Consider the following 72,089-nt stretch of genomic DNA (forward strand, 5'->3'; position numbering starts at 1 on the left):
CTAGGGCTTTGAGCTATAGTGTTAAGTCGTTTATTTGTTGATTTTTATTTCTTTTGTTGAATGCGCCCCATGAAATAAATCTTCCTCTAAGTACTGCTTTCATAGTGTCCCAGAGATTTTGATATGATGTGTCTTTGTTCTTGTTTACTTCTAAGAATTTTTTTATTTCCCTCCTGATGTCTTCTGTTATCCATTCATCATATAATAGCGTATTATTTAATCTCCAGATATTGGAGAAGTTTCTGTTTTTTATTCTGCCATTTATTTCTAATTTCAATCCATTATGATCTGGTAGAATACAAGGTAGTATCTCTATCTTCTTGTATTCGCTAACAGTAGCTTTGTGGCATAAATTATGGTCTATTTTAGAGAAGGATCCTTGTGCTGCTGAGAAGAAAGTGTATTCGTTCTTTGTTGGATGGTATATTCTATATATGTCTGTTAAGTCTAAATTGTTGATTGTGTTATTGAGATCTGTGGTTTCTTTTTTTTTATAATCAATTCAAAAGTTAACAGCATTTTATTCTCTTTAAAAGAATAGATTCATCACTTATGTATAAAAATGCATTGGATTTATGAGCATTGATCTTGTAACCTGCTACTGTACTGAATTCACTTATGAGTTCTAAAAGTTTTCTGGTGGAATTTCCAGGTATATAATCATGTCATCAACGAACAGGGATAGTTTGAGTTCTTCTTTTCCAATTTGTATCCCTTTAATTTCTTTGATTTGTCTAATTGCTCTGGCTAGAGTCTCAAGGATGATGTTGAATAGAAGTGGTGAAAGAGGGCATCCCTGCCTTGTTCCAGTTTTTAGGGGGAATGCTTTCAATTTTTCACCATTTAGAATGATATTGGCCATGGGCTTAGCATAGATGGTTTTTACAATGTTAAGGAATGTTCCCACTATTTCCATTTTTCCAGCACCATTTGTTGAAGAGGCTATCTTTTCTCCATTGCATATTTTTGGTCCCTTTGTCTAGTATGAGAAAATTGTATTTATTTATTTATTTATTTATTTATTTTTGAGTTTTTTTAAATTATTATTATTGTATACAAATGGGATACATGTTGTTTCTCTATTTGTACATGGAGTCAAGGCATACCATTTATGTAATCATACATTTACATAGGGCAATGATGTTTGATTCATTATTTTTTTCCCTTCCCCCCCAACCCTCCCACCCCTTTTCCCTCTATACAGTCCTTATTTCCTTCTCTCTTACCACACTCCTTATCCCTAACCCTAAACCTAACCCTAACCCTAATGCTAACCCCTCCCACCCCCCATTATATGTCATCATCCGCTTATCAGCGAGATCATTCGTCCTTCAGTTTTTTGAGATTGGCTTATCTCACTTAGCATGATATTCTCCAATTTCATCCATTTGCCTGCAAATGACATAATTTTATCATTCTTCATTGCGGAGTAATATTCCGTTGTATATATATTCCACAGTTTCTTTATCCATTCAACAACTGAAGGGCATCTAGGTTGGTTCCACAATCTGGCTATGGTGAATTGAGCAGCTATGAACATTGATGTGGCTGTATCTCTGTACTATGCTGATTTTAAGTCCTTTGGGTATAGGCCAAGGAGTGGGATAACTGGGTCAAATGGTGGTTCCATTCCAAGCTTTCTGAGGAATCTCCATACTGCTTTCCAGAGTGGCTGCACTAATTTGCAACCCCACCAGCAATGTATGAGTTTTCCTTTTTCACCACATCCTCGCCAACACCTATTGTTGTTTGTGTTCTTGATAATCGCCATTCTAATTGTGGTGAGATGAAATCTTAGGGTGGTTTTGATTTGCATTTCTTTTATTACCAGAGATGTTGAACATTTTTCCCTATGTTTGTTGATTGCTTGTAGATCTTCTTCTGTGAAGTGTCTATTCATTTCCTTAGCACATTTGTCGATTGGATTATTTGCATTCTTGGTGTAGAGTTTTTTGAGTTCTTTATAGATTCTGGAGATTAGTGCTCTATCTGAAGTATGATTGGCAAAGATATTCTCCCACTCTGTAGGCTCTCTCTTCACATTGCTGATAGTTTCCTTTGCTGAGAGAAAGCTTTGTAGTTTGAATCTATCCCAGTTGTTGATTCTTGCTTTTATTTCTTGTGCTATGGGAGTCCTGTTAAGGAAGTCTGATCCTAAGACAACAAGTTGAAGGTTTGGACCTACTTTTTCTTCTATAAGATGCAGGGTCTCTGCTCTGATTCCGAGGTCCTTGATCCATTTGAGTTGAGTTTTGTGCAGGGTGAGAGATAGGGGTTTAATTTCATTCTGTTGCTTATGGTTTTCCAGTTTTCCCAGCACCATTTGTTGAAGAGGCTATCTTTCCTCCATTGCATATTTTTGGCCCCTTTGTCTCGTATGAGAAAATTGTATTTATTTGGGTTTGTGCCCATGTCTTCTATTCTGTACCATTGATCTACCTGTCTATTTTGGTACCAATACCATGCCGTTTTTGTTACTATTGCTTTGTAGTGTAGTTGAAGATCTGGTATTGCAATACCCCCGGCTTCGCTCTTGCTACTGAGGATTGCTTTAGCTATTCTAGGTTTTTTATTCTTCCAGATGAATTTCATAATTGCTTGCTCTATTTCTGTAAGGTACGTCATTGGGATTTTAATTGCAATTGCATTGAATCTGTATAGCACTTTAGGTAGTATGGTCATTTTGACAATATTAATTCTGCCTATCCAGGAACATGGGAGATCTTTCCATCTTCTAAGGTTTTCTTTAATTTCTTTCTTTAGTGTTCTGTAGTTCTCATTGTAGAGGTCTTTCACCTCTTTTGTGAGATTGATTCCCAAGTATTTTATTTTTTTCGATGCTATTGTGAATGGGGTAGTTTTCCTAATTTCTCTTTCTGAAGATTCATCACTTATGTATAAAAATGCATTGGATTTATGAGCATTGATCTTGTAACCTGCTACTTTACTGAATTCACTTATGAGTTCTAAAAGTTTTCTGGTGGAATTTCCAGATTCCTCTAAATATATAATCATGTCATCAGTGAACAGGGATAGTTTGAGTTCTTCTTTTCCATTTCGTATCCCTTTAATTTCTTTGGTTTGTCTAATTGCTCTGGCTAGAGTCTCAGGGACAATGTTGAATAGAAGTGGTGAAAGAGGGCATCCCTGCCTTGTTCCAGTTTTTCGGGGAACGCTTTCAGTTTTCACCATTTAGAATGATATTGGCCATGGGCTTAACATAGATGGCCTTTATAATGTTAAGGAATGTTCCCACTACCCCAATTTTTTCTAGTGTTTTGAGCATGAAGGGATGCTGTATTTTATCGAATGCTTTTTCTGCATCTATTGAAATAATCATGTGATTCTTAACTTTAAGTCTGTTGATATGGTGAATGACATTTATTGATTTCCGAATGTTGAACCAACCTTGCATCCCTGGGATAAAACCCACTTGAGCGTGGTGGAGATCTGTGGTTTCTTTATTCAATTTTTGTTTGGAAGATTTATCCAGTGGTGAGAGAGGTGTGTTAAAATTGCCTAGTATTATTGTGTTGTGGTCCGTTTGATTTCTGGAATTGAGAAGGTTTTGTTTGACATATATCAATGAACCAAAGTTCAGGGCGTAGATGTTTGTGATTGTTATGTCTGCTGATTTATGCTTCCCTTAAGCAGTATGTAAAGTCTTTCTTTATCCCTTCTGACTAGTTTTGGCTTGAAGTCCACATTTTCTGAAATGAGGATGGATACTCCAGTTTTTACTGTGTCAATGTGCATGGTATATTTTTTCCCATCCTTTCACCTTTAGTCTGTGGGTATCTCTTTCTATGAGATGAGTCTCTTGCAGGCAGCATATTATTGGATTTTTCTTTGTAATCCAATCTGCCAGTCTATGTCTTTTCATTGATGAGTTCAGACCATTAACATTCAGGGTTATCATTGTGATATGATTTGTATTCCCAGTAATTTCACTCATTTTTGTTTTTTTGACATGATGTAATTTCTCCTTTATTTGGCTATTTGTTTAGGCTAGTTCTTCTTGTTGCTGATTTGCATCATTGTTTTCATCTCTTCCTCATGGAATATTTTGCTGAGAATGTTCTGTAATGGCAGCTTTCTTTTTGTAAAATCTTTTAGCTTTTGTTTATCATGGAAGTATTTTATTTCGTCGTCAAATCTGAAAGTCAGTTTTGCTGGGTATAAGATTCTTGGTTGGCATCCATTTTCTTTCAGGGCTTGGTAAATGTTGTTCCAGGCCCTTCTAGCTTTTAGGGTCTGGATTGAAAAATCTGCTGATATTCTTATTGGTTTCCCCCTGAATGTAATTTGATTCTTTTCTCTCACGGCCTTTAAAATTCTGTCTTTATTTTGCATGTTAGGTATTTTCATAATAATGTGCCTTGGTGTGGGTCTGTTGTAATTTTGTATATTTGGAGTCCTATAAGCCTCTTGTACTTGGTTTTCCATTTCATTCTTCAGATTTGGGAAATTTTCTGATATTATTTCATTGAATATATTTTTCATTCCTTTGGTTTGTTTCTCTAAACCTTCCTCAATCCCAATAATTCTTAAATTAGGTCTTTTCATGATATCCCATAATTCTTGTATATTCTGTTCATGATTTCTTACAATCTTGACTGCTTGGTCAACTTTGTTTTTAAAATTAAATATTTTGTCTTCAATGTCTGAGGTTCTGTCTTCCAGGTGTTATGCTTTCTATGGAGTTTTAAACTTGGTTTATTGTTTCCTTCATTTCAAGGATTTCTGTTTTTTTTTTTTTTTTTTTTTTTCCAGTATCTCTGTTTACTGAAATGATCTCTTGCTTCCCGTATTTGCCCTTCTAACTGTTGATTGGTGTGATCATTTAATGCCTGCATTTGCTCTTTCATCTCCTCCTTCAATGCCTGCATTTGCTCTTTCATCTCCCCGTTTGCTTCCTTGATTGTTTTAATTATGTACATTCTGAACTCCCTTTGTGACATTTCTTCTGCTGTGCTATCATTGGGTTTTATTGATATAGTATCTAGGTTTGTTTGGGACATTTTCTTCCCTTGTTTTCTCATATTGGTCAGATATCAGTGGGACTCTGAGATATTGCAGATTTCCTCTTGGCTTATAGTGTCCCTGTAGATTTCCAGTATATCACCTGCCAGTCTTCAGTAGCCTGTTGTCTTGGAGGAACTTGATAATGCAGTGCTTCAGAAGAAAGCTGCCCCTAGCCCCCTACTGGTTCCAGGGCTGGGGGCTGACTCTGTGGGAAAAGCTCTTACTGGGCAGGTCTGCTCTGAGGAGCTGGCTGTAGATCTCATCTGCTGCCAGAGGGAGCAGGGCTGCTTGGGGGAGTCTCTGGGTGCCCTGCCCTGGTCCTAGAAGCTGACTGCGGGCCGGGTCCCACTGCTGGGTCTGGGGCTTGGGCGTTGGCTCTGTTCTGAAAAGCTCTGACTATGCAGCCTTCTCTGAGAAGCCTTCTGTGGATCGAGCCTGCTGCCGGAGGGAGCAGGGCTGCTTGGGGAAGTCTCTGGTTGCCCTGCCCTGGTCCCAGAAGCCACCTTGGGCGGCCTGCTCCAAGAAGCTGGCTGTGGAACGAGCCTGCCGCCGGGGGGAGCAGCATTTACTCTTTTTTTAACTGCATTTTTTGCAATCATGTTATATCTAAACATCATTTGAATGTGAAATGAAATATTTACTATACATATATATTCATAGTGAGGTATATATTTTCTTATTGAAGATTTTTTTCTGATCTCCACTACCCCACCCCTCCCCTCACTCTCCTCTGCATAATTCAAAGTTCCTTCAATATTCCCTACCCATACTCCAGTATGGATTTGCATCTGCTTATTAGAGAAAATATTTGGCCTTTAGATTTTGGGGATTGACTTATTTTACTTAGCATGGTATTCTGTATTTCCATCCATTTACCTGCAAAAACCATAATTTCATTCTTCTTTGAGCTGAGCAATATTCCATTGTACATTGTGTACCAATTTTTTTTTTTTATCCATTAATCTGTTAAAGGGCATCTAGTGGGTTCCATAGTTTAGGTATTGTGAATTGAGTTGCCATAAACATTGATTTGGCTGTGTCACTACAGTATGCTAATTTTAGTCCTTTGGGTATAAACCTAGATGTGGGATAGCTGGGTGAAATGGTAGCTCCATTTCAAATTTTCTGAGGAATCACCATACTGCATTCCAGAATGACTGAAGCAATTTGCAACTCCACCAGGAAGGTATGAGTGTACTTTCCCCCCACAACCTCCCCAACATCTATTGTTGCTTGTATTCTTGATAATAGTAATTCTAATTGGGGTGAGATGAAATTGTAGGGTAGTTTTGATTTACATTTCTCTTACTACCAGAGATGTTGAACACTTTTTCATCTATCTGTTGATTGCTTGCTTGTAAATCTTCTTCTGTGAAGTGTCTGTTCAGTTCCTTAGCCCATTTATTGATTGGGTTATTTGTTCTTTTGGTTTTAAGTTTTTTGAGTTCTTTATATATCCTGGAGATTACTGCTGTATCTAAGGTGCATGTGGAAAAGATTTTTCCCCCATTCTGTAGGCTCTCTCTTCATGTTATTGAATTTTTCTTTGCTGAGAAGATGATTTTTAGTTTAAATCTATCCCATTTATTGATTCTTGATTTTACTTCTTGTTCTTTAGGAGTCTTGTTAAGGAAGTCAAATCCTAAGCTGATATGATGAAGATTTGGGCCTACTTTTTCTTCTTTTAGGCACAGAGTCTCTGTTCTAGTGCTTAAGTATTTGATTTGAGTTCAGTTTCATGCAGGGTGAGAAATAGTGTTTTAAATTCATTTCATTACATGTGGATTTCCAATTTTCCCATCACCATTTATTGAATAGGCTATTTTTTCTCTGGTGAATGATTTTGGTACCTTTGTGTAGTATTAGATAACTGTATTTATGTGGGTTTGTCTCGGTCTTTTATTTTGTACCACTGGACTATGTGTCTGTTTTGGTGCCACTACCATGCTGTTTTTGTTACTATTTCTCTGTAGCATAGTTTAAGGTCTGGTATTGTGATGCTTCCTGCTTCACTCTTCTTGCTAAGGATTGCTTTGGTTGTTCTAGGTTTTTATTTTTCCAAATGAATTTCATGATTTCTTTTTCTAGTTCTATGAAGAATTTTGTTGGGATTTTAATTCAGATTACATTAAATCTGTATAATAGTAGTGTGACCATTTTGACAATATTAATTCTGCCTATCCAGGAGCATGGGAGTTCTTTCCATTTTCTAAGGTCTTCTTCAATTTCTTTCCTTAGTGTTCTATAATTTTCATTGTAGAAGTCTTTTTCCTCTTTTTTTAAATTGATTTTCCAAGTATTTTATATTTTTTGAAGGTATTATGGATGGGATAGTTTCCCTAATTTATCTTGTAGTGGATTCATCACTGATGTATAGGAATGCATTTGATTTATGGGTGTTGATTTTATAACCTGCTACACTGCTGAATGCATTTATGAGTTCTAGAAGTTTTTGGTGGAATTTTTGGGATTTTCTAAATATAGAATCATGTCATCAGAAAATAGTAATAATTTTAATTTTTCTTTTCCTATTTGTGTCCCTTTAATTTCTTTCATCTGTCTTATTGCTCTGGTTAGAGTTTCAAGGACAATATTGAATAGAAGTGGTGAAAGAAAGCATCCCTCTCTTGTTCTTGATTTTAGGGGGAAATGCTTTAAATTTTTCTCCATTTAAAATGATGTTGGCCTTGGGTTTAGTATATACAACTTTTAGGATGTTCAGGTATTTTCTTACTCTCCCTAGTTTTTCTAGTGTTTTGAACATGAAGGGGTGATGTATTTTGTCAAATGCCTTTTCTGCATCTATCAAGATGATCATATGATTTTTTTAAGTTCATTGATGTGAGGAATTACATTTATTGATTTCTGAATGCTAAAACAACCTTTCATCCCTGGGAGGAACCCCATGTGATCATGGTGCACTATCTTTTTAATGTTTTTGTATGTGATTTGCCAGAATTTTACTGAGAATTTTTGTGTCTATGTTCATCAGGGACATTGGTCTGAAGTTTTCTTTTTTTGATGTGTCTTTGTCTGGTTTTGGTATCAAAGTGATGATAACTTCATAGAATGAGTTTGATAGGGTTCCCTTCTTTTCTATTTCATGGAATACTTTGAGGAATATTGGTGTTAATTTTTCTTCAGTGTTCTTACAGAACTCAGTGAGAATCCATGTGATCCTGGGATTTTCTGGATTGGTAGGCGTTTGATGGCATTTCTGTTTCATTACTTGTAATTGATCTGTTTAAATCATGTATGTCCTCTTGATTCAGTTTGGGTAGGTCAGTGTCTCTATAAATTTGTTGAGGTCTTCAAGTTTTTCTATTTTATTGGAGTACAAATTTTCAAAATAGTTTCTAATTTTCATCTGTAATTTAGTCATGTCTGTCATGATATTTCCTTTTTCATCACAAATTTTAGTAAATGAAGTTTTCTTTTTCTTTCTCTTTGTTAGTGTGGATAAGGGTTTATCAATTTTATTTATTTTTTTCAAAGAACCAACTTTTTGTCAATTTCATGAAATTTCTTTTGTTTCAATTTTATTGATTTCAGCTCTGATTTTAATTATTTCCTGTCTTCTACTGGTTTCGGTGTTGATTTTTTTCTTCTTTTACTAGAGTTTTGAGATATAGGATTAGGACATTTATTTTTTTTTCTTTTTATGAATGATCTCAGTGCAATGAACTTTCCTATTAGCACTGCCTTTATAATGTCCCAGAGATTTTGATATGTTATATCATTATTCTTATTTATGTCTAAGTATTTTTATTTAATCTCTGACTTCTCTTATTAATTCATTGTTCAATAGCATATTATTTAGTCTTCAGGTATTACAGTAGCTTTTATTTTTTATTTTATCATTGAATTCTAATTTTATTCAATTATGATCTGAGAGGATGCAGGGTATTATCTCTATTTTTTGTATTTGCTAAGAAGTTTCTTTATTATATAAGATGTGGTCTATTTTAGAGAAGGATCCACATGTTGCTGAGAAGAAAATGTATTCACTCATTGATGAATAAAATATTCTATATATGTCTGTTAAGTCTAAATTGTTGATTATATTATTTAGATCTAGTTTCTTATTTTAGGTTTTGTTTGAAAGATCTATCCAGTAGTGAGTGAGGTATGTTAAAGTAACCCAGTATTATTGTGTTGAGGTCTATTTGATTCTTAAAGTTGATTCTTAAAGTTTGTTTGATGTATGTAGATGTTCCATTGTTTGGGACATAAATATTTATGATTGTTATGTCTTATTTATGTATGATTTTCTTAAGTAGTATTAAACCCTTCTTTGTCCCTTCTGATTAACTTTGATTTGAAGTCCATTTTATCTGATATGGGAATAGAAACCCCTTCTTGTTTACGGGATCCATGTGAGTGTTGTTTTTTACCATCCTTTCACTTTTAGTCTGTGGATATCTTTTTCTAGGAGGTGAATCTCTTAAAGACAGAATAGTGTTGGGTCCTTTTATAAAATCCAATCTTCCAGTCTGTGTCTTTTGATTGATGAGTTTGGGCCATTGACATTCAGGGTTATTATTGAGATATGATTTATATTGTTGGTCATTTGGTTTATTTTGGTTTTAATTTGATTTAGTTTCTCTGTTGATTGACTATTACTTTAGCATTGTTCCTCTCTGTTGGTTTTCACTTTTTTTTTCTACTTCATCCTCATGGAATATTTTTTGAGAATGTTCTGTAGTGCAGGCTTTCTGGTTGTACATTCTCTTAACTTTTGTTTATCATGGAAGGTTTTTATTTCATCTTCAAATTTGAAACTTAGGTTTTTCTAGATATAAAATTCTTGGTTGGCATTCATTTTCTTTCAGAACTTGAAAGATATTATTTCAGGACCTCCTAGCTTTGAGTATCTGGGTTGAAAAACCTGTTTGAATTGGTTTCTCCCTATATATAATTTGATCCTTTTTTTTTCTCTCATGACCTTTAAGATTTTATCTTTATTCTGTATTTTAGTCATTCTCATTATAATGTGTCTTGGTGTGAGTCTGCTGTAATTTTGTATATTTGGTGTTCTGTAAACCTCTTGTAGTTGATTTTCCATTTCATTCTTTACTTTTGGGAAATTATCTGATATTACATCATTGAAAAGATTGTGCATTCCTGTGGTTTGTATCTCTCATCCTTCATCTATCCCAGTAACTCTTAAATTTGGTCTTTTCATGTTATCCCATAATTTTTGGATGTTCTGTTCATGTTTCTTATCATCTTCTCTGCATGGTCAAGTCTATATTCAAGATTGCATATTTTGTCTTCATTGCCTAAGGTTCTATCTTCCGAGTGGTCTAGTCTGTTGGTAATGCTTTCTATTGAATTTATAATTTGGTTTATTGATTCCTTAATTTCAAGGTTCTCCACTTTGTTTTTTTCATAATCTGTAACTCTTTGTTGAAGTGATATTTCACTTCCTGTGCTTTTTCTTTGATTATATTCCTTATACTATTCTTTATTTTGCAGATCAATTTAATTATGTACATTCTAAACTCTTTCTCTGACATTTCTTCCACTGTGTTGTCAGTGGATTTTGTCATTGGAACATCTTGGTTCATTTGGGGTGCTTTATTCCCTTGTTTTTTCACATTGTTTGTGTGTTTTCCCATCTAGCAGTATGGACCTAAGGCAGCACAAATTCTACCCTGCAGACCTATAGTGTCCCTGAAGGTTTCTAACACCTCACCTTCAAGGAGGGAGAACAATATCAACAGCACCCAATGAAAACAACACACAGCCTCGAACCTCCTAGGTCCCTATCAAGACTTCCACAGTTTTCTTTGAGTTCAATTACTGTCCACACTATAAACAGCAAATTTGCTAAAAGTGTTCACAATTCCAAATGCTGGACAAAGAGAAAACAGAAGTGGTACAGGACATGATGTTCATGAGAGAAGAGGAGAGAAACCAAAAGCAAAAATCTATAGTAAGAGTGGAATAGGAATTGACAGAGACTGACCATTAGTGGGAGAAAAGATAGAGAATCTAGGAAAATGAACAATCAAGAGGAAAAAAAAATACATACAATAAAAAATTAAAAATATAAGAATACAAAATGAAACTGCAAAATACCACCCATACAACAGTCTTCAACAAACTGATGCATGAAAAATACCCAGTTTCAAAAATAGAGATACTAGAGAAGAGGAAAAAAATTATTTAAAAACAAACCAAAAAGAAAGAGAGAGAGAAAAAAAAAAAAAAAAAAAAAAAAAAAAAAAAAAAAAAAACACCTCAGTGGAAACCTGAACAACTGTTTCCTTCAGAGTTCAAAGTTTTTTCAGTCCTATCTCTGATTCTTCATGGGATTGCCAGGCCCAGACAGGCCCCGTCACTATCCCCCAGTCACTGATCTGGTTTTAGATGCCCCAGGCTTGGTCACAGTGCAGTCCCAAGGTCTCAATGCTGTTCTATGCAGCAAAGAGATCATCAGGGATGCACTCAGATAGAGGAGTGATCCTGTAAAGTAGCTGCAAGATGGCAGTCACCAGCTCTCCCTGAAGGAAGACTCCAGGCATGGCCTACCCTGGAGACACTTCAATGCTGGAACTCCAGGTCCCAAACGGAGGCAACTGTGCCTTGAGATGGCAGTATTGGCAGACTTGCTGGCCTCCTGGCTCCCCAGGCATTGGCTGGCATTGTAAGATGGAGGTAGCCATGCATAACCAAACCTGCAGGCACTCTGACAGTGGACCTCTGGTGGGCATCCACAATGGGTCTATAGAAGCAGGCAGAAGGACCCTGGCAGCAGCACTCAGAATTCTGGTTGGCAGCAGCAGCACCTGTGGTAGTGGTGCCCAGAGAGAAGACACCTGGGTGATGGTAGGAGTGGTGTCCACAGGGCAGTGTAGGCAGCAGTGGGGCCCAGAAAGAAGAGCTTCAGAAGATCAGCGGCAGCAATGTAGGTGATAGCCTTGACCAGTAAAAAGACCTCTTATTGCTGGTGGCAGTTGTGTCTGGACAAAAGTCCTCCAGGCAATGGTATCAGAATCATCAGGGGCAGCAACATGGGCAATAGCCATGCCAAGAAAAGACCTCCAATGCTGGTGGCACCTGGATGGAGAAAAGTCCAAGTTGGGGGCAGCAGCTTCAGGGCCTCTGGTGGCAGTGGCATAGGCCACAGTCACACCTTGGGAAAAGACCTCCAGGTGAGGGCAGTGGCATCTGCAGCAGTGGTGTCTGCTCAAAAATTTTTTTAAACAATGGAAATTTATTTCACACACTTCTAGAGATCAATGCATGAAGGATGAGGGAAATCTATCTTGTTGGCACATTGATCTCTCTAGTGATGAGAGAAGTATTTTAAAGTCACCCAGTTTTATTGAGTTGTGGTCTATTTAAGTGTTGATATTGAGAAGAGTTTGTTTGATGTGCATAGATGTCCTTCTTGGTTACTTCTGATTAAATTTTCCTTGAAGTCCAATTTATCAGATATGAGTATAGAAACTCCTGCTTGTTTATGAGATCTATATTTTGTCCCATTTTTTTTTACCTTCAGCCTGTGGATGTCTTTGCCTATGAGATGAGCCTCTTGGAGACAGCACATTGTTAGGTCTTGATTTTTAATCCACTCTTCCAGCCTATGGCTTATGATTGATGAGTTTAGACCATTTACATTCAATGTTACTATTGAGAGATAATTTTTCCCCTGTCATTTTGATTTATTTTAGTTTTTAAGTTGAATTAGATTCTCCTTTGATTAGCTATTCTTCTAATGTAGCAGAGGGAGGACCCTCTGCTAGTTTTCATTTTTATCTTTCATTTCTTCTTCATGAAATATTTTATGGAGTATGGTTTGTAGTGCATACTTTCTTGTGAATTATTTTAACTTTTGTTTATCTTGGAGGTTTATATTTCATCTTCAATCTAAAGTTTAATTTTGGTGTGTATAGTATTCTTGATTAATGTCCATTTTCTTTCAGAGCTTTGTATATATTATTCAGGACCTCCTAACTTTTATGTCTGGGTTAAGAAATCAGCTGAAATCCAAATAGTTTTGCCTGTAAATGTGATCAGTTGCTTTTTCTCTACCAGCTTTAAAAAAATTCTATCCCTATTCTGTATGTTTGTCCTTTTTTGTAATAATGTGCCTTGGAGTAACTCTCTTGTAATTTTGTATATTTGGAGTCCTATATGCCTCCTGTAGTTGATTTTTCATTTAATTCTTAAGTTTTGGAAAATTTTCTGATATTATATTATTGAAAAGATTTCTTTAGTTTGTATTTCATGTTATCCCATATTTCTTGAAAGTTGTGTTTATGATTTTCTTTTCTCCATGGTCAACTTTATTTTAATGGTTATTTACTTTGTTTCTATTGCCTGAAACTATTTTCCATGTGTTCTAGTCTATTGGTGATGCTTTCCATGGAATTTTTAATTTGGTTTATTGATCCCTTCATTTTGAGGATTTCTGATTGGTTATTTTTCAGAATCCCTATCTCCTTATTGAAGTGATCTTTCACTTCTTGTATTTTTTTCTCTAATTTTACTCCTTACATTGTCTTTTACCTAATAGATCAGTTTACCTCCGAACTTTCTAGATTCCTTCTCTGACTTTCCTCCACTATGATGTCTGTGGAGTCTGTTGTTGAGGCATTTTGGGTTGTTCATGTGGGATGGCTTGTTCCCTTGCTTTTTGATATCATTTGTGTGTCTACACATTTATCAGTGTGGATCTGAAGCAGCAGAGTTACTGCCTTCTGAATTTATAGTGTCCCTGTACATTTCCAATACTTCAGAAATTACAGGGAGACAAGTAATATCAACAACCAATGCAAACAATATAGAGCATTAAACTAAATACTTAGTTCCCACTAGACATCTATAATGTTAGTTGGCTCAATATGATCAGCAATTCCCATCAATCAAAACAGTAAGTTATTGTGCATTATGTCTGGGATAAAATCAAACAAACTGTGTTATCTATGACTTCCATAGCATTAATAATTGCTATAGTCTTAGTGATGGGGCAGACATTATATAAACCAATTAGTGCTAAAAGATGTTAAAAATAGAGTTAAGTAACAGGGAATAATAATACATTTTAATTAATAATTAATACTTAATAATTTTAATTAATATTTAAGGAGACTGCAGAAGAGATGTAGAATATGATGGTTATGATGGAGGAGTCAAGAAAATAGAAGCAAAAAATTAAAGGAAGTGGGAAAGAACAATAGAATTTGACTTAGCAAAAGAAAAGTGAGGAATAGAAGAAAGGGAAATAGATTAGTGAATAAAAGAACACAAAACCAAACCAAAGTATAGTAATCAAAAATCCTGTCAAACACAGAGCAAGGAAAAATATCTTCAAAAAAATGCTAGAAATGAGAAAACAAATATTCATATGTACAAATGTCCATGAACTATTCATCACATGTACAAAAAAAATAGAGATTCTCGATTAAAAATTAAGGAATCCTTTCCATTGCTCAACTTTTGTTTCATTTCCTCTTGAGGTATGCACTGAGCACAAGAGTAGTGGCCATCCTTGCTGTTTTTGTTGCTCACCAAGTTGCTAGATGGAGTTAAAAAATTCTCTGTTTTCCTTCTCAGCAGTATGTGGTAGGGTAGATTGGGAAGTATTGTCAGCTTCACTCCCAGAGTGAAGTCACTGCAGGCTATTGGGAGGAGTTCCCATAGGTGTAGTTCCCAAAGGCATTTAGTCAGGCCCAGGTGCTTCATTGAGTGACGACAGGTCTGGAGTTATTAAATTTGTGCAGATTCCTCCAGGGCCAGCAACTGCCAATCTACACTGGAAGACTGAATCCCACGAGTCTCCCCAGGGTTCCACTCATGAGGCAGAGGAGCCAATATTTCACCACTTCTGTTGCCTCCAGGCCCTGCCTTTCCTGCCTTCCCAGGCCTCATCCTGAGCACAGTCACACCCACTGGCTCAAATTCCTGATCTGCCCCAGGTGATCCTGGGAGCTCCAGACTCAAAGGTGGGGAGAGATCTGTGTTCTCTCTGGCCTCTCCCACCCATATTCCCTTAGGTAAAGTACTCTCTGTGACTGGTTTTCTCTTCGGTGTTAGGAATAGTCTAACACATGTGGCAGGTGTCTGCTAGGGACTGTGTATCAGGCCCAGCTCAGATTTCCCAGATCCAAATTCTGGTAGCTGCTATTCCTGTAGACACATATTATAGAAGGAGGCACATTCTGAAATATTTAATATTTACCTTCAGGAGGGGTATTAATGTTAATTTGCATAAGAACTTTCTTTCCATAAGCTCCCAGCTATTTATTTTCATGGTAGGTTTGACAAGTGAGAGTGGAAGAAAGAATAACATGAACATCATGCCAGGTGAGACTATAAGTTTGGGAAAGATATATAAATTCCTTAATAGAGGAATCAGCAGAGAGAGACCCTAAGTGGGAATGGAACTTGGATTCACACAACCTCCTCTGTATCAGCTACTTCCCGGAGAGGACAAAGAAGCTTAGGGTCAGACAGTGAAAGGGTCTGATGAGATCCAGTGTCAGCGCTAGCTAGGGGAGGAGGGAACAGACCGGGCAGAGGGACGTTTTGAAGGAGGAGGAGGGGAGGTAGGAGGGCTCTGAGGAGGAAGTGGAGGAGGGAGTGGGCTTGCAAGAAGAGGAAGTGGCATTCTGGCCAAAGCATGGAGGGGGGCGGGGTTTGGGACCTCCGAGGGGAGGAGAACTTGGGTGGAGGAACAGGTAGAAGAAGGGGCGGGGGGAGTGCCAAATTCCAAAAAAAGCTTGCGAATGGTTGCTCAAGTCGGTGAGAATTTGAAAGTCAACAGTGCCCTCTGGTGGCCATTTTGAGCCATTATCTAGAATATACTGAGGTCAAACCACAGTCGAATAAAAAACTAGCTGCTTACAGCTTAAGTCTTGGGGAAGTCCCAGTTTAGTTAAATTACGGCAGAGACAGCCCAAAGGAGCTTTGGGGTCCAGTGAGCTCCTGGTATTTTCCATTAGTCATCCAACTTTACCCAGACAGGTATGCAGAAGCCAGAAAAATGTGTCCCAATTTCAGCTCGTGCACACCGGAAAAATGGTGACCAGGCCAAAAGCCAAAACATCTTTTGACTTTTGGGGGCCCAGAATGGAATAAACGGGAGGCTAACTGGAGGCCCGGACGTCTCCTCGGTGACCAGAGCCGGAACAGGCAGGGGGGGGTCTATGGCACAAGGGAACGGATAGACCCCCTGCTGAACAGAGGGAAATTGGAATGACAAATGGGAAAAAAAACCTTAGGGATCTTACCTTGATGCCAGATAAAGAGAAATGGGATGGAGCAGAACGGAGCAGAGCTGAGCAGAATGTAACAGAATCTCCTGGTTCTTCTGAGGAAGGGTGTGGGCCTCAACCCCGAGGGGGAGCCCGAAAACGCCTCCCGGCACCAAATGTAAGCTGGGGGCACCGTTAGCAGTCAAATAAAATCGGACAGAAAGTGGCCGAAGCAAGCTTTATTGGAATTTGGCTCTCGGGCGAAAGTCCCAGACCCCCGGTGTATAGATCAGGTAGGGACCCAGAGAAAATCGCATGTTGCCCCAGCTGTCCAGAGTCTTTATAGGTTGGAATGGGAGGGGGTCCTGCTGAGTGACAGGTGGGTATTAAGGGTCAGTGGAATTTTCCAACCCACTTGATCGGTCACTGTTTGGCACCCTGTCTTTTGTCTCAGTTGCTCTGCTCTGCCCCCTACAGTCGCCTAAATCCAACCTAACAACTAGTCTTTTGACATCAGACATGGTACAAAATCCTTTTAATATTTCAATTAGGTGGTACATCACCTTGCCAATTAGAACAATAAAACCCAGGCTGGTTTTGCAGAAAATACAAAACCACAAATGGAAATTACTTGAATTGTTCTATAAGCAATACCATAGAAATTCATTTTTACCTCGTAAGTTAGCAAAAGGGACTGATGTCAGTTCAGAGAACTGTAAACAGGACTTTGATCTGTTTTTACTGAAGGCTAATTAACATCAATTTTATTTTTAACAATCACAAATTTAGTATATTAACATGAAATTTTTCTAACTAAGGCAGTTGTGGAAATAAAAAAAAAGGCAAACTAGTTTTTTCAAACTTGACTACTGAATGAAAACAGACTGAAACATAATTTCTGAAAGGATTTATGATCAATTAAGAAAACTGCAAAAACTGCACAACTGTTTACTCATTATAAAATGATATTATTCCAGGAATCAGAAACAGAAACTACACATAGGTAATTGGAATTTTAAATAATCTGTCATTCCTTTGATTTAGGCCTGGAACAAGGAAAGTATAGGTTCACTTGTGAATTTCCAAATTTATCTAATACTTAATATTTTAGACACACCATAGATGTCATATAGATATAAGCAGTGCACACTTATTAAAAGGAAACAAATTATCATATAAGTATGTAAGTTTGTTTATTAAGAGAACACAATCTATAAAAGAAAACAAAATACTTGTGAGGTATGAAAAACTTAAGACTTTTAACACTAGAGTAAGGTTTCCTTGTAAAAACAAAATTTCAAAAGCTACATTCCTAAGACTCCAAATGTTTTTAATTTACTCATTTTAATAGTTATTTTTAGATTACCCATGGAAATCATGCATAGTTAATATTTCAAGTTATTTCTTTGCCAAACAGTTTCTAAGAGGTTGCTGTATATAGAAACAATGAACACTGTGTCTCAAATATCTAAAGACAAATATCCCAATTGGTTAGCAAGCCAGCATGAGTTACTAGATTTTAAAGACATTCTTATTATGAACAAGTTTAAATTACTTACTACTGATTAATACCATCATATAAATAAAAAGGCATTTGGACTAATTAAAAATCAATTTACCATGCAAACAGATATTATTTAAGTACATAAACATATAGATGCATGCGAGAAAAAATTATAGCTTAGATTTAACATTTGCTAGTTTTAAAAGTTAGATGTTTAACCTGATTTTGAAAGATCTGTTAAGTCTTAAATTTGCATTTCTAAGGTTGAGACCAGGTAAAAAATTCACAAGAGTAAGACTAGCAAAACTTGAAGAGCAAGTTTCCTTTAGAGAGACAGAAAATAACCTCTGATAGAGAAAATTAAAAGTCTTAATTAGACAAATGAAATTGTATATATACAATTTAAGGGCAATTTGTTAAAAAAATAAACTCATCAGAGGTAAAAATGTCATGAACTGAAAATAGTGTGATCACAGATAAATTTAGTCTTTTCTTTTTTGATAGAGGCTCATCTGATGACTGAAACAAGAACTTTTTTGAGTCAGCAAAATGTGATCCTTTTAAAAATGGTGGAATGAGACAGACATCGTTACCTTATGTGCATGTATGATTACATGAATGGTATGAATCTATATCATGCACAACTATGGAAATGAAATGGTGTACTCCATTTGTGTACAATGAATTAAAATGCAGTCTATAAAAAATAAAAAAAAATTAAAAAAATGTGATACTTTTGGGAATTCCTTCCCACTCTTAGACCAGTGAACTGGAGCAATCCATCTCACATACTGCATAAAAAGCCCTGCACACCAGGAATGAAAGGGATTAGTCTGAGGTGCAAGTCGACTAGACCCTTATTTTGCACTTTCTGGTGGAATTTCCCCAAGTGCCTTCTACCCTGGAATAGGGTTTGTTCTTCTGAAATGGAATTCTCTATGTTAGTAGATAAATTGGTTGCTGCTGCTATTGGAATATGGCTTGTTGATGCCAATTGTTAAAGTGATAAACATGATACAATTGTACTAAATCAGCAAGCATTTAAATAGACTGTGCTGTAAATCTTCTTCCAAAACACAACTGAGTTGGATGTGGTGGCACACATCTGTAATTCCAATGACTCAGGAGGTTGAGGCAGGGGTAGCACAAGTTCAAGACCAGCCTCAACAACTTAGGGAGGCTCTAAGCAACTTATTGAGATCCTATCTCAAAATAAAAAATAAAAATGGCTGGTGATGTAGCTCAGGGGTAAAACACCCTTGAATTCAATCCCTACTACCAAACAAAACGAAACTAAACTAAACTGAACAAATAAAGTAGCACTCGCCAAATCAATACAATCATTGGAAAATTATGCTCTTTGAATTTTATCTAGCACCCTAAAAGCAAATGGCTTAGAACAGTTCACTCAAGTTTCAAACAGCTTAAATTCTAAATGATTCACTAGAACCCAAAAAAGCTCACTCAAAACCTGGTAGTGAATAGGGAGTACCACAAAATGACCCACTTAGAGCCCAAAACCTCAGTCAGTGGAGATAAAATCCTCTGTGTACACCCTTATTGGACTACCAATAATGACTCATTGGCCATTTCCTCACATATGAAGCGTAGGCTGAAGCAGGAAGGAAAGGTGCAAATCTCCCAGGATTTATTATCTCTGGGCAGCTGTAGAAACTTTCCATACCTTCCAACTGCAGGTTTGGATAGTTGTGAGAGCAACTCCTCAAACTTTTCCTCCTCAGAGTCCTGAGTTATCTGGTCAAGGGCAGGAAGTTACTCCTGCCTGGAACTCATCATAACTGTTACCAGGTGACTTTAATACAGCCTGGGAGGAAAGAGGTTACATACTGCTGTCTGCCTCAGAAATATCTGGAGTCAAGTTGGTAGGAAAATAGGTTTCATTCAAAGGTAGCTTTGAAGAAAGATGGAAGAAACCTAATTGTTTCAAAGGTTCATCTCTGAAATCCCTGAAAATTAGCAGAACTTTTAAAGATGAGGCAGGGAAGGACAAATGGCAGGATAGGTACAAATGCAGATTTAGTTAGCCTGCATTAGACAGGTCTGAGTGGACAATCTCAGCTCCCATCCTCAGGGCAGAGGGTCACAGCTTCCCCACCTCCACTCTCAGCATGAGGAAGCCATTTCCAATTTCAGATGGGGTCCCCAAATTAAGTCTGTTTCATAATCAGAACAATGACAGTGTCCTCAGAACTTGGGAACTTTAATGTTCTCAAAGTCCATAGGCAACAAAAATTAATACACAATTGAAAGATAAATAAAAAATTTTGAATCATGGGCTGGAGTTTCAACCTATTAGGGAGGCAGAAAGGAATGAGAGCAAGAATGATATATGAAGCAGGATCATGTGCCTGAGATGGGAGTCTGATAATGTATCATTTGGAGGGGGAATCAGTGTAGGGTGTTCACTTAAGCAACAAATTTGAAATCCACTGAATTTGAAAAGAAAAGATCTTCAGTGTGCATCTTTAATCTATCTGGGCATTCACTGTGGACAGTTCTTCCATGTAGATTTAGATTCACATATCTCTAACTCACAAATAACTTTAACAAAAATCTAATAAATTTATATATGAATATAACAAGATACACCCCAACAATATATTTAGTCTTGCACAAACTCCTCCTCTGTGACTTGTTCTTCACCCAGAGAAAGCAGATCTATCTTTTTTAAAAAGAATTTTTTATTTGTTGTTTTTAGTTATACATGACAATAGAAAGTATTTTGACATATTGTACATACTTGGAGTATAACTTCCCATTGTTGTGGTTGTACAGGATGTGGAGTTACATTGGTTGTGTATTCATATATGAACACAGAAAAGTTATGTCTGATTCATTCTACTGTCTTTCCCATTCCCCTCCCTTCTCCCTTCCCATCATTCTCCATTGTCTAATCCAATGAACTTCTTCCCTTCCCCTTCTTATTATGTGTTTTCATTCACATATCAGAGAGAACATTAAGCTTTAGGTTTTTTGGAATTAGCTTATTTTGCTTAGCATGATGTTCTCCAGCTCCATCCATTTACTGGCAAAGGCCATAATTTCATTCTTCTTTAAGACTGAGTAATATTCCATTGTGTATATATATCACATTTTCTTTATCCATTCATTTGTTGAAGGGCACCTAGATTGGTTCCATAGCTTAGCTCTGGGAATTAAGCTACTATAAATATTGATGTATCTATCAGTATAGTATGCTGATTTGAAGTCCTCTGGGTATATGCTGAGGAGTGGGATACTGGGTCATATGGTGGTTCCATTCCAAGTTTTAACAGATCTATCCTGATGGTAGCATTCCATCCATTACCCCCTTGTTCTAGTAGTTCAGGGACCTCAGTCTGAGTGGGTTCTGGAGTCAACCTGTCAGGAAGGTGAGACTCTCTTCTTCTCCTTCTTCCTTTTTCTCCTTCCTCTTTTCCTTTCTCCTCCTCCTCCTCCTCCTCCTCCTCCTCCTCCTCCTCCTCCTTCTTCTTCTTCTTCTTCTTCTTCTTTTTCTTCTTCCTCCTCCTCCTCCTCCTCCTCTTTCTCCTCCTCCTCCTCCTCCTCTTCTTCTTCTTCTTCTTCTTCTTTTTCTTCACCTCCTCCTACTCTTTCTTCTTCTTTCTTCCCTCCTCCTCCTCCCCTCCCTCTCCCTCTCCTCCTCCTCCTTCTTCTTCTTCTTTCTTCACCTCCTCCTATTCTTTCTTCCCTCCTCCTCCTCCTCCCCTCCCCCTCCCTTTCCTCCTTCCTCTCCTCCTCCTCCTCCTCCTCCTCCTCCTCCTCCTTCTTCTTCTTCTTCTTCTTCTTCTTCTTCTTCTTCTTCTTCTTCTTCTTCTTCTTCTTCTTCTTCTTCTTCTTCTTTTCTCCTCCTCCTCCTCCTCCTCCTCCTTCTTCTTCTTCTTCTTCTTCTTTTCTCCTCCTCCTCCTCCTCCTCCTCCTCCTCCTCCTCCTTCTTCTTCTTCTTCTTCTTCTTCTTTTCTCCTCCTCCTCCTCCTACTCCTCCTTCTCCATCTTTTCTCCAAGTAGGAGTTTGAGTACTTTTTCTAAAATGTAAATCAGATAATGTCTGCTCATAGCTCAAAATTCTCCCCGGGCCTGTTTCCACACTTAGAATGTCAGGTCCTCAGGACACCTGCCTCCATGGTAGGGCTCCTTCCAGTCTGTGAGACATCAGCTCTTACTCTGCTTGCTTCCTCACTCAATTCTGCCCACATTGTCCTTCTTTTTCTTCTTTGATACACAAAGAATTTTCTTGTCTCTGAGAAAAGCACTTTCTAATCCATCTTCCTGGAATTCTCTTCTCAAATATTTATGTAGTCTTTATTTCCTTTGTAGAGGAGCCTGACCTGACCTCAGTGTCTAAATTGCATCTGTTCCTTCTGTATATCTACATAGCAATTATTGCTCCTGAGATTAGGTTATATGACAATCAATTGTACAGGTAGTTTTATTCCACTAAATTGTCAGCTCTCAGAGGGTAGATATTTTGTCTTATTCCCCAGTACTTAGGACAATGCCAAGCACCTGGTGGGAACCTCAGTAAACATTTATTAATTAAATAGATGGGTGGGTACTGAGATGCAGAACCAAGCTTGAAAAAAATTGTTGTCAACTTTTGTTACAAACCTATATTCTACCTAGCCTTAGGGCCTAGTGTACTGGTGGCTGTGTGTCCCTGTACAAATATTTTCTCACATATTCATTTAGTCATTGTTGAACAGATAATATCTGTGCACATCATTGATCTTGCACTATGCACAATGCTGGGGTTATCCTGTTGGGCAGAAAAACTAGGTGTGAATTTTTATAGAACTTACATTCTAATTCTGTCAGTCAGTTTAAAAGTTTAATAAGGGTTGGGGGTGTAGCTCAGTGGTAGAGAGCTTGCCCTGTATGTGCCAGGTCTGGGGATAGATCCCAGCACTGGAAAAAAAAAGGTTAAAAAATTAATAAATAATAAATTGTATTTACTCCGTGTACAAACAGAGAAACAATATGTATCCCATTTGTTTACAATAAAAAAAAATAAACTAAAAAAAATAAGAAATTGTAGGAGTGATACAGGCCATTTGTAAGATAAAACAAGGTAGTGGCAGTGGGGAAGAGAGTGGCCAGGAATAGGGGGAAATGCCTTACCCTGAATACCTGGGAAGGTTCTTTATGCAGAGAAACGCTTGGACTGAAACCTGCATGAAGAGAAGATGCTGATCTTGTGAAGAAATTCAGGTAGAAGGATAAGCAAGTGCCAAGGCCCTGTGGCAGGAATAAACTTTGATGTTTGAGGAATAGAGAACAGACTTTTATGTCTGGAGCACAGGAGATGAGCAGTAAAAGAGGACGTTAGCAAACAGGCAGGTGCCAGAGCTTATGGTGTCTGATATGATGCTGCCTTAGCATCCTAAATTGTAAAATGGACATGACTGCCTGTCTGTAGGGTTGTTCTTTAAGGGAAAGAATTAACGCTGTGTGCATAGCACGTTGCTGATAGAGTGAAAATAGAGACTGAGATCATTAGTCTGGCACTAAGGCTTTGCCAAAAAGGTCACATTGGCTTCAATATTTCTGATAACTTTTACTGTCTGCACTGAGTAGGCTTAGGCCTTTTTGCCAGTGAAAGTGATGAATGTCCCCTGCCTGCACCCTTTCTCTCTAGTTTCCTATATGCCTGTCTGCCTGCATGTTTCTATAATGTTCATTCAATTTTGAGTAGATACAAATGGAGAACTGGGCATGTGCTAGTGGGCATGAATATTTCTGCTTATTACAATCAGTTTGGGGGTTATTTTCATGATCTCGATGATAAGTGGATGATGACATATAATGAGGGGAAGGAGGGGGGCAAGAATGGAGGAAGGAGGGTCTGTATAGAGGAAAAGAGAGGTAGGAGGGGTGGGGGGAAGGAAAAAAATATCGGAACGAATCAAAACTATTACCCTATGTAAATGTATTGTTACAAAAATGGTATGCCTCTACTTCATGTACAGAGAAACAAGATGTATCCCATTTGTTTACAATAAAAATAATAAAAAAAAAGAAAACAAGCAACAATAAATGCTGGCAAGGATGTGAGTAAAAGGTACACTCATACAATGCTGGTGGGAATGCAAATTGGTGCAACCATTATGGGAAGCAGTATGGAGATTCCTCAGGAAACTTGAAATGGAGCTACTATTTGACCCAGCTATCCTACTCCTCGGTTTATACCCAAAGGACTTAAAATCAGTATATTACAGTGATGCAGCCACATCAATGTTCATAGCAGCTCAACTCACAATAGCTAAACTATGGAACCAAACTAGATGTCTTTCAACAGATGAATGGATAAAGAAAATGTGGTAATATATATATATATATATATATATACATGTATATATGTAATATGTATTAATATATGTATACATATATATGGGATGGAGTATTACTCAGCTTTAAAGAAGAATGAAATTATGGCATTTGCTGGTAAATGGATGGAGTTGGAGAATATCATGTTAAGTGAAATAAACCAAACCCAAAAAAAGCAAAAAAGAAAAAAAAATCTGATATGATAGTAAAAGAGGAGAAAAGATCATACAATAGCAGTAGTTCTCCAGTCTTTGGGTGATGAGATAGACAAATCCTAGGGCCTGAAATAACTTTGGAGCAATCTTGGCTTATAATTTGTCATCACTGAGAGAGACTCTGACCTTCCTTCATTCTCCTTATGGTGAACTTTGCACTTAGACTGGGTGGCTCAAAGGATTTGAGAAGTGATGTTTCAGAGGTTTGCTAGGGGTGTGCTGGGTTTAGTGCTGCTGTTGGAATATCACCCATATTCTCTATTCTGTTTCCAATTTGCCACAGGCTCTAGTCTCAACTTTACCTCCAGTGCCCAGATGCATTGACTTCCATTCTGTCCCTAAACATAGCAACTTTGTTCCTGTCTTATACCATTTACATTTAGTTTTACCTGCATATAGTTGGTTTCTTTCCATCTGTGATTCATCCCTTGCTCAAAGAGGACTCCATTTACTAACCTAAATTAAGTAATCTTACCTTCATTCCCCACTTTATTTCTAGTGCTTATCACTTCTGTAAATTATTTTCTTATGTATTAACTGTTCCACCATCCCCCTATTAAAGCTGTATTTTACATAATAGTAGTGACTTTGTCTTATTTGCTCTTCATCACATCCTAATGTCTAGAAAAATGCCTGGCATATATCAGTATTTGTTTAATGAATAAATTAAGTGAGAAAAGCAAACCTTAAACTTGAACTTGCATAGATAAAGAAGGGAAATTATTGTAGGAACATAGGGTTAGCTTATATCATTGCAGGAATTGTTGAACATTTGAAGCATAGATGCATAGGGATGTCTGACTCATTGTTACTAGGGAGGTGAATACTACTCAAACTGTCTCTATCTCTTTCCTCTGCTCCTGTCTGTATAGACACCTTTTTACCTGATGTGTATCCCCTATCTTCACATAGCATAAACTATGCCTGTGAACAGCTACTGAATTTTGAATGAATGTGTTATTAAGTTCTCTTGTAAAATATCTGGGGAAAGAATTCTGATTGGCCTGATTCAGGATCAAGCAATTGGTGGCTTATGTAAGAACGAGCTAGTTCCTACTATATCTGTACAGGTGGGTGGAGATGAAATGTGAGGTTATTTTCAAAATGGAGAAATATCGAGAAATGTTCATCACACTGGGCTTTGAAATGCGCAATCATGAGAAGATCTGAATCACTAGCAATGGTGAAGGAAAAAATTATTATAGAAAAAGCAAGCAGGGAGAGAGACTGGATTTAGGTAAATGGATTAAGAAGCTTCTGCAACAGCCCAGATGTGAGGCAATGCGTGCACACTTTTAACCTGGGTTTCTCAGAAAGCAGAACCTAAGGCAAATTCTCACCTGTTCTTTTATTGTAAAAGAGCATCTCATGGGGGAAGCATGGAGGCACAAGAAAGGTAAGGCCGTGTATACCTTCAGATTGCACACACAGATTGCAAACAGAGAGGGGCCATGTGCCTCCTGGAGGTACATCTATCTATTGACAGAGAAACATCTGAGAATGAGGCAAGGAATTGTCAAGCTACAATCCCAAAGACCAGAGAGATCGAGTTGACACATAAAATGTGTCTTTTGCCTTGCCAAAATGATATGAAGAACAGTTGGAAGAAAAGAGAGGAAGTGTATGAGAAAATATGTGAACACAGGATAATCTTGCAAACTGATTAAACGTGAGAAGATTAACTAAGAAGCTGAGGTAACACAAGATTTCTCCATGTTGAGTTGCCCAGTGTCTGAGGATAAAATCTCTGCTTACCATCTTTTTAGTCAAATTTTCATCACTATGACCAAAATGCTGGAAAAGAACAATTTAAAGGAGGCAAAAGTTATTTGGGGCTGATGGTGTCAGAGGTCTCAGTTTGTAGACAGCTGACTGAGACCCAGCTTGCTCTGGGCCCAAGGTGAGGTAGGATATTATGGCCAAGGTGAAAGCATCTCACCTCATGGCAGCCAGAAACAGAGATGAGTGATGAAGGGACACAGGGAAGATGAACCCTTCCAGGGTACAGCCATAGTGACCCACCTCCTATAGCCATACTCTATCTGCCTCCAGTTACCATTCAGTTCATTCAAACTAGAATGGACTGATTAGGTTCCAACACTCACAATTCAGTCATTTTACCTCTTAACTTTTCTACATTAACTTTTCTACATTAACAATTCCAAATCATAACACCATCTTCCTAAATTCTGATTTCTTTCACAAGTTTTGGTTATTTGAGTTGATTTCTGGATTTCTCAGACTCACATTTCTTACCCACTTAGCAAGTCCTGTCCCCACTGGCAAGTAAATAAGAGCTAAGATATGTTTCTTTTTAATATATCAAAGCCAGTACACATTGGATCAATGGGGTAGAAAAAGTTCATCAATTGAGAGGCAGATGAGAGCTGAAATTATATAAAGGAAAACCCCAGAAGTTTCTTCTGTCCATGTCCTATCCATGAGCGATGACTGCAGAAGTCACTAGAGGGCTCTGGGGTGCAGAATGTGACCTTGTCCCTTGATGTTCTCCTTGTAGTGACCAGAGCTTCAATTCATGCTTGTCAGGAAAATTAAAGTATATCAGAATGGTCAGCTTATTATTTGTTCCAGGGACTAGAATGGATGTTACATCATGGAAAAAATAGCAGATAGGCAAGAGGGAAGGAGAACCCAGGGTGGAGCAGTGATTGTGCTACATTTTTGCAATGCGTGGCTTGTATCTCATACATCACCCACTCCTCCCACTTTTTAGTTAACATTGCTAACAACAGTAAACCAGAACCAAACAAGAACCTGTTTGGTGAGTTTGTGTGCAGCAGATGGAATTTGCAAATAACTGGCATTTCTTGGGGTTTTAACTTCTGGAGTATGGTTAAAAACATGAACATGGTAATTGAAAGATCATTGCCTGTGTCTAGTCAAATACCTTGATAAATTATTGGGGAAAAAAAGGTAAAACCTTGAGGATATTTGTTGGCAAGAGGCAAGGCTTCAAAATGGAAAACAAATGGCCACACATCAGAAGTGAGCAAAGAATGGGGTAGATTTGATTGGAAAAGTGAGAAGAAAAGGAAAGGGGTTGAGGGGATGTTGAGCAACATGGCAGGCAGCTGAAGATCAAGAACGTCTAAATATTAGTTTTAAAGTTTGTATGTTTCACTGCAGTGGAAACATTTTCTCTTCTCAAATTTCACTTGTTGGTACACCAAAATATGCAAAATGCTTTAAATTTATTGTCTCATTCAATCCTTCCAGCATCCATAGAAGTTGGGTATTACTGTTATCCCCATTTTAAGTGAGTAGGAGAAAATGGAAACTTGGAAAGATAATCTGACCTGCCTAAGGACACAAATCTGATATTGGTAGAGTTAATCTCCAATCCCAGTCTGATAGTCTGATTTTAGAACTTGCACAGAGATTGTGTGTGTGTGTGTGTGTGTGTGTGTGTGTGTGTGTATGTGTGTATGTGTTTAAATCCTCAAAATACAGGACAAAGATGGCAGGAAGTCAGGGAAGTAGGTGACCATGAGATCTCTGCACATTTGAAGAAATGTGAGGCAGACGCTGGTCTTTACCCAGGTCATGTCAAAGAGACAATTCTCTCTAGATTTTATAGGTCCAGAAGACCTGGCCAATAACCAGTTTGCATTTCTAGATTAACAGTTCTCAGTTTTGTGCCTTGATAAGGAGGTGCTATTGTGACCAGTTCTTGTGTAAGTGAAAGCATATTTGAGCTGTGTTCCCTAACACAGATATATTTTGATCTATATGCATTCTTATTCATTTCCAGAAGTGGGAGAGAAAAGGTACAGATAGTGTTAGTGAATTGTATATAACTTCCACTCTATCTTGCCTATGTTGCTGCCCATGGCCTGAGTTGCATATGTAAATATTTTCTGTCAAAGATGTCTTGGCAAAAAAAAAAAAGTTTGAGAATATCTTGACCAGACAGATGCTGAGCAATTAAGAAATCCCTACTCCTCACTTTCCTGAATTATTGCAATTCAGGAGAAATTGAATGCAGCCCCTCTGAGAAATGATGATATTAGGAATTTGCACCATGTTTATCTACATTAAGATCCTGCAGTGCTATTCATTTTGACTTGCAGATGATGCACATATAGATGTGAAAATGGTGTAATTGTTCCCACTCTGGATGGTGAATTGCTGTGGTGTAAAGGCGATTCTTACTTTAAGAAGTTCAGATTCATCACACACAGGCACATAACATTTTATTTTTTATTCTAACTTTTTCTTAGCTGTTATGGGGCAAGTTTACAAAGTGGAAGCAGCCCATTCACCTAAGCCACCACTGCTTCCTTATCTAGATGAGGAGGTGTGATAGGAGGAGTCCCGCTGGTGCTGTTGTGTAATAGGCTGGATTACACCCATCTTTGGCCACCACATCCCTGCTAGGGGTATATTTGCATTTTAGAGACAATAGGAGGCTGTAGCAGTCAATGCTTATCTAGTATCAAACTGTTCCAGCTGCTCAGCTGCCAGCCAAACCAACCATGAATTCCTTCTTGCCCTGCCAGCTCTGAGCCTAAGAGCAGTCATGGTTGGTTTGTGGGCTGGAACAATTAATTGGATCTGTTTTTGCATGTGTTTATTTGGGAGTCACAATGTTCACTCAGCTGATGAAAAGGCATTTTTTTCGGGGGTGGCAGGGGACATTTAAGCCAGGATTGACCAAATATTTTCGGTCTGGGAGACCTAAAATAGCTCATACAATAGCGACAGCATTAGTGGCAGAAGAAGTCAATTACTGCTCTCCCTCTTCCCTTCCTTCCCTCTTTCCCTCCCTTCCTTCCTTCTTATAGTATAGCAAGAGAGAGGAAATATATATTTGATCTTTTTCCTGGTTCCAGTTCCTGGAACAGATGGTCTAAAATTCTTAGAATTTTTTGAGTGATAGGAGCTTCTTTATTTATAGCAAGCTCCTTTCAATACAGCAGAATTTGTGTTAATGAGGTCACTATGAATAGTTTCTAGATCTCAGCTAGATAGAGATAGGGACTGGCTTCCAGAAAGATCAAACTTTTATTAGAGGGTTGAATATTTCAGCCTCACCTCCTGACCTGCTGGGAGAGAAGAGGCACTGCAGATTGAGTTCAATCACCAGTGGTCAATAAATTTAATCAATCATATCTATATTCTGAAACCTTAAAAACCTCTAAAGGAAGGGTAGGGGGGCTTCCAAAATTGGTGCACATGGTTGCAGTTCTGGGAGAGTGGTGTGCCTAGGGATGTCATGCAAGCTTCTTCACCCCTATCCCCTGACGTAGGCTTTTTCTAAGTTGTGTACTTCAAAATAAAATGGGAAACAAAAGTAAAGAGTTTTCCTGAGTTCTTCAGCTTATTCTAGCAAATTATTAAACTGAGAAAGGGGTTATGGAAGCCCCTATTTTATAGCTAGTTAGCTAAAAGTACTGGTTGACTGGAATTTGAGCATGGTGTCTAAAGTGGGGGCAGTCCTGTGAGTGCCTTAACTTGTGGGATGTAATGCTAACTACAGATAAAACCGAATTGGAATGAATTGTTGGACAACTAGTGTCTAAGAGTCAGAGAGCTTTTATTGAACATCTAGTGTGCATCTAGTGCTATGAAAATTAAGAATGAAATATGAATAAAACTAAGTTCCTAACTGCATTTGATTCCTAATAACATACAATGATACAATGATGATGGGGTACAGAAGGTATGAATATGTTAGTGTCAAGGAGGCTTCACAGTGGAAGCACTATTTGAAATATATCAAAATCTGGCTCAAGATTTCCAGGTAGAGAGAGATGAACCCTCAAAGGAATAAGAACCATTTTTACCCAAGTACCACAAGAGGGTTACCTGTGACTGGAATGGGGAGGGGTCATAGGAAGCCAGGAGGCTAAATAGAACCTCATTAAGTAGGGTCTTTACATCCCAGGTTGACCAGTTTTGAAGTTATCCTGGTGTGAGGAGACTATTTAGCAGGTATATTGGGTACATTATAAGTTATCTCTATCTCATCCTTTCTACTTACCTTCTACTCCAACTGTTGCTGCAGCAAGTAGTCTCTTGAAGCTGTAAACACGCAATACTTTGCCTTTCCTATACCCCATATCTTCTCTTTCTTCCAGTGCTTCTCAGACACTGTGCAATTATGCCACCTGAAAATGTGAGGGGATATCACAGCCCCATGGGGCAACCCTTGACCAATGGGAGACTGGAGACAGTGGATAATTGTCCCTTCTGTCCTTTGACTAAGAATGATTTAAGGTATATTCTAAATGACCCCTCAGAGGATCTTAGCAGAATTTAGGGTCAGTTGCCCTCATTAGTTACCTACATTGTCTAATCTTCATTTCTTATTTTATTCAGCCTATTGCCACACTCTTGTTTTCTAGAATCATTTTTTTATTATGTATCTAGGTATATAAAGCAGTTCTTTCATGTTCTTTCTGGTGGTGGTGTGGGTGCATGCTGAGGACATGTATGATTCTACTGCAAATAGTCCTGACAAAAGTAATGAGATTTGAACAAGCTTCAAGAGAAAGTGGTTGGTGGTGATAGAGGTTAGTACTGCTGGAGTCAAGGCAGAAGCCAATGATGTCCACTATGAATGATTCTGGAGGAGTGAAGGGAAGCTGCTTTCATTCATCTGGGGGTGGACAGTGCATTCTCCCAGGCCCAGGAATCTTATTTAAAAGGTCTGTCCTGTGCCCAGATGTAGAAGATCCAGATGTAGTCCCTGTCTTGAGCTACTTATATCACCTCCTAGGATAGACTAAACTGAACAGCTTGCACAGGAAAGTACCAGGAGAGTTCACTGGAGGTAGCAAATACCTTAACATGTGGCCTCTGTTCAGACATTTCAGAGCCCTATAATCTATTACCATGACACTTTGAAATTTGGAAACCAATCACTTTCTAGAATTAACTCTCTATTTTTCACAGGGTGGTTCTGTTCTCACCTATGGATTTTTCCCCCATGTTCTTTCTTCTACCTAGAATGCATTTCATCTGTACCTATTGAAATTCTACTTATCTTTTAAGTCTTTTCTGCCTCCTTCATCAGATAATGTGAATTGTTTCCTCATCTGCAGTCCTGTATTAAAGAACTCATCACACTGTGCCTGGTGTTAGAGTTGACCATGGACACATCTATTTTCCCCACTGGGTTGTGAAATTGAGAGCAGAGGCAACTTAGTGAACTTCAGTCCCCCCCGCTGCCACCCCATATCTTAAAGAGAATAGTACATAATGGGTCTACAGGAAAACATATTGAATAAAATTTAATAACATAGCCCTGCTTACTTTGCTCAATTGTCCTTTTTGATAGTAAAGATTTGTTTTTTGATAGCAGAGATTTGTTGAAACCTCAGAGAAAGTAGTCTGGCTTTTACAGAGTGATGTTAAGACTCCTGGGCTTTATTTAGCCATAAACATTGCTGATGACAATAAACACTTTGCTGAGCAGGTGCTGAACATCAGGCATAGCACTTTTCCCTTTGCATGTTTTTCCTCCCAAGGGAAGTGTTATTCCCATTTAAAAAGAGCAGACCATTGAGAGAGAGTGAATGGTGTTGTTTGTCAGGGGGCTTGGACTTAAAACTTTGTGCTGTCTGTTGTTAGACTTTGGCTTCTAACTACTGGGTTTCTCTGTTAAATCTGAGCCAGAGTGTGGTGTCTTCACCTCCCTGTAAACATTATCTCAACCAAGAGAAACCAGCTCTGGGGCATTCTGAGCAGCTTCTCTGAAGGAAATGTTGCCACCAAAGCCAGGTTTATAAGTTCAGATATGTAAGGCTCATTTTGTTGTTGTTTTTTTCTCTCCTGTCATTTGTCAGCACAGTTCTTAACTTAAATGATTTCTGCCCAGACTGTGCATTCATAAAACCCCCCAAAATAAAACCCATGAATTCATAAAACCCTGAATATTCTACAATGTACCAATACACAAAAGAGATATTCTTAATTTCAAAGGAACTTGACATTCTATTTAAAATTAGCAAGGTTGCCTTTAACAAGTCATAATGGAAGAATTCCATCTGAATGGTGTGTGATTTTATTATGTGATAGAGGATGGCATTTGAGGATGCACTGAGGCCTGATTTCTTACTCCTCTACTTTGGAAGGAAAGAAATTGTGTGAATGATTAAGAGAATTCTGACATTTTCCTTCTGCAATGTATTTCACAACCAAATATGGTCCTAGTTTCCTTTAGTCAAGTTAATAAGCACATTTAATTTAAAATAGGTTTAGAACAAGAATAAAGCTAAAGTAGAGATCTGAGATCCAATAAAAAAAAAAAAAACTAAAAATAAGAAAGAAGAAGTAATGGCTACTTATTGTGAAATATTGTTCACCAAAGCATAAAACAAAAAGATGATCACAAGTTCTGTGAGTTTTAAAAACTGTTTAATAAATGTTTAATTGCTGTATTTTAACTTGTGCACACATATGGTTTCTCATCGAGATTCCTTTATTTCATAACAGATTCTTGAACACATAGCACTGTGTTACATAGCTGTACCTTTGGACACATTCTTCTTTCTGTCTGAAATGTCCCTTTCTGCCTCTGTACCACTTCCTGAAATTCCCATTCATAGGGATTTCTTGAAACTCAAGCATCTCTTTGCTCTGCAAGTTGTTTCTCAGCTCAAAGTTTACTACTCTTATCTATCTCTGTACTCCATTTTGCCTAAAATATACACAGCTCTCTTTTTGAGCCTTGAAAATATGTTTACATGTTTTTATTCACTTCTTTGTGGTTTGCTAAACACCTGTTGAATATTACTTTCATGATTTTTGCCACATGTTGGTTTCATTTATAGTATTATTTTCCTCATGCTTTTCTTTAAAAATTTCAAGGAAGCTTAAAATAACTGCTTTTGGTAAGACTTTAGTAACACTTGCCACAGAAATGACAAGGCAATGTTTTTCAGTTTCACCAGAACACTGCTGTCAAAAGCTCTAAGTCTCAGACTTGCTCCCTGAGAATAGCTAGTGACAGAAAGGTGTTAGACTGGCAATAAACTAAGACTTTCCCTGGAATATAATCAGAAGGACTGAAGGTGAACTGGATGTGGAGTAATTTTCCAATGTGTGATGGTGTAACTTTATACCATATTTCTAAGACACCTAAAATTCCCTCTCATTCTACACATGGCAGTGGTTCTAATGTCTCAGACTTTGGGAAACATTCCCCTGGAGTGGAAATTCCCCCAGATGAGTATTTCTCAAATTTGTCTATGCCTGGCAAATAATAAGCATTTGGGCAGCATAAACATCAGTATCATCATACTATGTTTTGTGAACAAATGAGTTAACTTATTTTCCCTGAGTGAATAACTCTGTTGGGAGGTCATAGATAGAGCTCTCAGGAATACATGGAGAGAATTTGTAGTTGTTTTGTTTTATTCCTGAACACAAGACATATCAGTAGCTGGCTTATATGGTTTATATTAAGCACTTACTATGTGGTAGATAAATGTAAATGGTTTGTACACATGAAATTATTTAGCCCTTTAAACCACCATAATTGGTAGGTATTCTTAATACCCCACTGTAAGATAAGGGACTGGAACTCAGAAAAGTTAAGTTATTCAAGAATACCAGCAGTAGATAGCAAAATGAAAAGTGAATACTGGTTATGCCACTCCAAACCATCATCATTGCACAATTCCACATTTTTATGATTTTTGGTGAAAAGATCAACCATTGTTTGCTACTATTCCCCATGTGAACTTGTCCTCCAACTCTAAGTAAGGGATTGGTATTTTTCAAACAAGAACAAACATAGAAAAACTTGGAAAACTTGTTAAAGACAACTTCCTCAGACAAATCAGAACCTCTGAAATTCATGTAAAATTCATGTAAGGTATCATAGTAAACAGTTCAGAGAATAGGATATGGATCTCACTCTATATTTCCTTTTCCTTTTTCTTTTCTCCTCCCTTCCTTCCTTTTTCTTTCTTTCTTTCTTTCTCTCTCCTTCCTTCCTTCCTTCCTTCCTTCCTTCCTTCCTTCCTTCCTTCCTTTCTTTCTTTCTTTCCCTTTCTATCTCTCTCTCTCTCTCTCTTTCTTCTTTTCCTTTTTTGTTTGTGGTGCTGGTGATTGAACTCAGAGGTCCTGTACTACTGAGCCACACCCAGGGTCTCACTAAGTTGCCAACACTGTCCTTGAACAGGTTATTCTCCTATCTCAATTTACGAAGTACCTGGGATTATAGGCATGCATCACCATGCCTGACTAGGGTATCTTTGGGTATCCATCTTTGGAGGGTCATTATTCTGCCAAATCCAAATCCTAAATTAAATAATCAGCAGATAATTTCTAATGCTTTTTTGTCCCCTAAAAATAAATATTTTGGGGAATGTCTTTTTGGCTTTACTTTGAAAAAATCTCTCAGTACCTAAACAACTTTCCTTCCCTTCAACTCCAACTTGTTCTCTCTGCCTGGAATACTCCAATCATATCAAAACCATACATCCTATTAATCAAAATTCAGGTTGACACCTACCTACTTTTAAAAGCCCTTTCTGGATACACTTGTTATAGTTTTTTGAATGCTTATTAGTGCATTTTAGTTATACAAAACAATGGGTGCTATTGTGGCATATTTGTACATGCAAATAATGTATTTGATCATAACCATACTCTCATAATCCTCCCTTACCTTCCTTCCCCTGGTATCCTTCTTCTTTAATAGTCTCCCTGTTACTTTTGTGTTCTCTTTTTCCACCCCTACTTTCCAGATATGAGGGAAAACATGAAACACTTGTCTTTCTGAGTCTGATTATTTTACTTAAAATTATTGTCTCTAGTTCCATCCATTTTTCTGTTCATGATGTGATTTCATTCTTTTTATGGCTGAATTATGTATATATATGTTTTCTTTATCCGTTCCTTCATTGACAGATACTGAGATAGACTGAGTCCATGACTTGTCCACTATGAATTGTGCAATGAAAAATGATAAATCTCTGTAGCATGCTGGCTTTAATTCCTTAAGGTATATGCCAAGGAGTGATACAGTTAGGTCATATGGTAATTTTAGATTTTTCAGAAACCTCCACACTGATTTCCATAGTGGTTGTATTAATTTATATTCCCATCAACATTGTATAGGTGCTCCTTTCCCTCTGAATCCTCGTTAGCATATTGTTTTTTGTGTTTTTGGTGATTGCCATTCTTACGGGGATGAGATGGAATCTCAGTGTAGTTTCAATTTGCATTTCCCTGATGGCTAAAGTTGTGAAGTATTTTTCAGATAATAATTGGTCATTTATATTTCTTCTTTTAAGTAGTGTCTGTTCAATTCATTTGCCCATTTATTTTTGTTTTCTTTTTTTGGTGTTAAATGTTTTAGTTTTTTTAATATTCTGGATATTAATTATTTGTTGGAAGATTGCTGGAAAATATTTTCTTCTGTTCTGAAGGCAATCCCTTTACTCTGTTGGTAATTTCTTTTGCTGTGTAAAGTTTTAAAATTTGTTTCAGTCCCATATGTAAATTCTTCCTCCTATTTCCTGAGCTATAGATATCCTTTTAAGAAAGTTGTTGCTTGTACTGAAGGCTTGAAGTATTTATCCTGTTTTATTCTAGTAGTTTCAAAGTTTTGGGTCTTACATTTTGGTCTTCGATTCATTTTGAGCTTGATTTTTACACAGGGTGATAGAGATCTAGTTTCAATATTCTACAGATTTCCAGTTTTTCCAGCACTATTTTTTAAAGAGATTGCTTTCTCCACCAGCGTAAGTTTTTGGCACATTTGTCAAGAACCAGATGGTTGTAGCTGCATGGGTTTGTCTCTGTGTTTTCTCTTCTACTCCATCCATCTACATATATGTTTTATGACTGACTTTGTAATATGTTTTGAACTGGGAAATGTGATCCCTCCAGCATTGCACTTTTTACTCAGGAGTGTTTTGGCTATTCAGTCTTTTTTACTTCCCTAAGAATTTTAGGACTTTTTTCTCTCTGTGAACAATGTCTTTGGTGTTTTGGTGGTTACTGCATTAAAACTATGGATTGCTTTCAGTAATATGATCTTTTTTTAACAATATTAATTCTGCCAATTCATGAACATGGGGAATCTTTCCATCATCTGGTGTCTTCTTCAAGTTCTTTTCAGTGTTTTCTAATTTTCATTGTAGAGATCTATCACTTTCTCAGGTTTATTCCTGGGTTTTTATTTTATTTGATGTTTTTCTTTAAATGAAATTGCTATCCTGATTTCTGTCTCAGGGAGTTCATTATAGGTACATAGAAAAGTTATTGATTTTTTTCATGTTGATTTTGCAAATTGATGCTTTATCAGATCCAATATATCAGATCCAAAAGTCTTATGATGGAACTTTTAGGATTTTATAAGTATAGGATCATATAATATGAAAACAGGAATAATTTGAATTCATCCTTTCTTATTTATTTCTTTCTCTTGTCTAAATTTTTCTTGCTAAAATTTCAAGTGCTTTATTGAATAAAAGTGACGAGATTGGACATCCTTGTCTCATTCCTCATTTTAGAGGAAATGCTTTTAGATTTTCCCCATTCAGTATGATGTTGGCTATAGAATTTTTATATACAGACTTTATTATGCTGAGATGAGATCTTTCTGTATCTAATTTCTTTAGAGTTTTTATCACAATGGGGTGCTGAGTTTTGTTGGAGGGTTTTTTGTCACCTATTGAAGTGATTTGTGTGACTTTTATCCTTAATTCTATTTGTGTGATGTATTTTTTTTAATTTAGAAATTTATTCTGTTTAATCCATGAGCTTTATATAGTTTTAGTTAAAAAAAAAAACAAAAACAAAAAAAAAAAAACAAAGAGAGAAAGAGAGAGAGAGAGAAACAAAAACAGTGAATCCAAGACACTATTTTCAAAGTCTGGGCCCTTCCAGTCTTCCAAATACAAGAGCTCTGAAAGCTGTATATACCAATCGGAAGAACAAGACAAAAATATGAATGGAGCTGAGGCATCTTATAAAATAAAATTTTAGGTAACTGAGGGATCCTTCCTGGGACTATTTAACTGTTTTTACAAAAGAGAGGGGGAAAGAATGAAAAAAGAAAAACCCAAAAGAACAGAATAGAATGAAATTCCAGTGTTCCAAATCAACTTGTAACACATTAATATAAACCCAGTGTCCTGGCAAACAACATGCTTTCATTTTTCTGTCTCATCCTAGAGCTCGAATCCTGATTCATTTCAGCAGAGACTCCACAGGCAACAGGAAAGATTGTGGCATTGAAATGTTCATTTATACTTTTGTGGGAGTTCAACAGTGGTCTTATTTCTGGGACAGCTTACAAACCATACAAGGTTGGAAGCATAACTTAAATGGGTGCTAACACTCAAATGAGAAAAAGTAAAGAAAAGAGAAAAAAAAAAAAGAGAAAAAAAAAAAAATAAAAAACAAACCTGTGGGAATAGCCAGGAGAGTTTAAAGGAACCATAAGAATGCCAACAATACTTAAACCCCCTTTTTTAAAAAAGGTTTTTTTTGGCTTAAAATATTTCACTCTAAATGAATTTATGTCAGTTGTCAATGAAAGAATGTCACTAATACACTGTGGACACCTTTTGCAATGTAAATCCATGCCCCCCTCCCCCCTTTTTTTTAACATGGTGAACTTCAACCTAGCAATTATTACAACAAATGTTATAGTCTAAAGCTCAAACACATTTTAGCAATTTTGAAATTGAATCGAGAACAAACCAAATAAAATTTACATCATAACAAACATTTCCACCTAAGACTGAGGGGACACTTGAGCCTTCCGCATGGATCTCAGGGCTTTTTCTCGCAGGTGCTTTTCTAAGTCATCAAGGTTGTCTTCAGCTTCGCTTTCAGTCTCCTTCTTCGGCTCTGGTGCTGCCTCAGGTTCCTCCTGTGCTGATGTAGTTGTGGCAGCAGCAACGGCTGCAGGGGTCACAGGCACTGCAGCCGCTGCAGCCATAGCCTTTTCCTTCTTGTGTTTTCTGTGCTTCTTGTGTTTCTTATCCTTTTTGTGTTTCTTGTTCTTTTTCTTCTTTTTCTTTCCGCCTCCTTCTTGATTTGAATTCCTGGCCGGTGTTGGGCTTGGTGTTGGGCTTTTAGCCTTTTTGACCGGTACCGCTGGTGAGCAGTTAGTTGAGGGCGACTGAGACTGGACAGGGGATAGAGGTGCTGGGGGCTTTTTAGCTGCTGGCTCAGGAGATCCAGAGACAGATCGGGAGGATGAGACCATTCTTACGGACTGTGGGCTTGGTGAGGCAGCCTTTTTTGTCTTTTTAGGTTCTGGAGTCCTGGAGACTCTCCTAATGGGCCTAGTACTTGGAGATGGGGACTGCCTTCTTTGGGGTGACGCTGATGCTCCTCGTCGAACAGGTGGAGGACTTGAGGATGTCTGAGGAGCTCGAGGCCGTGGTGAGGGAGAATGCCGTTTGTTTGGTTGTGGTGACCAGGCCTCCCGGGCAGAGCGGCTTGGAGAAGATCCTTTCCTATGCTTTGATGATAAAGAAGGCGATCGTCTCTTGGTGACTGGGGAGCTCCTCTGTTTGGGAGGAGGAGAATGGGAGACCCGGCGCTTTGGTGGTGGAGATGGAGATGCCCGTCGTTTAGGAGGGGGTGGGGGGGAGGCTGTTCTTCTCTTTGGAGGTGGAGAAGGAGAGTATCTCCTCTGTATTGGAAGAGAGTATCTTCTTGGGGAAGGTGAGCGCCGACGAGGGGGAGGAGAAGGAGTCTTTCGCCGTGGTGGTGGTGTGGGAGATCTGCGCCCCGAGGAGGAGGACCAGGAGAAGGAGAGCGTCGCCTTCTGGTGGGTGGTGGGAAGGGACTTCTCCTCCGTCTACCACGAGGGGAAGTCTCTTTCCGGCGCTTTCGTGGTGAAGGAGAGGCACTCCGAGAAGGGGAATGTCTCCGCCGCCTGCCTACCTCACCATTCTTTACGTGGGATCTCTTGGGTGGCTCATCTTCTGAGGAGGAGGAGGAGCCAGAGTCAGAAGAAGACTGCTGGTTCTGTCATCTGTACTGGCGTCTCTGCTGCACAGAATCTGCTGCAGCCATTTTGCCACCTTTATCTTCTTCTGATTCAGATAACCCTACTTTTCTAGGCTTTGGTGCTGGTGAAGGTGACTCTCTTTTCTCAGTACCTTTATGTTTTGTCGCTTTACCTGAAGTTCTCCCAGGGGACACAGACACACGACTTTTTCTTGTACGATTTGACTGCTGGGGTGTTGGGGAATGACGAGTTTTTGGTGGTGGAGTTGCTGGAGGTGATGGCCTGTGTCTTCTCCGAGGAGGACTCGCTGAAGGAGATAACCTACAAGTTTTTCGAGGGGGGCTAGATGTCCTCTTGGGAGGCTTCTTTGGTGGGGATCGGGAACGAGATGAAGAGGATGATGAGCTACTCCCAGACAAGGATGCTGATGAACGCCTTCGTCTCACTGGAGATCTACTCCTTCTGTGCCTTGGTGGAGGAGGCATTCGTCTTGGCGGAGTTCTTCTTGGAGGAGATGGCCCGCCTTCTTGGGCTTGACCGCCTTCTAGGTGAATATGATCTTGATCGGGACCTATGGCGCCGTCTTGGTCGCGTGTGAGAAGGAGACCGAGAACATGTCCGTGATCTTGATTTGGAACGTGACCGAGATCTTGGTCGAGTCTTTTCCTTCTCCTTTTCTTTTTTAGAAATTTTTTCTGGAGAAGGTTCTTTAGGCTCTGGTATAGGTTCAGGCTTGGGAACTTTCAGGATGTCACTTGTAGATGTGGCCTCTTGTACTGAAGGTTCTTTTACTTTCACTGAAGGTTCTGGGAGCTCTGGAGTTTTTTCCTTCTTTTCTGGAGCAGGGGAAGGACTCCGGCTCTTGGTTCTGTGACGGGGAGATCGAGAATGACTGCGCTTTCTCTCTCTCCTGACAGGAGAAGATCGTCTTCTAGGGGAAGGAGATCTGGATTTGCGTCTTCTTTGGCTTTGAGACCTCTCTTTTTTCTCTGCTGCTCTCTTTTTCTTCCTTATCTCTCTTATCTTTGTCTTCATCTTGTTTCTTCATAGATGCCAATTTTTCTTGTTCAATCTGTCTCTGTTTTATTTCTTCTTTCTTAAGTTCTAGGAAAGCAGAAGGGATTCCAGCGATGTTTTCTTGTGCGCTTAACAGTAGAGGCCAAAGTTCTCCCATAAATTCTCTAGCATTTTTCCCATTCAAAAACCCAGTGAGGTTGATTTGCATCATTTTGGAGTCTGGATTCTCCAAACAACACTGCATCATCAAGGGAGTTGGGTCAGAGCGACATTGGGACACTCACTCTGCTGTGACCTAATAAGGTGATGGTGCTATACTTCAGATGCAAGGAATAATTTTCATTTTGGTTCAGGCCTTCACTTCCAGCTGGTTGAATATAAACTCAATCACAACATCATCTTCAAATCCAAGGATTTCTGTTACTCATTTTGTTATCCAAGGCTTTATAACCTCCAAATTTACTTTGCTCATGTCCACCTTTTTTTCTAGGCATTCTGCAAATTTCAGCTGCTTCAGTAGTTTCTTCTGTTGCTGAACCGATTATCCTGTTCTGCACTTGTTCCGTGGAAGAATCCCGCGTCCATCTTGCTGCCTCGCTGGGAGATCGCTCCCTATCCCAGGGTGCACCGCGCTGCCGCCACGGAGGGCGGACCGGCGGAGGGGAGCAGAACGCGGGGACGCAGCGCGTGCCGCTGCACCCGCCCCCTCTTGTGTGATGTATTATGCTTATTGATTTATGTATCTTGAACTATCTTTCCACATATATAATGAAACCAACTTGATAAGATGTGCTGTCGAATTTGATTTTAAGTATTATTTTTTCTAGGATTTTTGTGACTATGTTCAAGATACTGGTCTTTAATTTTGTTTCCTTATTTGATTTTGGAATCAGGATGATACTGACTTTACAGAATGAAATGGGAAATATTCTTTCCAATTCTACTTCATGGACTTGAGAACATTGGTATCTGTGCTTTAAAGGACTAGTAAAATTCAGCCGTGAATTTGTCTGGTCCTGTGTTTTCTTTGGTTGGGAGTCTTTTTTTTTTTTTTTTTTAACTGGTTTAATCTCATTGCTTGTTATTAATCTATTTATGTTTCTTATAGCTTATTGGTTCAATTTTGGTAGATTGTATGTGCCTAGAAACTTATCCATTTTATTCTAGATTTTTCAGTTTGTTTGAATAGAAGTTTTCAAAGTAATTCCTAATGATCTTTGATTTTCAGTGGGTTTTTTGTTGTTTTCTTTTTGGTATTGGGGATTGAACCCAGTAGCACTTCACCATTGAACTACATCCCTAGTCCCTTTTTATGTTTTAGAGACAAAGTCTGACTAAGATACTGAGGATGGTCTCAAACTTGTAATCCCCTTGCTTCAGCCTTTTAGTGTTATTTGTTTTAATATTCCCCTTTTTACTTCTAACATTATTAATTTGGATCTTCTTTTTCTGTTAGTTTGCTTAAGGGTCTCTTTTGGTTTATTATATTTATTATTTTAATTATCATGGAAGAATAGACCTCATGGAACTTACTACTTACCTCCCAGAGAACCAATCTATGAGAAAAAAAATTGGCACAATCTCCTTTCTGATTCAGAATTATTTTGATCATTCTTGCTTTTTTTCCCTTTCCAAGTCTGCAGTTCTTTTTGAGACCTTCAGACTTCTTATTCGAATGAGCTGTGTCACTTTTGCAGTTCCTGATACATCTTTGGCTTGCTTTCACACTGTCTCCATTCAATTGACCTATGCAATAAGTACTTATTAAATAGCTACCAAATGTGCCAGTTCACTCCCAGTACAAACCCACTGACTCTTGAACCCATCAAGACATCTCTTACAAAGTATGCTCACCTCCTTCTGAGAAGAGTGCTAGGCCTACATGCAACCAGATTACAAGAGTCCTAGGCCAACCCTTGACCTGTGACCCTGGCCATTGTTGAATATCTGGAGAACAGGAGAAATGAGTCTTCTGATCTTATAGGACTATGTTTAAGAAGAAACTTGCTGCTAATGATCCCATTTTCAAAGGGACTGAAGCAACCAAGATATGTAAGACAAGGTTGAACATAATTTTAAAACCAAACATGATCTTCGTGTGACTTATTTTATTTAATATTAATCCTGAAGTTTCAGTTTATCATGTACCATAGGATTTTTAAAAATTGTTTGTACTATTCAGTTATACATGAAAACAATGCATTTTGATTGTACACAAATGGAGTACAACTTTTCATTTCTCTGGTTGTATATGATGTAGAGTCATACCATTCATGTAATCATACATGTTCATAGGGTAGTGATGTTTGTCTCCTTCCACCATCTTTACTTCACCCTCCCACTCACCTCCCCTCATTTCCCTTTACACAATCCTTCATTCTTCCCTTATTCCTCCCTCCACTCCCATTATGTATCAGCATCCAGTTATCAGAGAAAATATTCAGACGTTGACTTTTTGGAATTGGCTTATCTCACTTAGCATGAATTCTCCAACTCTATCCATTTCCCTATAAATGCCATAATTTTATTCTTCTTTATGACTGAGTAATATTCCATTGTGTATATATATATATACACCACAGTTTGTTTATCCATTCATCTATTGAAAGGCATCTAGTTTGTTTGCACAATCTAGCTATTGCGAATTGAGCTGCTATAAACATTGATGTGGCTGCATCACTGTAAGATGCTGGTTTTAAGTCCTGTGGGTATAAAATGAGGAGCAGGATAACTGGGTCAAATGGTGGTTCCATTCCAAGTTTTCTAAGGAATCTCCACACTGCTTTCCAGAGTGGCTGAACCAATTTGCAACTCCACCAGCAATGTATGAGTATACCTTTTTCCCCACATCCTCACCAACACCTACTTGCTTGTATTCTTGATAATAGCCATTCTAATTGGAGTGATATGAAATCTTAGGGTAGTTTTGATTGCATTTCTCTAATTACTACAGTTGCAGAACATTTTTTCATGTATCTGTTGATCACTTGTATATCTTCTGTGAAGTGTCTGCTCAGTTCTTTAGCCCACATATTGATTGGGTTATAATTTTTTTTTTGGTATTAAGATTTTTGAGTTCTTTATAAATTTTGAAGATTAGTGCTCTATCTGAAGTTCCAGTGGTAAAGATGTTCTCCCCCTCTGTAGGCTCTGCACTTTATTGATTGTTTCCTTTGCTGAGAAAAAGCATTTTAGTTTGAATCCATCCCATTTATTGATTCTTGCTTTTATTTCTTTTACTTTGGGGGTCTTGTTAAGGAAGTCTGGTCCTAAGCTGACATGATGAAGATTTGGGCCTACTTTTTCTTCTATTTGGTGCAGAATCCCTTGACTAATTCCTAGATCTTTGATCCATTTTGAGTTGACTTTTACACAGAGTGTTTAATTTCATTTTCCTGCATATGGATTTCTAGTTTTCCCAGCACCCTTTGTTGAAGAGGTTATCTCTTCTCCATTGTGTGTTTTTGGCACCTTTATCTACTATGAGATAACTATTTATGTGGGTTTGTCTCTGTGTCTTCTATTCTGTACCATTGGTCTGTCTATCTATTTTAACACCAATACCATGCCATTTTTGTTACTATTGCTCTGTAGTGGAGTTTAAGTTCTGGTATTGTGATGCCTCCTGCTTCACTCTTCCTACTCAGGATTGCTATTCTGGCTCTCTTATTTTCCCATATGAATTTCATGATTGCTTTCTCTATTTCTATGAGGAGTGCCATTGGGATTTTAATCAGAATTGCATTGAATCTGTATAGAACTTTTGGTAGTATGGCCATTTTGACAATATATTCTGCCTACCTAAGAATATGGGAGATCTTTCCATCTTCTAAGGGTTTCTTTAATTTCTTTCTTCAGTGTTCTATAGTTTTCGTTGTAGAAGTCTTTCACCTCTTTTGTTAGATTGATTCCCAAGTATTTTTTTTTTTGAGGCTATTATGAATAGGGTAGTTTTCCTAATTTCTCTTTCAGAGGATTCATCACTTATGAATAACATTAGATTTATGAGTGTTGATTTGCTACTTTACTGAATTCATTTATTCTAGAATTTTCTGGTGGAGTTTTATGGATCTTCTAAATATAGAATCATGTCATTGACCAATAGTGATAGTTTTAGTTCTTCTTTTCCTATTTGTATCCCTTTAATTTCTTTCATCTAATTGCTCTGGCTAGTATTTCAGGGATGATGTTGAATAGAAGTGGGCATCCCTTTTTCCAGATTTTATAGGGAATGTTTTAAGTTATCTTTATTTAGAATGATGTTGGCTTTGGGCTTAGCATAGAGGGCCTTTATAATGTTGAGGTATGTTCTTACTATCCCTGTTTTTTCTAATGGTTTGAGTGTGAAGGGGTGCTGTATTTTATAAAATGCTTTTTCTGTACCTATTGAAATGATCACATGATTCTTAACTTTAAGTCTATTGATATGCTAATTTGCATTTATCGATTTCTGGATGTTGAAACAACCTAGCATCTCTGGGATGAACCCCACATGATCGTGGTGCACTATCTTTTTAATATGTTTTTGTATTCGATTTGCCAGAATTTTGTTAATACTTTCTGCATTTATGTTCATCAGGAGTATTGGTCTGAAGTTTTCTATCCTTGATGTGTCTTTGTCTGGTTTGGGTATCAGGGTAATAGTAGCTTTATAGAATTAGTTTGGCATGGATCCCTCCTTTTATGTTTTATGAAATACTTTGAGGAGTATTGGTACTAGTTCTTCTTTGAAGGTCTTATAGAACTCAGCTGAGAATCCATCTGGTCATGGGCTTTTCTTGGTTGATTGGTTTTTGATAACTTCTATTTCATTGCTTGAAACGGATCTGTTTAAATTGTGTATGTCCTCCTGATTGAATTTGGAGGATCATGTCTCTAGAAATTTGTTGTCGTCTTTTAGATTTTCTATTTTGTTAGATTATAGATTTTCAAAAAAAATTCTAATTATGTTTTGTATTTCAGTAGTATCTGTTGTGATATTTCCTTTTTCATCATGAATTTTAGTAATTTGAGTTTTCTCTCTCCTTCTCTTCATTAGTGTGGCTAAGGGTTTATCAATTTTGTTTCTTTTTTCAAAGTACCAACTTTTTGTTTCGTCATTTGTTTTGCAATTGTTTCTTTTGTTTCAATTTCATTGATTTCAGCTATAATTTCAATTATTTCTTGTCTTCTACTATTTTTGGTGTTGATCTGTTTTTCTTTAACTAGGGTTTTGACATGTAATGTTAGGTCATTTATTTGTTTGCCTTTTTATCTTTTATGAAATGAGCTACATGCAATGAATTTTTCTCCTTAGCACTTCTTTCACAGTGTCCCAGATATTTTAATATGTTGTACCAGTGTTCTCATTTACATATAAGAATTTTTTTATCTCCTATGTGATGTCTTTTGATATCCATGAGTCATTCAATAGCATATTATTTAGTCTCCAGGTGTTGAAGTAGTTTCTATTTTTTATTTTATCATTGATTTCTAATTTCATTTCATTGTGATCTGATAGAACACAAGTAGTGTCTCCTTTTTTTTTGTATTTGCTAAGAGTTGCTCTGTGGCATAACATATGGTTTATTTTAGAGAAGGATCCATGTGCTGCTGAGAAAAAAGTGTGTTCGCTCATTGATGGTTGGAATATTCTATATATGTCTGTTAAGTCTAAATTATTGATTGTATTATTGAGTTCTATGTCTTCTTTGTTTAGTTTTTGTTTGGCAAATCTATCCAGTGGTGAGAGAGGTGTGTTAAATCACCCAGTGTTATTATGTTGTTGTCTATTTGATTCCTGAAATTGAGAAGGGTTTGTTTGATGTACATGGATGCTCCATTGTTTGGGGCATAAATATTTATGATTGTTATGTCTTGTTGATTTATGGTTTCCTTAAGCAGTATGAAATGTCCTTTCCTATCCCTTCTCACTAACATTGACTCAAAGTCCAGTTTATTTCATATGAACCTGGAAATGCCTGCTTTTTTTTATTATTAAGTCTTTGTGTGTGGAATATTTCCCCCCATCCTTTCACCTTCATTTTTTGGATGTCTTTTCTGCTAAGATGAATCTCTTTAAGGCAGCATATTTTTGGGTCTTATTTTTTAATCCAATCTGCCAGTCTATGCCTTTTGATTAATGTGTTTAGGCCATTAACATTCAAGGTTATCATTGAGATATGATTTGTATTCCTGGTCATTTTGGTTCATTTCTTGTTTTTTATTTGATATAGTTTCTCCTTTGATTTACTATTACTTTAGTTTAGTTCTTCCCTTTTCTGGTTTTCACTTCACTTTTTTTTCACTTCATTATCTTAGAATATTTTGTTGAGAATGTTCTGTAGTGCAGTCTTTCTAGTTGTAAATTCTTTAAACTTTTGTTTATCATAGAAGATTTTTATTTCACCTTTAAATCTGAAAGTTAATTTTACTGTATATAAAATTCTCAGTTGGCATCCATTTTCTTTCAGAATTTGAAATATATTGTTCCATGATCTCCTAGCTTTGAGGGCTTGGGTTGAAGAAAATCAGTTGATGTCAGAATTGCTTTCCCCTTATACCTAATTTCCTTTGTTTCTCTCTTGGCCTTTAAGATCTTATCCTTATTCTATGTATTAGTCATTCTCATTGTAATGTGTCTTGGTGTGGGTCTGCTGTAATTTTGTACATTTGTGATCCTATAAGCCTATTGTATTTGATTTTCCATTTCATTTTTTAAGTTTGGGAAAATTTCTGATCTTATGTCTTTGAAAAGATTGTGCATTCCCATGGTTTATATCTTTGCCCCTTCATCTATCCTGATAACTCTTAAATTTGGTCTTTTTATGTTATCCCATAATTTTTGGATGTTCTTGTCAAGAATTCTTATCATTTTCTCTACAGAATTCTTATCATCTTCTCTACAAGTCAACTTTATTTTCAAGATTATATATTTTGTTGTCATTGCCTGAGATTCTGTCTTCCAAATGGCCAAGTCTATTGGTGATGCTTCCATTGAATTCATAATTTGTTTCATTGATTTCTTCATTTCAAGGATTTCTGCTTTTTTTTCAGAATTTCTAACTGATTATTGAATTAATCTTTCACTTCCTGTGTTTTCACTTTGATTTCACTCATTATGCCATTCTTTACTTTGCAGATCAGTTTAACATTCTAAATTCCTTCTCAGACATTTCTTCTACTGTGTTGTCAGTAGTAGGATGGTTTGTTTGGGGCACTTTGTTCCCTTGTTTTTTCATATTGTTTGTGTGTTTTCCCATCTAGTTGTTTGGATCTGAGGCAGTACAGATTCTATGCTGTAGACTTATATTATCTCTGAAGGTTTCTAGTACCTCACCTTTAAGGAGAGACCAGTATCAACAGCACCCAAAGTACACACTATATAACCTTAACCCCAACAGCTCCCACTAAGGGGTCTATTGCTTTTTCATAATAAACCAAAATGATGAGTTCAATCACTGTCTACAATATAAAAAGAAAATTTGCTAAAAGGGTTTACAATTTCAAATGGTGGACAAAGAGAGAACAGAAATAGTATAGGATGTAATGTTCATCAGAGAGGAAGGGAGAAGCTAGAAATAAAAATTCACAGAAAGAGTGAAAGGGGAACCAACAGAGATTGGCTGTTAGATGGAGAAAAGGTAGAGAATTCAGGAAAACAGACAAGTTAGAGGAAGAATATGTACAAAGGGAAAAAATTAAAATATAAGAATGTATAGTAGAAGATGGTGGCCTAGAGGGAGATTGCACCCCCAGTCGCTCCAGAACCCAGGAGTTAAGAAGGGGAGGCATTGAGAGACTCGGACTGAAATACAGCCACAGGTGAGTCTGCCCACTGGGTAAAGCTCGGCCCGGGTGGCAGGCCCAGATAGAGGTGGCTTATCGGAGCCGGGCAGGGCAGCTAGAGTCATCCACAGGCAGCCCTGCGCACTCCGGTGGTGGGCCCTGCCCACACAGCCAGCTTCTCCAGGTTCTCGGAACGGAACTGGACCGCTAGTGAGAGCCTTTCTGACCAGAACAAGCTCCGAGTCCCGGAGCCAGTGCAGCGCAATGTACTCTGGCACACAAGCAGCTTCAGGGACCAGGAGACCTCCCCAAGTAGCCTGGACCCCTGTGGTGGGAGGTGCCTTTCAAGGCTAGCTTCTCAGACCAGACCGCCCAGTGAGAGGTTTTCTACATAGAACCAGCCACAAGTCCCCGAACCAATGGAGAGCTTCGATCTGCAAGCAGCCTCTGGGATCAGGGCAGGGCAGCCAGAGACCTCTTCAGGCGGCTCTACCCACTCCGGCTGCAGGCTCTCTTCACGGGGCGATACAAGATGGCGGCCTAGAGGGAGACTGCACCCCCAGTTGCTCCAGAACCCAGGAGTTAAGAAGGGGAGGCATTGAGAGACTCAGACTGAAATAGAGCCACAGGTGAGTCTGCCCACTGGGTAAAGCTCAGCCCGGGTGGCAGGCCCAGATAGAGGTGGCTTATCGCAGGGCAGCTAGAGTCTTCCCAGGGTAGCCTTCCACACTCCGGCAGTGGGCTCCTCCCACACGGCCAGCTGCACGGTGCAGGCCCACAGTGAGAGCATTTCCGCACAGAACCATTTCCAAACCGTGGAACCAGTAGGGACTAGGGGCAGTTTTCTTCAGATGCGCTGCTTTATCAGATTCCTCCAAGACATCAGGCTACTGAAGGCTGGGAGGTGATACACTGGAAATCTACCGGGACACTATAAGCCAATAGCGGAAAACTGCAATATCTCAGGGTCCCACTGACAGCTGACCAATATGAGAAAACAAGGGAAGAAAATGTCCCAAACAAACCTAGATACTACATCAATAAAACCCAATGACAGCACAGCAGAAGAAATGTCAGAAAGGGAGTTCAGAATGTACGTAATTAAAACAATCAGGGAAGCAAATGAGGAGATGAAAGAGCAAATGCAGGCATTGAAGGAGGAGATGAAAGAACAAATGCAGGCATTAAATGATCGCACCAATCAACAGTTAAAAGAGCAAATATGGGAAGCAAGAGATCATTTCAATAAAGAGTTAGAGATACTGAAAAAAAAAAAACTGAAATCCTTGAAATGAAGGAAACAATAAACCAAGTTAAAAACTCCATAGAAAGCATAACCAATAGGATAGAACACCTGGAAGACAGAACCTCAGACATTGAAGACAAATTATTTAATCTTGAAAGCAAAGTTGGCCAAACAGAAAAGATGGTAAGAAATCATGAACAGAATCTATAAGAATTATGGGATATCATGAAAAGGCCAAATTTAAGAATTATTGGGATTGAGGAAGGCTTAGAGAAACAAATCAAAGGAATGAACAATCTATTCAATGAAATAATAACAGAAAATTTCCCAAATCTGAAGAATGAAATGGAAAACCAAGTACAAGAGGCTTATAGAACTCCAAACATACAAAATTACAACAGACTCACAACAAGGCACATTATTATGAAAATACCTAACATACAAAATAAAGACAGAATTTTAAAGGCCGCGAGAGAAAAGAAAGAAATTACATTCAGAGGGAAACCAATAAGAATATCAGCAGATTTTTCAATCCAGACCCTAAAAGGTAGAAGGGCCTGGAACAACATATACCAAGCCCTGAAAGAAAATGGATGCCAACCAAGAATCTTATACCCAGCAAAACTTACCTTCAAATTTGACGATGAAATAAGATCCTTCCATGATAAACAAAAGCTAAAGGAATTTACAAAAAGAAAGCCAGCATTACAGAACATTCTCAGCAAAATATTCCATGAGGAAGAGATGAAAAACAACGATGCAAATCAGCAACAGGAGGCGCTAGCCTAAAGGAATAGCCAAATAAAGGAGAAACCAAATCATGTCAAAAACAAATATGAGTCAATTGACTGGGAATACAAATCATATCACAATAATAACCCTGAATGTCAATGGCCTGAATTCATCAATCAAAAGACACAGACTGGCAGATTGGATTAAAAAGAAAAATCCAACAATATGCTGCCTGCAAGAGACTCATCTCATAGAAAGAGACACCCATAGACTAAAGGTGAAAGGATGGGGAAAAACATACCATGCACACGGACACAGCAAAAAAGCTGGAGTATCCATCCTCATTTCAGATAATGTGGACTTCAAACCAAAACTAGTCAGAAGGGATAAAGAAGGACATTACATGCTGCTTAAGGGAAGCATAAATCAGCAAGACTTAACAATCATAAATATCTATGCCCCGAACATTGGCTCATCCACGTACGTCAAACAAATCCTTCTCAATTCCAGAAATCAAATAGACCACAACACAATAATACTAGGCACTTTTAACACACCTCTCTCACCACTGGATAGATCGTCCAAACAAAAATTGAATAAAGAAACTATAGATCTCAACAACACAATCAACAATTTAGACTTAACGGACATATATAGAATATACCATCCAACAAAGAACGAATACACTTTCTTCTCAGCAGCACATGGATCCTTCTCTAAAATAGACCATATTTTATGCCACAAAGCTAATGTTAGCAAATACAAGAAGATAGAGATACTACCTTGTACTCTATCAGATCATGATGGATTGAAATTAGAAATAAATGACAGAATAAAAAACAGAAACTTCTCCAATACCTGGAGATTAAATAATACACTATTATATGATGAATGGATAACAGAAGACATTAGGAGGGAAATAAAAAAATTCTTAGAAGTAAACAGGAACAAAGACACATCATATCAAAATCTCTGGGACACTATGAAAGCAGTACTTAGAGGAAGATTTATTTCAAGGGGCGCATTCAACCAAAGAAGTAGAAATCAACAAATAAACGACTTAACACTACAGCTCAAAGCGCTAGAAAAAGAAGAGCAGACCAATACCAAAAGTAGTAGAAGACAAGAAATAGTTAAAATCAGAGCCGAAATCAACGAAATTGAAACAAAAGAAACAATTGGAAAAATTAACAAAATAAATAGTTGGTTTTTTGAAAAAGTAAATAAAATTGATAAACCCTTAGCCACACTAACAAAGAGAAAGAGGGAGAAAACTCAAATTACTAAAATTCGGAATGAACAAGGAAACATCACAGCAGACACGAGTGAAATACAAAACATAATTAGAAGCTATTTCGAAAATCTATACTCCAACAAAAGAGAAAACCTCGAAGACATCAACAAATTTCTAGAGACATATGAATTACCTAAACTGAACGAGGAGGACATACACAACTTAAATAAACCAATTTCAAGCAATGAAATAGAAGAGGTCATCAAAAGCCTACCAACAAAGAAAAGTCCAGGACCAGATGGGTTCTCAGCCGAGTTCTACAAAACCTTTAAAGAAGAGCTCATTCCAATACTCCTGAAACTATTCCATGAAATAGAAGAAGAGGGAACCCTCCCAAACTCGTTCTATGAAGCCAATATCACCCTGATACCTAAACCAGACAGAGACACATCGAGGAAAGAAAATTTCAGACCAATATCCTTAATGAACATCGACGCAAAAATTTTCAACAAAATTTTAGCAAATCGCATACAAATATATATTAAAAAGAAAGTGCACCACGATCAAGTGGGTTTTATCCCAGGGATGCAAGGTTGGTTCAACATTCGGAAATCAATAAATGTCATTCACCATATCAACAGATTTAAAGTTAAGAACCACATGATTATTTCAATAGATGCAGAAAAAGCATTCGATAAAATACAGCATCCCTTCATGCTCAAAACACTAGAAAAAATTGGGGTAATGGGAACATTCCTTAACATTATAAAGGCAATCTACACTAAGCCCATGGCTAATATCATTCTAAATGGTGAAAAACTGAAAGCGTTCCCCCTAAAAACTGGAACAAGGCAGGGATGCCCTCTTTCACCGCTTCTATTCAACATCGTCCTTGAGACTCTAGCCAGAGCAATCAGACAAACCAAAGAAATTAAAGGGATACGAATAGGAAAAGAAGAACTCAAACTATCCCTGTTCGCTGATGACATGATTATATATTTAGAGGAATCTGGAAATTCCACCAGAAAACTTTTAGAACTCATAAGTGAATTCAGTAAAGTAGCAGGTTACAAGATCAATGCTCATAAATCCAATGCATTTTTATACATAAGTGATGAATCTTCAGAAAGAGAAATTAGGAAAACTACCCCATTCACAATAGCATCGAAAAAAATAAAATACTTGGGAATCAATCTCACAAAAGAGGTGAAAGACCTCTACAATGAGAACTACAGAACACTAAAGAAAGAAATTAAAGAAAACCTTAGAAGATGGAAAGATCTCCCATGTTCTTGGATAGGCAGAATTAATATTGTCAAAATGGCTATACTACCAAAAGTGGTATACAGATTCAATGCAATTCCAATTAAAATCCCAATGATGTACCTTGCAGAAATAGAGCAAGCAATTATGAAATTCATCTGGAAGAATAAAATACCTAGAATAGCTAAAGCAATCCTCAGTAGCAAGAGCGAAGCAGGGGGTATTGCAATACCAGATCTTCAACTCTACTACAAAGCAATAGTAACAAAAATAGCATGGTATTGGTACCAAAATAGACAGGTAGATCAATGGTACAGAATAGAGGACATGGACACAAACCCAAATAAATACAATTTTCTCATACTAGACAAAGGTTCCAAAAATATGCAATGGAGGAAAGATAGCCTCTTCAACAAATGGTGCTGGGAAAACTGGAGAACCATATGCAATAGAATGAAATTAAACCCCAATCTCTCACCCTACACAAAACTCAACTCAAAATGGATCAAGGACCTTGGAATCAGACCAGAGACCCTGCATCTTATAGAAGAAAAAGTAGGTCCAATTCTCCATCTTGTTGGCTTAGGATCAGACTTCCTTAACAGGACTCCCATAGCACAAGAAATAAAAGCAAGAATCAACAACTGGGATAGATTCAAACTAAAAAGCTTTCTCTCAGCAAAGGAAACTATCAGAAATGTGAAGAGAGAGCCTACGGAGTGGGAGAATATCTTTGCCAACCATACCTCAGATAGAGCGCTAATTTCCAGAATCTATAAAGAACTCCAAAAACTCTACACGAAGAATACAAATAATTCAATCAACAAATGGTCTAAGGAAATGAACAGACACTTCACAGAAGAAGATGTACAAGTAATCAACAGATATATGAAGAAATGTTCAACATCCCTAGTAATAAGGGAAATGCAAATCAAAACTACCCTAAGATTTCATCTCACCCCAATTAGAATGGCGATTATCAAGAATACAAGCAACAATAGGTGTTGGCGAGGATGTGGTGAAAAAGGAACACTCATACATTGTTGGTGGGGTTGCAAATTAGTGCAGCCACTCTGGAAAGCAGTGTGGAGATTCCTCAGAAAGCTTGGAATGGAAACACCATTTGACCCAGCTATCCCACTCCTTGGCCTATACCCAAAGGACTTACAATCAGCATACTACAGAGATACAGCCACATCAATGTTCATTGCTGCTCAATTCACCATAGCCAGATTGTGGAACCAACCTAGATGCCCTTCAGTTGATGAATGGATAAAGAAACTGTGGCATATTTATACAATGGAATATTACTCCGCAATGAAGAATGATAAAATTATGGCATTTGTAGGCAAATGGACGAAATTGGAGAATACCATGCTAAGTGAGATAAGCCAATCTCAAAAAACTAAAGGACGAATGATCTTGCTGATAAGCGGATGAGGACATATAATGGGGGGTGGGAGGGGTTAGCATTAGGTTTAGGGTTAGGTTTAGGGTTAGGGATAAGGAGAGCGGTAAGAATGAAGGAAAGAAGGACTGTATAGAGGGAAAAGAGGGGTGGGAGGGGTGGGGGGGAAGGGAAAAAAATAAACATCATTGCCCTATGTAAACGTATGATTACACAAATGGTATGCCTTGACCCTATGTACAAATAGAGAAACAACATGTATCCCTTTTGTATACAATTAAAAAAAAAAAAAAAAGAATGTATAGTAAAACTGTAAAACAACATCATACATCACTGTCCTTGACAAACTGATGTATGGAAAATACCTTGCTCCTAATATGGTGGAGAGAGATGTTAGAGAAGAGAAAAACAAAAATAAAATAAATCTTGATGGAAAATCGAACAACTGTTTCTGTCAGCATTTGAAAGTTTCTCTGCCCTGTCTCTGACCTCTTATGGGATTGCCTGGCTCACATCGGCCCTGGCAGACCCAGTTACCATCCCACTGATCTGGGCTTCAAGTTCTGCCTGGTTTTGCCACATTGTAGTCTGAAGATCTCAATGCTGCTGGAATTTGCAGAGAGATCTCCAGGGATGAACAACCCTGAGGAGCAGCAGGAAGATGGCAGTCATCAGCTCTCCCAGCAGGAAGACCTCAGGAGCAACCAAACCCCTAGGTACCCTGACACTGAACCTCCAGATCCTGACCTATGTCCCCAGACAGGGGTGGCTGTGCCCTGAGATAATGTTGGCAGCAAACCCACTGGTACTCCGATCTCCCAGGTCCTGGCTGGTGTCCCAAAATGGATGCATCTGAGTGCAACCAAACCTGGAGTCTCCCTGGCAATGGACCTCTGGGCAGTGGTGGAAGTGGTAGTGGTGGTGGGGGGATCGGTGGCAGCAGGTGGCAGGTGGGAGGCAGTTGCAAAGTGGGTTGGTGGCATTGGCAGCAAGTGGGGGTTCAGTGGTGGTGGTGGCAGGGGTGGCAGCAGTGACATTTGCAGCAGCCATTATTTTGATTTTTAAATGAAGGCTCTCATTACTGTAAGCATTCCTCTTAGAATGTTTTGCTGTATGCTGCAGTTTCTGGTTATGTTTTATTTCCATCTTTATTAGATTCTAGGAATTTAAAAAAATTTCCCCTGTTTTCTTCAATGACCTACTGGTCATTCATAAGTACATTGTTCAAAATCCATGTGTTCATATAGTGTTTTTAATTGCTCTTACTGTTGATTTCTAGATTCGTTTCATTTTGATCTTATGAGTTGCAAGAAATACGTTTGATTTTTAAATAATTGTTAAGACTTGCTTTGTGGTCAAGGATATCTATTTAGGAGTAAGTTCCATGATCTACTGAAAAGAATGTGTGTTTTGCTGTTATTGGGTAGAATATTGTATAGATGTCAATTAAGCCCATTTGATCAATAGTTTAATTTAATTTTAATGTTTTACCCCTATTTTTGGCTCAATGGCCTACATGTTTGTGACAGTGGGGTATCAAAGTTACCCACTGTTATTGTATTGGGTTCTATCTTAGCCTTATGTTTTTTGTATGTTTGTTTTATGAAATTGGATAGACCCAAGTTTGGTACATATATATTTTCAATTGTATCTCCTTGTGGGTTATTTCCCTTTAACAATATATATTCTCGGGAGGGGTGGGGGGCAAGGGAAAAAAATGGCAGAATGAATCAAACAACATTACCCTATGTAAATTTATGATTACACAAATGGTATGCCTTTACGCCATGTACAGACAGAGAAACAACGTGTATCCCATTTGTTTACAATAAAAAAAAAACAATATATATTCTTTGCATCTTCTAATTTTGGTTTGAAATTTGTTTTTTCAGATATAAGGATAGCTCTTTGTGCTTATTTTTGGATTCCATTTCCGTAGACTGTCATTTTCCATTCTGTAACTTGCAGTCTCTTTATGTCTTCGCCAGTGAGATGCACCTCTTATAGGCAGCAAAGAGTTGAATCTTTCTTTTAAAGCCAACACCATTCTGTTTCTTTTAATTGAAATATCAAGGCAATTTACATTCAGGGTTATTATTGAAGTGTATATACTAATTTTTGCCATTTTGTTGTATTTATAATGTTTTGTTATTTCTTATTCCTCATTCATTCTTTCCATCACTCTAGTAGTTGTACTTATCTTTCCTCTTCTCTGTGTATGATTTCTTTATGTATATTTTGCAACGTTGGCTTAGTATTCATGAATTTCTTTAGTTTATGCTAATCTTGGGAGGTCTTTATTTCTTCTTCAATTCTGCAGAATAACATTGCTAGATGTAGCAATCCAGGTTGACAGTTATTTTCTTTCTGTGCTTGAAATAAATCTTTTCAACTATTATCATTCTAATGGGTTTGCTTTTATAAGTGATGACATTTTTCTCTTACTGTTTTTAATATTTTGTTTTGAATTCTTGGCATTTTAACTATAATATTCATGGTGCGGTTCTTTTCTGGTCCTTCTTCTTGGTGTTCTAAATGCCTCTTGGACCTGTCCATTTTATTCCCAAGGTATGGAAAATTTTCTGCTATTATTTCACTGAATAGATTTTCTATGCCATTAGTCTATATTTCTATTCCTTCCTCAAGACCCAGGAGTCTTAAGTTAGGTCTTTTAATGTTGTTGCAGAGATCATATTTACTTTATTCATAGTTTCTTAATGTTGTCACAGAGATATTATTTATTTTATTCATAGTTTCTTAATTTTTTTCCTTATTACTGTCTGAATATTCTAGTTCATCTACCTTGTCTTCACTCCATGATATTCTGTCTTCTGATTGATCTAGTCTATTGGTTAGATTTTACACTGAATTCATTTGATTTATCAAGCTTTTCATTTGCAAACGTTCTGTCTTGTTCTTTTTCAATATTTCCATCTTTTGGTGTGTGTGTGGGATGGTACGGGAGATTGAACTCAGGGGTTCACCACCAGTAAGCCACATTCCAGCCTTATGTTGTATTTCATTTAGAGATGGGTCTCATTTAATTGCTTAGTACCTCACTTTTGCAGAGGCTGGCTTTGAACTTGCAGTCCTCCTGCCTCAGCCTCCTGAGCCAATGGGATTTTAGGTATATGCCACTGCACCCAGTTATTTCCATCTTTTTTATTTAATTTCTCATTCAAATTCAGTACTTTCTCAATTAATTCAGTTGCTTTTGTGTGCTCTCTTGGAATTCATTGATCTTTTAAAAATCCTTATTTTGAATTCTTTATCAAGTATTTCACCCACTTCAATATATTTAGAGTTAGTTACTGATGAATTATGAACCTTAGAAAGTATCATTATATTTTTTTTCACACTTATTTGTAATGTTCAGATTTGTGCATGTGTTGGGTTGAATTTCTCTTCCACTTTTACATGAGGTCCTTTTTTAGCCAACAGACTTCTCTTGATGATATGCTCTGGGATATCAGATTCTCATGAATTGTTGAATATATTTTAAAGTGAGTTTTATATTATAGTTTCCCTGCTGTTTACTGGTGAAAAATATATGGGTAGGGGAAAGGGTCAAATTGTGTGTGTGTGGTAACTAATGTATTTTAATACAGTGCATACTGTGTTGGAACCTGATAATTCCACTTTCTCTCTGAGATTCTGCAGGAGTGGGTCTTCCTAGTGGATCATGCAATTGTGTTGTAGACAGAAAAATACATAAGGCACACTCTCTGTGATTACTTTAGTCTTATCAATCTGTAAAAGATGGAGAGTGTCCTATGCTGAGGTTCTTTTAGGTGTGGTGCCTACAGTCTTTGTGTTGTTTTTCCCCATAGTTGCCAGAAGAATGAATGTCTGGGGGAAGATCTTCAGCTCCCAGCCCCACAATGCCCACTGTTTTAGTCAGCTTTTTCACTGCTGTGACTAAAAATCCAGACCAGAACAACTGTAGAGGAGGAAAAGTGTATTTGAGAGCTCACATTTTCAGAAGTCTCAGTCCATAGACAGCTGACTCCATTTACTGGGGATCCAAGTGATACTGATAGTTATTGGTGATGAGTTCTGCTTCCTCAAATATTGAAGTTTGAACATTAGAGAAGCACACTGAGGCAAGCATATAAAGCAGATTTTATTTAAAGGTAGCAATACATACTTCTCTTGGGAGGGAGAAAGGGGTTAGATCCCATATTCTGGTGTCCCAAGAAGTGAGAACGCCTTCCCCCTATTATAGACTTTCACTTCCTTTTTTCATCTGTGCTCTCCCCCAACCTATTTCTCTCCTTCTTGTATGTGACTAGGCCCAGGAGATTCCAGTGGGATGACCAAAAGGTGAGAAGTAGATGGACAGGGGGAAGGGCCAAAGGGAAAAAGAATTAGTTGTGATTAATGGGATAGAGGGTTTACTAGCCCCAGCAAAATAGTTTCCTTCCTCTTCCAGATATTAGTTTAAAGCATCCATGTGACCTAGCGGTGGCCAATTGCATAATAAGGGGAAAGTCTTAGAATCATGCAAAATATGATGTCTTGTGAACTTGCATTGTTCTTCACATTTGGAGTTCTTTTTTAATAGTAATTTGATAGGCCAATTTCATGCTTGTTGAATATAATAATAATAAATAATTGGGACTTTCATTTTTATGTATTTTTATTTCATTTGTCTAGCAATTTATGCTATTTATATCTTTCAAAAGTATTGGTTCACAATGGATTATAAAAAACAACTAATTCTTCACCTCATAAAATCTGAGAAGTTAAGGAACTTCTGGGAAAGATATTCCTCTCTGAGAAAAAAGGATACTGCTTTTTGTGTGTATGTCAGGTCTGCACAAGATGCTGAGGACTGTTAAATCCAAGCAATCACATAATAATTCCACACAGGTGGAATGTCAAAGCTGGAGATGTCAGAGTAGAAAGATGGGGTTCTAACATTTATTGGTAACATTTATTAGTTACTATTTATTGAGCAATTATTATATACCTAACCCTTTTCTGAATGATTTATACAAAATTTCTCATTTAATTTTGATAATAAGTCTAAAGCACTATTATTATTCTATTTTACAAAAAAGGAAACAGAAACACAAAATGGTTAACTGGTAGATCTGGATTTTGAACACAGATAACCTTCCAGAGCATGGCCCCTTGACCACAGTAACAACATGGTTGATCCACCAATTGATACAGGTTGAGCCACTCTAGGGACAACTACTTCTGGAGTTCCTACTGCCTCTTAGAATCAGCTTAGAGCATCAGAAAGATTATGTTATTCAGAGACACTGAAATAGTTTACAAAATTACAAGTTAAACCTAGTTTGCCTCTCTTTAAAGCTATCACCATTGTACAATATTACCTTCTTATGATTCTTTTTTGGCAGGGGTGGGTACTGGGGCACTTAACCACTGAGCCACAGCCCCAGCCCTATTTTGTATTTTATTTAGAGACAGGGTCTCAGTTGCTTAGCCCCGTGCTTTTACTGAAGCTGGCTTTGAACTCACGATCCTTCTGCTTGGCCTCCGGAGCCACTGTGATTACAGGCATGCATCACCATGCCTGACTCTTCTTACAATTCTTATTGAAAAGAAATTTCATCATCTTACATGTGCCATTTTAGGTTTGTAAAAGAAATGTTAAAGTTATCAGAATCAAAATGGAGTTGCTTGTGTGAACTCTGATCAAAAAAAAATAAATGAAATCTGAGAACAAGCAAAACAAGGGATTATAAAGGAAGGGCTCTTATACATGACTGCCTGACATGACTCTGCCAAAACTGCAAACTTGTACAGAGACCACTGCAACCTTATTAAAATATGTTTGTACTAGGATGTCTACCCAGCAACTGTTTAGACTGTGGCCAATGATTAAGGATTATTGTTTTAAAATATCTGATATAATCACCATTTTTGCCTTTGTAAACATTACCTTGCTTCACTTTCTTTGAATATGACCATGGCTTATTATGGCATGCTTATCCACATTGAATAACCTATTCCTAATTCCTATTGTGATGCTGTGCTCTTCTCAAATAAATGTCATCATTCTTTGGAGAATCTCTCTGACTGATTTTTTTTTTTTTTTTTTTTTTTTTTAGATTGGCAATTTGGATTTCCTTTACCTGCAGCCAAAAGCATTGGAACCAACACAGTGAGAGAAGGATCATTTCACCTGAAATGTGTATTAGGTCATACAGTGGGGAAATGACTGGTTAAATGATGGGTACTGTCCATTCTTGGTGAGTGTTTGCAGTTGAATTGTCAATATAGAGACCTGATTTGTTTAACTGATTTGTTGATGAACAAGATTCATAACCTTATCTTATCTCACCCAGTTTGTGACTTTGTCACTTAAATTTTACATCTAGATGGTGAGGAAATCAGCTGTCTAAAATATGTAACCAGAGCAAATGCAGGACATGCTGATGAAGGTTTTGGTAAACACACAGATATCAAAATGAGAAATACCTCCCTCCTGTGTTTTCACTCAAATCTATTTGTGTTAAAAGCCAACTATACTGCTGGTGTCTGTCTTGTTCATGTGAAGACACATTTACAATGTATTTGTTCTTAAAGCTGGGCTTGGAATTTGCCTAAAAGTCTTACAAAGACCTTTTTATATTTGTGTTTAGAGGTTTTGAAGTTTGCAGGGTAAATTATCCTCTCCTCACTTGTTTTCCTCTTATGACAGGTCCAGTGGTCCTTTATAATCTATTCTGAGGTGGCTGATTGCTCAGTGACAGCTGCAGCCTTTGTTCTCAGTTTGAAGGTTTTACCTGAAGGCTATGGCCTAAGAAGAAATGATTGACTTTTTATGTTCAGTTTAGATCATCTGGTTTGGAGTATTGAAAATGAAATCAAAGTAGACAGTTTTAGCTGCTTTCTCCCTATACACTTATTTTCAAATTCATTTATAAGTGCAAAGAAAAGGATCTAGTTATTTTAAGAATCAGAGTTAAAAGGCTTCTTAAGTCAGTGTTATTTATCACTTTAAGTGACATTTCTTAAAAGTCATATTTGTGAAGATTTAAACTCAGGAATTGAGATGAAGGAGATAAAGCAGGTGTCACTTTTTGGGTGCAGATTGTGCTCTGTAGAATTTTTCTCCCTTTAGAAATAAAGACGGAAATAGCAATATCAATATCAGAATTAAAATAGTAAGGATTTTTTTGTTCAAAATGTATTATGAATCAAACATAACTTGGCTCAGTTCAATGCAACCCAGCCAAAAGAATTTTCTGAATCTTTTCTTTCTTCCTAAGATCGATAAAATGAGAACCTTCTTTCCTAGTGAACATTAGGAGAAACTAAGAAAAATAAACTCCTCTATCTTCTCTTGGCTTTGGGGATGGAATGAAGTTGGCTATGTCTCTCTGGTTAGGGTTATGTGCTTTTGGACAGGGGAGGTTGTTGAAAAAGGTGTGAGTCCTGAATAGCCCTGAGTTATTAATGTTATTTTCTTTTTTTCATTCGATGTTTTTAAAATTTATTTTATACTAAGGTTTCTATGCTAAGGGCTGGGCCACATGAATGATTAAGGTTCATAGTCTCTCATTCATGAAGCATAAAAAATCCCCTAATAGATCAAACTTTCTTCTCTGACTATTCAAACGAGGCCAGTTTTGGGATCATCAAGTAGAAGAAATTATTTCATCTCTATCCTCTGTGAGTTATATCCATCCCACAGCAAATAAAGTTCCAAGTATAAGTTTTAAATCCTGGAACCAGGAACTGTTAAAGTTGAGGACTTGGGTGAATGTGCAAATTCTTTCTTTTCCTTTATGCCCATGCATCCAGACCTTTTCTCCTCTTTTAAGGAAAGTGGGCTTAATCTGAGTCTTGGTATGAGAATCTTAGAATAGTCCTTCTGTGAACCACTGCAACTAGCTCAGAAACCATCCTGCTTTATGCCTGACAAGGGAATCCTCCTTAAAGATTTCCAGATGGAAAACAATCCCCGTGCAGATCCAGCTTGCACTGGGCTAAGTCATTCGGTTAGTCTCTCTCTTCTCTCTCTCTTCTTTTCTTTCTTCAAATCTCAGTGAGTTTATTCTACACACATTTGTTAGCACCTATTTTGGAATAGTCACTGTTCTGGTTGCTGAGCATATGGTAGTAATCCAGAAAGACACAATCATGAAGTGTACAGCAAAAACAGAATTAAACAAGAAAATATAAAATTTGTTATTTAATCCCAGAAATGCCATTTGCTGTAAAGGTCAGAGTGTAAGATGTGTGGGTAATAGAGTAACTTGATTTGTCCTGAGGATTGGGAAAATTCCTTCTCTTTAAATGGAAATCTTGGGATAACTATTAATTGCCAAGAAAAAAGGGAAGAGAGTTTTAGGCAGAAACAAGGAAGTGAGGTAGGAGAGACAAATGTTGGCAGAAAGGAATATATGAGAGACAAATTGCTTTAGAGTAGGAAAGTGAGCAGGAAAGTGTTGATAGACAGAAAGGACTTAAGAGATCAGGGTTTCCTGACAGTCATAATCATGCAAAATCTGAATCTTTCAGTTTTCTTCTTTTTCAATATTATTCTGAGTCTTTTGAGATTTTATATGAATGTAGAGTGGATTTTTCTTTTTCTTCAAAAAGTGTTGGTGGGATTTTGATAGGGATTGCATTGTCTGTATCTCACTTTAGGCAGTATTGACATCTCAGCAAAAATGAACCCATGGGGAGAAAAAGACCAGGGTAAGAAGTTCAGAGAGACTATTAACAGAAGTGGAAGGCATTTTAAGCAGAGTCTTAAGATTAGATTGGCATTCTTTGCAATCAGTGCAGCTTCCACGTGGAAATGGGTTGGAGGAGAGTAGATGTGAAATGCAAGCCCAGTCATGGAAATAGTAAAATTGTTCAACAAGAAGTAATATTGATTGGGAGATGGGTGGTATGACATGATATAAAATTTAATTACTTCTTCTTGCAAAGCATTTTAAGATGTTTTAGCATCTAAATCTATCCCTCCAAACCTTTACCCTCTCAGAGAGCAATAATATGATGATTTCCTGTTTGTTAATTTTATATTAGGGCTTGCATGTCAATTATGTTTATAGAGAAGAATAACTGCATGTGTACTACATCACAGATGAGTCTCTTTGCACCTTCAAGATGGGAAATAGTAGCTAATGTACATTTTATGGGTCTTGGGCACAAGTGTATTGTTTCAGGTAACCAGAGATTTGTAGCTATTTCATAATTTTGTTTAAGACATTTCATTCATAACTCTGATATACTGAACATTGAACTTTGGTCTAGAACAAACCACTAATAAAGACATTATTTCTTTAGGAAAATGTGATTAACTTTGTGACACTAAGATTTGTAGATGAATTCCTAGGAATGCCTTGGTAGAATGTGGGAAGTGCTTTTCCCCATTGATATGCTTATTTGCTCAACCAATAATTGTTGAGCACCAACTATGTTCCAGTCCAACTATATGCTAGATACAGGTGACATAAAGATATCTTCTAGAAGAGAATTAGGGTTTTCTTCTATTCAGAAAAACCCAAACATATATGGTCACCCCACCAGATCCCATAATGATCATTGTCATCAATATTTTCTCCATCATATATTTTTAAGACACTCTTTTTTTCTGAAAGTCTTCCCTTTATTGTATCCAAAGAGTCATCTTCTTCATTTTCTACAAATGACCCAGTATCTCAGAAATACTCCAAAGTGAAGTTATTTTTAAAATGTATCTTTTTCTATAATAAAATTGAGTCAAAGGCACTGCCCTTCATTAATAAATGATGATATCTTTTAAACTCCCTGTTATAATGAAAATGGCAGTGATTAGAGATGGGAGCCTGTGTGTGGATGATTTATCTCCAAACCAGTTTCTAAAGCTGACTGCCCAGGCCTGAACCATATAAATATGAGCTCAGAATATTTTCCATTAGTGACCTGGCCTTTTTGCTATACCCTCTCCTGAAATACCAAGACAAATACTTAGCTTCTTTTAGAAGAAATACTTCAAAGATAAAAAGCTCTTCCAAGAAATCATTTGTAAATGCTTCCATCTTAGAGGGTCCTGCTTATGGGTCTATAATTAAACAGTGGGTTATGGTTTTTCTTCTTGCTGAGCTATTTCCTTTTGTTTATTCTTTTTCTTTTCTTCAATGTGCTTATTTTTCAGAAGCATCTGAGGATACAAAGCACAAAGTTTTTAAAAATACATTATTATCTACCAGGAAACCAACTCTGTACTTTTGTGAAAGAGCAAAAGCCCAACAATTATTTTTGTTAAAATTTATTAATGTATATCAATAGTACATATTAATGGGGTTCAATGTGCTATTTCCATACATGCATAAATGTGTACTGATTAACTCTAACCATCTATTCCTCATCTCCTAACTCATCTCTTAATATCCTTCCCAGTTTCTAGTAATCACTATTTTATTTTCAGGTCACCTTTGTTGTTTTAGTGTTCTGTTTTTTTTTTTTTTTTTAAGTTACCACATAAGAGAGAGAATGTGCAGTACTTTGCCTTCATGTGTCTGTCTTATTTCACTTAACATGAAGACCTCTAATTTCATCCAAGTTTCCTGCAAATGGCATAATTCCATTTTTATGTCTGAATTTTACTCCATTGGGTATGTATAATCTGTTTGCTTTATCCACTTATCTGTTGATGGGTGCCTACATTGACTGCACATCTTTGCTCTTGTGAATAATGTCACAATTAACATGGACACAATGGTATCTCTTTGAGATGTTGTTTCATTTCCTTTGGATATGTATCCATAAGTGGGAGAGCTGAATCATGTGGCAGATCTTTCTTCAGCTTTCTGAGGACCCTCCACATTTTTCTCCACAATGGCTGTTCTAAGATAAATATCTGCCAAGAGAGATTAAGAGTTACCTTTTCTCCACATTATCACCAGCATTTATTGTTTATTTACTTATTGATAATAGCCATTGTAAATGGGATAGAATGGTAATTCATTGTGATTTTGGTTTGCATTTTCTGATGGCTAATGAAACTGAGCATTTAAAAATATATTTGTTAGCTATTTGTATTTCTTCTTTTATGAAAAGTCTATTCAGGTCATTTGTCCATTTTTTAAAAAATGATTATTTGTTTTTTATTGTTATAAAGTTTTTAGAGATCCTTACATATTCTAGTTAGTAATTCTTTGTCAGATGAATAATTGGTCAATACTTTCTCTTTTTAGTGTTGATTGTTTCCTTTGCTATGCAGAAACTTTTTAGTATGATGTAATTTGTTTTTATCAAATTTTGCTTTTGTTTCTTGTGCTCTTAGGGTCATATTTAGCTGTGGTGTTTTCTAGCTCTTGACTTCTGTGAATTTCCCTTGCAAAAGTAGGCAGGTCCATGGGTTAGACATAGTTTCAAGACCCTGTACACAAACATACAAGAATATGTATGTATGTATGTGTATGTATATGTATGTATAAGAGAGAGAAAATGAGGGAGACTCAGATGCAAACTGGTGGTTTCTACAGGAACTGGTAATATTAATAATAGTAGTGGTAATAAAAATAGTAATCAATAATAAAAATTGTAATAATAACTATTTTTTGGGTACTGCTACAAAATAGGCATTAACTAAATAATTTAATTTTATTACCTATTTTTAATCCTTAAAATTCCAGAAGATAGATCATTTTGGACAGAATAATACAGGTCGTGCTTCAGTGATGAAAAATAAACCCTGAAATCTCAGTAGTTTTGCAAAGATAAATTTATTACTTACTCACATCATAATTTGGTGCACTCTCCCTGGTCATTCTGCAACAGTGATCCAGTGATCCAAACTGCTCCCATTTTGCCAGTCTACTTTTCTAAGTTCTTGGATCTTTTGTCCATGTAGTTGAAATAAAGTGTATAGATTTATCATGTCTTTACTACATCAGACCAGAATTGACATATTTTAATTTCCCTTACAAACTGTTTGCCAGACATAGTCAGATGTAATAGATATACTGTGAAGAAGGTTTTGAAATAGAGGGAAATGTGAGTTATTTAATGAATAGCACTATTCTTTGGATCGATACCACTATTTCGTCCATTTCACAGATAAAGAATCAGGACTTTGAGAGACTATTCTCAAAGTAATAAGAGGCAGAATCCAGGATGGATCTGTATTCATTATTTTAAAATTATTTTTTTTATTTTTACAGACTGCCTTTTGATTCATTGTACACAAATGTGGTACAACTTTTTGTTTCTATGGTTGTGCATGATATAGATTCATACCATTCATGTAATCATATATGTACATGTATTCTTAATCATAGATCCGAGTTACCTTGCTTGTAGTCTTTCTGGATAATTAGATTTAGTTGTTCATTCATTCACTCATTCTACAAACTTTTGACAAACATCTATTATGTACTAAGAACTGAGCCTGGCCTAGTTACATTTCCTCAGTGGATAAGTCATGTGAATTTCAAGAGTAAAGGAGCCAGGAAGATCCAAGCTGGCAGACTAGAGGGTGACTGCATCTCCTGTCCCTCCTGAACTCAGGATTCAAGAAGGGGAGGTATTGAGAGACTTGGACCTATATAGAGCCACAGGGTGAATCTCTCCTACCGGGTGAAGCTTGGCCCGGGTGGCAGACCCGGACAGTGGGTGGCTTCTCGGAGCAGGGCAGGGCAGCGAGAGTCTTCCCCAAGCAGCCCTGCTCCCTCCGGCGGCAGGCGCGATCCACAGTCAGCTTCTCTGAGCAGACTCGCCCAGTGAGAACTTTTCCCCACAGAGCCAACCCCAAGCCCTGAACCCAGCAGCGGGCCCTGGCCTGAAGGCAGCATCTGGGACCAGGGCAGGAGAGCGAGAGGCTTTCCCGAGCAGCCAGCTCCTTCTGACAGTGGCAGACCCTGTCTACAGCCAGATTCTCATAGCAGGCCCACCCAGTGAGAGGATTTCCACGCAGAACCAGCCCCCAGCCCTGGACCCAGTAGCGGGAGAGGGGCAGCCTTCTTCAGAAGCACTGCATTATCAAGTTCCTCCAAGACTTCAGGCTGCTGAAGGCTTGGAGGGGATATACTGGAAATCTACAGGTACAGTATAAGCCAAGAGAAAAAAGGTGCATATATCAGAGTCCCACTGATATCTGACCAATATGAGAAAACAAGGGAAGAAAATGTCCCAAACAAATGTAGATACTGTATCAATAAAACCCAATGACAGCATAGCAGAAGAAATGTCAGAAAAGGAGTTCAGAATGTACATAATTAAAACAATCAGGGACGCAAAAGAGGAATGAAAGAACAAATGCAGGCATTAAATGATCGCACCAATCAACAGTTAAACGAGCAAATACGGGAAGTAAAAGATCATTTCAATAAAGAGTTAGAGATACTGAAAAAAAAGCAAAAACAAAAACAAACAGTAATCCTTGAAATGAAGGAAACAATAAACCAAGTTAAAAACTCCATAGAAAGCATAACCAATAGGATAGAACACCTGGAAGACAGACCCTCAGACATTGAAGACAAAAATATTTAATATTGAAAACAAAATTGACCAAACAGAGAAGATGGTGAGAAATCATGAACAGAATCAACAAGAATTATAGGATATCATGGAAAGGACAAATTTAAGAATTATTGGGATTGAGGAAGGCTTAGAGAAACAAACCAAAGGAATGAACAATCTATTCAATGAAATAATATCAGAAATTTCCCAAATCTGAAGAATAAAATGGAAAATCAAATACAAGAGGCTTATAGGACTCCAAATATACAAAATTACAACAGACCCACACCAAGGCACATTATTATGGATATACCTAAAATACAAAATAAAGACAGAATTTTAAAGACTGGGAGAGAAAAGAATCAAATTACATTCAGGGGGAAACCAATAAGAATATCAGCATATTTTTCAATTCAGACCCTAAAAGCTAGGAGGGCCTGGAACAACATATACCAAGCCCTAAAAGAAAATGGATGCCAACCAAGAATCTTATACCCAGCAAAACTTACTTTCAGATATGATGATGAAATAAAATCCTTCCATGATAACAAAAGCTAAAAGAATTTACAAAAAGAAAGCTGGCATTACAGAACATTCTCAGCAAAATATTCCAAGAGGAAAAGATGAAAAACAATGATGAAAATCAGCAAATGGGAGGAATGGCTAGCCTAAAGGAATAGCCAAATAAAGGAGAAGCCAAATCATGTCAAAAAACAAAAATGAGTCAAATGACTGGGAATACAAATCATATCACAATAATAACCCTGATTGTTAATGGCCTGAACTCATCAATAAAAAGACATAGACTGGAAGATTGTATTAAAAAGAAAAATCCAACAATATGCTGCCTGCAAGAGACTCATCTCATAGAAAGAGATACCCACATTCTAAAGGTGAAAGGATGGGAAAAAACATACTATGCACACAGACACAGCAAAGAAGCTGGAGTATCCATCCTCATTTCAGATAATGTGGACTTCAAACCAAAACTAGTCAGAAGGGATAAAGAAGGACATTACATACGGCTTAAGGGAAGCATAAATCAGCAAGACATAACAATCATAAATATCTATGCCCCGAACATTGGCTTATCCATGTACATCAAACAAATCCTTCTCAATTCCAGAAATCAAATGGACCACAACCCATTAATACTAGGTGATGTTAACACCCCTCTCTCACCACTGGATAGATCTTCCAAACACAAATTGAATAAAGAAATCATAGATCTCAATAACACAATCAACAATTTAGACTTAACGGACATATATAGAATATACCATCCAATAAAGAGCTAATACACTTTCTTCTCAGCAGTACATGGATCCTTCTCTAAAATAGACCATATTTTATGCCACAAAGCTAATGTTAGCAAATACAAGAAGATAGAGACACTACCTTGTATTCTATCAGATCGTAATGGATTGATGTTAGAAATAAATGACAGAATAAAAAACAGAAACTACTCCAACACCTGGAGATTAAACAATATGCTATTATATGATGAATAGATAACAGAAGATATTAGGAAGGAAATTTAAATATTCTTAGAGGTAAATGAGAACAAAGAAACATCATATCAAAATCTCTGGGACACTATGAAAGCAGTACTTAGAGGAAGATTTATTTCATGGAGTGCATTCAACAAAAGAGGAAAAAAATCAACAAAGAAACTACTTAACACTATAACCCAAAGCCCTAGAAAAAGAGGAGCAGACCAACACTAAAAATAGTAGAAGACAGGAAATAGTTAAAATCAGAGCTAAAATCAATGAAATTGAAACAAAAGAAACAATCAAAAAAATTAACAAAATAAAGAGTTGGTTCTTTGAAAAAATAAACAAAATTGATAAACCCTTAGTCACACTAACAAACAGAAAGACAGAGAAAACTCAAATTACTAAAATTCAGAATGAACAAGGAAATATCACAAGAGATACAAGAGAAATACAAAATGTAATTAGAAGCTATTTTGAAAATCTATACTCCAACAAAACAGAAAACCTCCAAGACATCAACAAGTTTCTAGAGACATATGAATTACCTAATCTAAACCAGGAGGACATACACAATTTAAATAAATCAATTTCAAGCAAAGAAATAGAAGAAGTCATCAAATCCTACCAACAATAAACGTCCAGGACCAGTTGGGTTCTCAGCCAAGTTCTACAAAACCTTTAAAGAAGAGCTCATTGCAATACTACTCAAAGTATTCCATGAAATAGAAGAGGAGGGAACCCTCCCAAACTCATTCTATGAAGCCAATATCATCCTGATACCTAAACCAGACAGAGACATACCGAGGAAAGAAAATTTCAGACCAAGGATTTTGATCCTTAATTAACATCGATGCAAAAATTCTCAACAAAATTTTAGCAAATGACATAAAAAATATATTAAAAAGATAGTGCACCATGATCAAGTGGGTTTTATCCCAGGGATGCAAGGTTGGTTCAACATCCGGAAATTAATAAATGTCATTCACTATACTACAAAGCAATAGTAACAAAAACAGCATGGTACTGGTACCAAAATAGACAGGTAAATCAATGGTATAGAATAGAGACATGGACACAAACCCAAATAAATATGCTCATAGTAGACAAAGGGCCAAAAATATGCAATGGAGAAAAGATAGCCTCTTCAATAAATGGTGCTGGGAAAACCGGAAATCCATATGCAACAGAATGAATTTAAACCCATATATCTCACCCTACACAAAAGTCAACTCAAAATGGATCAAGGAACTCGGAATCAGACCAGAGACCCTTCCTCTTATAGATGAAAATATAGGTCCAAATCTTCAACTTGTCAGCTTAGGATCAGACTTCCTTATCAGGACTCCCATAGCACTAGAAATAAGAACCAGAATCAACAACTGGGATAGATTCAAACTAAAAAGATTTCTCTCAGCAACGGAAACTATTAGCAATGTGAAGAGAGAGCCTACAGAGTGGGAGAAAATCTTTGCCAATCATACTTCAGATAGAGCACTAATCTCCAGAACCTATAAAGAACTCAAGAAACACTACAACAAGAATGCAAATAATCCAATCAACAAATGGACTAAGGAAATGAATAGACACTTCACAGAAAAAGATCTACAAGCAATCAACAGATATGTGAAAAAATGTTCAACATCTCTAGTAATAAGAGAAATGCAAATCAAAACTACCCTAAGATTCCATCTCACCCCAATTAGAATGGCAATTATCAAGAACACAAGCAACAATAGTTGTTGGCGAGGATGTGGGGAAAAGGTACACTCATACATTGCCTGTGGGGTTGCAAATTAGTGTAGCCACTCTGGAAAGCAGTATGGAGATTCCTCAGAAAGCTTGGAATGGAACCACCATTTGACCCAGCTATCCCACTCCTCCGCCTATATCCAAAGTACTTAAAATCAGCATACTATAGAGATGCAGCCACATCAATGTTCATAGCTGCTCAATTCACAGTACCAGATTGTACAACCAACATAGATGTCGTTCAATTGATGAATGGATAAAGAAACTGTGGTATATATATGCAATTGAATGTTACTCAGCCATAAAGAATGATAAAATTATGGCATTTATAGGTAAATGGATGAAATTGGAGAAAATCATGCTAAGTGAGATAAGCCAATCTCAAAAAAACCAAAGGATGAATGATCTTACTGATAAGCAGATGATGACACATAATGGGTGGTTTGAGGGGGGCAAGAATGGAGGAAGGAAGGACTGTAAAGAGGTAAAAGAGGGGTGGGAGAGGTGGGGGGAAGGAAAAAAATAACAGAATGAATCAAACATCATTACCCTATGTAAATTTATGATTACACAAATGGTATGCCTTTACTCCATGTACAGAGAAACAACATGTATCCCATTTGTTTACAATAAAAAAAAGTAAAGGAGCCTTAGATGACTGTGGAGTTGAAGCTTCTGTTTTTTCTTTCCATTCAACAGACATTCTTTGAATGCTTACTGTGTATGTGAAACTGTGCTGAGGGGTCCATAACAAAATCAACATAGATCCTAACCTGAAGAATCAATGATTTAGTATAGTAAAAATGTATCAAAACTCTGCACAGTCTACAGTACAATTATGCTCTGCCCAATCATAAGGTGAAATAGACAAATTATTATAGGAACCAATAGTAAGGAAAAGATTAGACATATTCCTGTGGTTAAAAAAAAAGAATGTAAATACAGCAACAGGGAGTGGGCAAGGTGTCTAACAGATAGCAGTGTAGTAAAGCATGGAGAAACCTGCATGAGCAAAAACCTATAGGCAGGGATGTAATATCTGTTTAGATAGAAGTGGCAAGACCAATGTATACATGGAAGGGAAATGGATGTATTGGGGAAGTGCACTGTGGCTAAGTTGAAAACATGGATATCAGAGGACATGGATAAAGCAATTTAGCAGAGCAGTCAGGACTCCAAGCTTAGCATGAGGCAAGATTTCAATACTTGCTTGGATATATTCTAACTATATGACTTTGTACAAATCCCTTGACATCTGTCACTTTCCATTTCCTTGCATTTTATAATAAATATAATTTCAGACCTGTATATAATGCTTCTAAGTACAGAGTATATAGAACTCTGATGTTGTGCTATACCTAGTTCTTTAAACCCAAAGAAAAAGTGGATTGATTCATCAGGTTGGTTATGCTTATCTTCTAAACCAGCATGTTTGACTCATACTACATTCAGAATTTTCTCTTCCTCCAGAGGTAACTCCCAGCACCCTTA

At 37.3% G+C, this 72,089-nt stretch overlaps 1 pseudogene; it reads right to left on the reverse strand.

Annotated features, from left to right (window-relative positions):
* Positions 1-37,877: 37,877 nt before the first annotated feature.
* LOC124966885 (serine/arginine repetitive matrix protein 1-like) lies at positions 37,878-40,848 on the reverse strand (annotated as a pseudogene).
* Between the last annotated feature and the right edge of the window lie 31,241 nt (positions 40,849-72,089).

This window comes from Sciurus carolinensis, chromosome 16 (genome assembly GCF_902686445.1).
Source record: "Sciurus carolinensis chromosome 16, mSciCar1.2, whole genome shotgun sequence".
Lineage (NCBI taxonomy): Eukaryota > Metazoa > Chordata > Mammalia > Rodentia > Sciuridae > Sciurus > Sciurus carolinensis.